Here is a 72,089-nt window from a genome sequence, read left to right as displayed (position 1 = left end):
ATAATTAATGTTTTTATAATTAATATATTTTTTACACTCTATAAATATTTATTTTGTTTTGTTTTATTTTATTAATTTAGACTAATTACCCAAAAATAAACTAAGAATGATCAACGAGATCCCATTCTTAGTTCTCTTAGTTAAATGTGAGAATTTATGTTTCTCTTTCAATGCAAATATAAACTGTGGGTATACATTTTTCTAATATTTTTTTGTAATTTTAATGTTACTATTTTTAATGAATTCTTTTAATTTAATATAATTCATATTTTATCATTATTTTTAGAATTAATATATATTTTTCACTCTATAAATATTTATTTTATTTTATTGTATTAATTTATTTTTGTTTTATTTTACAATTCATATGAATTAAAAAAAAATATTAATGAGATCCCATTCTTAGTTCTCTTAGTTAAATAAATGTGAGAATTTATGTTACTTTTAATGCAAATATAAACTGCATATACATTTTACAAAAATATTTTTTCATTTTTTTTGTATTTTTTTATTACTTTTTTAATTAATTCTTTTAATTTAATTTTATAATATATAATATATTTCTCTCTATTTTTAAATATTACTCATTTTTATGAATTATTTTAATTAAATTGTATAATTAATAAATTTGTATTATTATTAATATAAATATATATGTGACCCTGGACCACAAAACCAGTCTTAAGTCGCTGGGGTATATTTGTAGCAATAGCAAAAATACATTGTATGGGTCAAAATTATTGATTTTTCTTTTATGTCAAAAATCATTAGGAAATTAAGTAAAGATCATGTTCCATGAAGATTTTTTGTAAAATTCCTACTGTAAACCTATCAAAATGTAATTTTTGATTAGTAATATGCCTTGCTAAGAACTTAATTTGGACAACTTTAAAGGTGATTTTCTCAGTATTTTGATTTTTTGCACCCTTAGATTCCAGATTTTCAAATAGATGTATCTCGGCCAAATATGGTCCTATCATAACAAACCATACATCAATAGAAAGCTTATTTATTGAGCTTTCATGTGATGTATATATCTCAGTTTTGTAAAATTTAACCTTATGACTGGTTTTGTGGTCCAGGGTCACATATTTTTTTCACTCTACAAACTTTTGTTTCATTTTATTTTGTCAAATTGGAAGGAAAAAATATCAAGAAATGTTAAGCATGCATAGACTCCTTCAATAGCACTTAAAAAGCATCCCACGGTGATGCCTTTCAAGAAATTATAACAAAAGTTTTGATTTATGTAATATTTTCGGTTACTTTATAATTACTATTCTACCATTCCCTTTATTTTTATTTTAAATTACGAACAATAGCTATAGTGTGTAAATGTAGTAGTTAAAAAAAAGAATGTAACTTGACTAAATTCAAATATTTCTCCATGTACAGCACAAGCACATCCACAGTTCCTCTATAAACCACCGCTGCAGGAAGCAAAGAAAAGCTGGCATTATGTCAGAGATGCACAGAAAGAGGATGAGCAGGGTTTTCCTTCCTGTCGCATGTGGTTCTCTCTTCCCCTTTAGACTAGCAGTACTTCCTCCAGCTTAAGAAGACTTTAGCTGACCTGAGCAACCACAAAATACAACTTCTGCGCAGCAAACCGAAAAAACGGCATGACCTAGAAGCACCTGTATCAAATGCTGGTACAAAAGACATCTTATTAGCAGTAACATGCTTCAGTAATGGCACTTCTGGTATCACTATGGTGCTTTTTAAACAAGGTAGTACACACATTAAACTACAATCATTTCTCTACAAAAACAGTGCTATGTTAACAGATGCTCAATGACTCATGTGGCTCATAATCATGTTTTTCTTGGCAGTCATTCTAGGTTACTCCAAACCTACTGATCACAAATTGGAAAAATACTGGAAGCGCTGGAACAAGTTCAATTTGCACATGTGTGACTGCAAAGAGTGAATCACAGAGTGGGTCTATAGGAAGGGTGAAGGAGTCTGACCTTAAACAGGACGTACTGCACTTCTGATGCCCGATCATACAGAGATAGAAAGACGTTTAATACAGCATGTGTCCTGAAGAGCTGGTGATGCTATTGTTCTGAGATGGTGGTTTGACGAAGATGGGACTTTAAGACTGTCTAATAATGGTTCACTTGAGAACAAGTGACGTTAAAGACATGATTATTGTGAGGTGACTCATTCTATAGCAGCACAGATGAGAGCCACTGCTTCTCAAGACACATTACAATCTAGAAATACTTCAGGAAAATAACTGACAATGAATCATGCTTTTAAACCGAAATCGACAGATTTGTGTGCAAAATATATTATTAAATAGTATATTATATGATGAGCAGGTAATATTTCACGCCAAAATCATTATTTTTTATTTAAGTATACGTATTATATTATAGTATTAATATATTTTTTATATTTAGATTTTATGTTATTTTATCTTTTGAGAATTTTGAGGATTTCTCAATTTTCAGTACTGTAATAAAAAAGTACAAAACTACAAATTGTATTATTACAAATAATACTATTAGTAAAACTGTGTTTTTAAATTTGTGAGATATACATACACTGACGCTCAAAAGTTAAAAAAAATCTTATATGCTCATCAAAGCTGCATTTATTTGATCTAAAATACAAAACAAAAATATTGTGAAATATTATTACAGTTTAAAATAATGGTGTTTTATATTAATATATGTTAAAATTATTTTTTTAAACTGAATTTTTATCAGCCATTACTTCAGTTTTCAGTGTCACATAATTCTTAAATTCATAAAATCATTTGTTATTATCAATGTTGGAAACAATTGTGCTGCTTAATATTTTTTGAAACCTGCGATTCTTTTTTCAGGATTCTTGATGAATAAAAGGTTAAAAAGAACAGCATTTATTCAAAATATAATATCTTTGCTATCACTTTTTATCAATTTAAATCACAAGTTCCAACAAAATATTAAGCAGCACAACTGTTTTTAACATTGATAATAAATCAGCATATTAGAATTATTTCTAAAGGATCATGTGACACTGAAGACTGGAGTAATGATCCTGAAAAATCAGCTTTGTATCACAGGAATAAATTACATTTTAAAACGTATTCACATAGAAAACAGTTATTTTAAATTGAAATAATATTTCACAATATTACATTTTTTTCTGTATTTTTGATCAAATAAATGCAAGCTTGATGAGCATAAGAAACGTCTTAAAAAATAATATATATGTATATATATTAGCATCACGCTCATTTTGAAGGTTTCACTTTATGAAAAAGAAAGAAGTAAGATTTATTTTTTTGGTTTTGCATGAGGTGAAATATTACTGGGTCTGTTCTGTATCATGAAACTAAATATAATATTGCATTATCTGATACCATCCATGATGCTTCCTTTCCTTGACATTCTTCAAAACTGCAAATCATTCAGAATTTCAAGAGAGATACATAATACATTTAGAAGAGAAAAAAGGATGAATGAACACACAGAGAGGGAGAGGGAGAGAAAAAGAGAGAGGTAGATATGGAGCTTGTGCCATGAAACTCTCCTGTGGGTACATAAACATTAAGGCCGAGGAATGGAAAAGAGCATATTTGAGTGTAAACTGATGATCATATTAAAGCGCTGTGGGTTCGCTCTGTGGCCTGTTACTGTTTAAAACACGGACTTCCACTTTTTACAGAGGGGGTTTTCTACTCAAGGTTTGGCTGCACGGAGTGGTCTTTGGACAACGGCCCCTTCGTTGGCACGGACGGCCGCTCGGCACAGACCAGGATGTTTCAATTACGATCCACGTGAGCGAGGGAATTCGGAAGCGCTGCCAAAAATGACAGAACAGATGCAAAACCGAAGCAAAGCACGCAGCAAACTGCACAAGCGGCAGACATATTGCTCGAAAGCAATGAGGCGAAAGCCATTTTCATCTGCGAAATCACAGAAAGCAGTGAAACAAAAGGTTTCACTAACAAAGCTTTCCACAGAGACTTGACACTGGTGTTAGTATCTATTTACATACCGAGAATGCGCTCGCAGCAATTTGCATAATGTTTTTCTGTAGCCGCGTGCTCTGGGGAGCTGCATTGTAACATATTGGTGCTTAATGAACTCTGAAAAAATTGATTTTCCACAGAGTAAATTAAGAAATGCATTATAGCTGTTAAAGCAATCTTGGGGGAAATCTGAGACTTCCACGGCGAAAGTATGCTTAGAAAGTAATAAATTACACGTTACACTTATTTGCTTTAATTCATGCTAATTTCACCCAATTAATGTATCACAGAAGCTTTGTGCGCTGTCACTAGAGATTTAATTATTTATCCAGGGATTTTGTTTTTCCTCTTGTATGTTTGCCGCATACGTGCGATAGCGTCTACCTCAAAGCACGTATATTGGTTGAAGTGTTTATGCTAATAAACGTCTGATGTATTTGCACTGCTGTCTTAATGACTCCGTGTGTTTACTTTATACACTGATTCTCTGTTACATTTATTGTGGCTAATGAGCGTGGCTGTGTTCCAAATCACACTAATAGTATGTACATCTCCAATGATGAAGTACATACTTTTGAATATGTCAAAAGACAATAAACCGTTGTTGAGATGTAAAACCACACCATAAAACTGAGTCTCCCTCATCACATGCAAGCATTAAAATGCAGCTAATCCAAGTCATTTAACTTACAGCTTTATATATTTTAAGTCAACACTAAAGCAGCTTCCAGTTTGCAACCATAATGTGACACATTTCAGATACAAAACAGGAGACTGAATGAGAACGAATCAGTCAAAACAGAGCAATTATGCCACAACCTTCTCTTTTATAGAAGAAAGAAACAATGCATACATTTTGAAAATCTACCAGAAAAAGTATACTATGATTTGAGATGCACTAATTATTATTTTGCATAATGGATATTATGTGAACTGGCTACTGTGGCTAGTGATTTTTTTTCCATATCATACGGTATTGATATTTATCATAAAATTCATTTACCATTAATGCTGAAGGAAATGCTTTATGTGTCCCTAAATAATGTTTTTTATGACTTAAAACAAATTTATTGTAAAAAAAATGGTGTTTAATAAAAATTAATTAATAAAATAAATCAAATGTAATCAAATGAATGCAACAACTAATTTACAATAAAAGAACACTTTTTTTTTTTTTTTTGTAAAATAAGATGCTGCACAACAGAACTGTCTAAATTAAAACATATGAAAAGATATTTTGGCTGTATAATATTCCTTATAAATAAATTTTAAGGGGAGACACTGCAGGCAAAAATGCAGTTTTTTCATGCACCTGTCAAGTTTGAGATTTTGGGCTGTTTTTTCAGACTAGTGGAAAGAAAACACCCAAAAGACATTGTTAAGTGTTTCTTTTATAGCACTTTATCTATTTGTGTTAATAGATTTTAATTACAATACATATTTTTAAAGGCCGTTTTCTCAAGATTATTTTTTTTCTCCTACACTGAGCCATAAATCTCCACTTCAGTAGCACTTACACACACCAAACTTTACATTTCCATTCCTGTCTATATCCTAAAGGTTTTTACAGAGTGATTTGTTCATATACAATTAGCTTGATTTTATACAACATTTTACTCCCCAAAAAATAGTAAAAATTAGATGGTTTTCTGTCTGTTCAAAGTTTTTTCTCTAATATGTAAAAAAAATTATGCAAATTAGTTAATATTTCATTAAATAATGGCTCATTTGCATATTTAAACTTAACATTTCAGAAAACTTGCAATACAAAAAATGCTTGCAATTATCAATGTAATTAATCATCTGGAGATTAAGTTTACTAACCAAAGTCCTTATATAATGAGATGCAGATGTTAAAAAAAGTGGGCATCATAGACACGTGATAGACTGTTAGATTAGTCCATATCGAGTAAAAATGAGCTTTTCATCGTTAAACAATATCATATCGAGAATGCAATAAAATGTAATCACCCAGTGCGAAAGCATCACATCACATGCACTGCAGAAAAAGTCTCTTTGTGCTGAAAATGAGAGAAAGAGACAGAAAACAAGCAGGTGGGAAAACCCCTTCTGTGTATTACACAGCATGGCCAGCTTATGGGCGGATTCTCGCAAAGCATGAATCTCGGATTTGCAAGACGAAAACAGAGCCCTGATTGTGTCTGTGTCCAGGCCGCAATGTTCTTCCTGTGAGCGACATGGACAGGAGATCTGCCTTCCTTCCCTTTCGCTCTGGCACATGCCGATGAGTCATTGTTTACAGACTTTTCAGATCTGCTGCCCTCAAAGCAACCTTCCTGACAGGACTTTTCCATTTGCTCAGAAACTACGCATGTCGAAGCCTAACACTGTGAAGCCGAAAGAACCCTTTTTACGATCTAAGGTTAAACTCATGTTCTTCTAGGCCATGTTGCCATGAAATCAAAGCTAGCTGTCCAAAAACACACTCTCTTTCACACACACAAGCTGTTGCGTCTCACCAGAAGGCATCTGTAGGCCGTTTCAAACATTTGCACTACATGCAAGTTACATTCAGTATACAAGCCAGTTTTTATCTCGTTCCCACAGATTCTGTTGTTCATGCTGGAATCATTTCTCTTGAATTAGAGCTTTGTTTACCAGCTATAGTGAACAAAAACCTCTAGCTACCACCCAGCACTTTTTACAGCCTGTATTTATGCACTAACTATTTAGGAGTCCTGCATGTGTTTGATTTTGGCTGTGTTTTTGTAAATTTTGTATATTTGTAATTTGTAATATAAGTATTCAAAGTAATGAATCTTTTTGTTTGCTGTTGTTTTGCCTTAAACTCTGCTGCTTTATTTGAAAAACAGTTTTTGCAAACAGTTCTTGGAAACACAGAAAAAAAAATAGCTTTACTCAAAATATTTATTTTGCTATATTTTGGTATTTTGCATGAAACAGCTTTTGAGAATAGTGATATATGGGGTTATATGGGATTGAAAAACTTTTTAAAAAAGTTTTAAATTACTTATTGAACATGGGATTGATTTTATTTTATTATTATTTTATTTTATGTAATACCTTTTGAGAATAGGAATATATGGGATAATATAGGATTGAAAAACTTTTTAAAAAGTTTACAATTACTTATTGACCATGGGGTTGATTTTATTTTATTTTTGTATTATTTTATTTTATGTAATACCTTTTGAGAATAGGAATATATAGGGTTGAAAAACTTAAGAATATTTTTTAATTACTTATTGAACATAGGATTTATTTTACTTTTTTATTATTTTATTTTATTTTATTTTATTTTATTTTAGACAATGACAAATTTGTTTTTTGGAACACAATCAAAAAAGCTTTACTCAAAATATTGGAATAGGGATATATGGGGTTATATGGGATTGAAAAACTTAAAATAAAAGTTTAAAATTACTTATTAAATATGGGGTTTATTTCATTTTATGTTACTTTAGACAATGACAAATTTGTTTTTTTGGGAACACAATCAAAATAGCTTTACTCAAAATATTTATTTGACAATATTTTGATATTTTGCATGAAATACCTTTTGAGAATATGGATATATGGGGTTATATGGGATTGAAAAAAGTTTAAAATTACTTACTGAACATGGGATTGATTTTATTTTATTTTATTTTGTTTTAGACAATGACACATTTTGTGTGGAACACAAAATAACTTTACTCAAAATATTTGTTTTACAATATTTTGATATTTTATATGGGATTAAAATACTGCTTTATTCAAAAATAGCTTTTATGGTATTTAGATTTTTTGCATACTATTCATGACCACTGACCTTTTGAAAGTTTTCTGTGGTTTGTCTTTTGACAATGCCAGTTTTGCTTTCTTGAACATATGGTGCTTTATCCAGAAATAGCTTTAGTAATATTTAGGTTTTTCTTCTTTATATTATAAATTATATTCAGAACATGAAAACAAAAACTCCTGATGGATAAAATCAAGCAAGTTCCTTCATTTTTTGTAATGGCATATCCTTTTTCGCTCTGAATTGTCACATTATAGAAGTAAAATGGCTTACGAAGGCAGTTTCATTATGACAACAACTGACACACTGTAGCACTGTCAAAGAGTTTTAGTCGAAGACTAAACCAAGGATAAAAAGACGCCCTGCCCAACATCCCCCTTCCCTAGCGATACCTTCAATTTCTGCGGCAGCTGTGACTGTCCCATTCTGTTGATATTAAAAAGCTTATGTGCTGCTGGTTTTTCCAGTAAATTAGAGAAAACAAAATCTCCTGATTAGTCAATTAAGTGCCACATTAGTCTGGGACTTAATTAAAAGATAGGGCAGCCTCTTTAAGGATATGCTACGATGTGTACGGAATGTTTAAACAGGAGATTGAACAAATGGAGCTTGTTAAAACTCGCTGTGAGTCACATGACATCTTACACGACTGCAACTAGGGCTTCACAAATAGAATGTCAGGCTGTGGCGCTTCATAGATCTTGCTGTGCTAATCTGGGACGGGGCGAGAAGAAGTGCCACGCAACACCAGCTGGCACAACAGGATGTAAACACTCACGAAATCCAAGCTCACGATTCAAGCAGACGCGCATTAATGCATTCATGCATGGTCAGAAGCAAAGATAACCCTGCATGGACTGCACTTTAAAAGACTGAGGATACCTGAAGAGACAATATAGATCTCATAAATCTCATAAATGAGATGGCTTTAAAATCTCCTAGACAGCAATGAGATTAAATGAAGAGCAAATGGTAAGTTTTCGTCTCAAGGCTGTTGTTTCTCAGATGTTTCTCCTCTCACCAGTGTCTCAAATCGTGCTGACATTTGCGATCAAAATTTTTCAGTTTGAATTCATTTGAACGTGTATGTCAATAATTGTCTGTTTTAATAATTTTAGGAGAAACATCTGAGGAGACTTAGTAAGTAAAAGTCTCTATTTGCTCTACATTTACTCAGTGCTTTCTAGGAGAAACATTTCAATGAGATATTTTGGTTGTTACTGTAATGAAAAGTGATAACTACGCTACGCTGCTATTCATAAGTTTGGAATAAGTAAGATTTTAAAATGTTTTTAAAGTCTCTTATGCTCATCAAAGTTCTATTTTATTTTAACAAAAAAAGGTAATATTATGAAACAGTATTGCAATTTAAAATAGTGTTTTTCTATTTTAATATACTTTAAAATATAATTTATTTCTGTGAGGCGAAACTGAATTTTCATCAGACATTACTGCAGTCTTAAGTGTCACGTGATCCTTTAGAAATCATCCTGATATGCCGATTTATCATCAATGTTGAAAACTTCTTAAAATTAGTTTGGAACCTGTGATACTTTTTTCAGGATTCTTGAATAAAAAGTTTAAAAGAACAGCATTTATTTAATTTTTTTTTCTAACAATATAAACATTTACTCTTCCTTTTTCATCAAATGTAACACATCCTTGCCTAATAAAACTATAAATTTCTTTCAAAGAAAGAAAAAAATAAAATAAAATGACTGACCCCAAACTTTGAACAGTATATTTTTATAAAAGATTTCTATTTTAAATAAACGCTGTTCTTTTTTAATGCTTTATTCATCAAAGAATCCTGAAAAAAGTATAACAGATTACAAAAAAAAAGCAATATCAGTGTTGGAAACACTACTTTAAAAAAACATTAAAAATCGTATATAAATCATATAAAACAACATCTGTTAGGAATAACATTTTCGCTTTTAATTCCTACTGTAGGTTAACATTTGCATAATTATATTCGGAAAAGTATCTTAGACAAAGTTTATATTAAAACATAACCAAAATCCCAAAGCAACCTCTGAATAATAAAACTTCCCTCTGGGTAGATGTATAACTGCTCATTGACTTCCTCAGTAGTTGCGAAAATAATAATAGTGATCAGGTATATCGCATCATTTTCAGGAAATGGCGACTGTAAATTCACAGAAGACAGTCCAGACACGGCGCTAGCAAATTCATATCCGTAATTTAAGAGATGAGAAAAAGGCGGATATTTCCTTTTGAGGCGGAATAAATTATGCATCATTTCATTCCAAAGAGAGGTAATATTATACTGGCTTTGTCTGTCCTACTTCATAAATCCCGAGCTTTAAAACACTCGCGAATACACGCACACCAACACGATCCCTTTCACGCCAACACACACACACAAAAGACACGACTTTTGCCAGTGCCCTGAGATTTAGGAGCCGGTACACCAAAACATCACAGTTCACTGGCTGTGTTGCCGTCTCAGCGTCACTTTCTATCCAGAACAATGCGACAGCTGACAGCTTGCACAGAGATTCATCCCGCTAAGCGGAATTATTTCTGCCACGTGCTAATTTATTAACAACCTGTGCATGCTCTAATGTAGTAAATTTGCATATACATTTTTAACCTGGAAGCCAGATCATGAATATTCCTCAGGCAGTGAGAGAGTATTTCTCTTTGTTAGTCACTTTTGATTCTTAGAAGAGGGACTGAGATGAGAAAGAGAAGCCACAATCGCTCCAATCTTCCACGAAGCACGTATTCTTCCAGGGTCCTTCCTTAACCTTTTGCTCAGAACGCAGCAGAATCCGACATTAAACCTTTTATGTTGCAATTTACTGCATCCACATGCGTTTGACCTGAAATAATGCAGGGCATATATCATATTGAGTAATGCAGAAGTAGTGCAAGTGGAATGAGTGAATGAACAAGTCTAGGAAGTTGGGGTGGCGGATTTTCATGAAAGACCACAGGACGCGCAGATATTAGGAGGGTGGTGTCAGGACACAAGCGTTTATCCCGGGGAGAGCAGGCTGCAGGTGCACGTTTCGCACACCTGTGAAGTTGCCCTGTATTCCCATGCGTCAGATGCAGGAACAAACACTACGCCGCTGTGGCAATGCAACAAATCGTACCTGTCAGTGTGACAGGTTGCCTCTGTATGGTGAATAAACAAGTAAAACAGAGACATAAACAGGTGTAGCTGTTGTCTGAGGAGCCTGCCAAACAAATCAATTACACTGGAAAACAGATTTAATCTTTTCTAACCTTGTTCTAACTGATGATCTCTCCCAGGGAAAGAAGAAAGAAAAAGGTTAATTAGTTTTGGGGCTTAGGTTTTTTATTTTTTGTATTGTTGAGCTGATCATAATATTATATATTATCTATTGAAAGTTTGGGATCAGTTTCTTAAAAGTAATATTGTGAAATATTATTGCAATTTAAAATAATGGTTTTCTATTTTAATATACTTTAAAATGTAATTCATTCCTGTGATGACAAATCTGAATTTTCATCAGCCATTTCTCCAGTTTTCAGTGTCACATGATCCCTCAGAAATAATTATAATATGCTGATTTATTTTCAATGTTGGAAACAGTTCCTTAATTTTATTTTGGAACCTGTGAAAGTTTTTTGATGAATAGAAAATTCAATAGAATAGTATTTATTTGAAATATTAACTAAAATATTTTGTAACAATATACAGTACTGTTCAAAAGTTTCAACACCGTTCAAAAGTTAATATTTAATACTTAATATTTTTATTCAGTAAGGATGTGTTAAATTGATAACAAGTGATTGTAAAGACTTGTTGTAAGTGGTGAGATTTCTATTAATGTTTTAAAGAAACATAACTGTTTCCAACATTGATAATAAATCAGCATATCAGAAATTTCTGAAGGATCATGTGGCACTGAAGACAGAAGTAGTGACTACTGAAAATTCAGCTTTGCAGCACAGGAATAAATGATATTTTACAGTATGTTAAAAAAAAACAAAAAAAAAAAACATTATTTTACATTGTAATACTACTTCACACTATTAATGTTTTCCCTATATTTTTTATCAAATAAATACAGCCTTGGTGAGCATAAGAAACTTCAATAAAAAACATGAAAAGACTTACTGATCCCACAATTTTTAAAAGAGAAGTTCACTTCCAGAACAAACATTTACAGATAACGTACCCCCTTCTCATCCAAGATGTTCATGTCTTTCTTTCTTCAGTCATAAAGAAATAGTTTTTTGATGAAAACATTTCAGGATTTTTCTCCATATAGTGGACTTCTATGGTGCCCTGAGTTTGAACTTCCAAAATTCAATTTAAATGCGGCTTTAAATGGCTCTAAACAATCCCAGCCAGGAAGAATGATCTTATCTAGCGAAACAATAGTTTGTTTGTTTTTTAAATTAAAATTTATATATTTTTTAACCTCAAATGCTTGTCTTGGTCTTGCTTTGCCTGAACTGTTTTTTTCCAGTTCAAGACAGGGTATGTCGAAAAACTCCCACCTCATTTTCTTCTTTAACAATTTAAAAAATCATCCTACATCGTACCGACCCAGTGTTTTCAAGCTGAACATGCAAAGATAATCTACTCACCCCCTTATCATCCAAGATGTGCATGTCTTTCTTTCTTCAGTCATAAAGAAATTGTTTTTTGAGGAATACATTTCAGGATTTTTCTTCTACAGTGGACTTCTATGGTGCCCTGAGTTTGAACTTTCAAAATACAGTTTAAATGCGGCTTCAAACGATCCCAGCCGAGGAAGAAGTGTCTTATCTAGAGAAACGATCAGTTATTTAAAAAAACAAAAACAGTTTATATACTTTTCAACCTCAAACGCTTGTCTTGTCTAGCTCTGCCTGAACTTTTTTCCTGTTGAAGACAGTTAGGGTATGTCGAAAAACTCACATTTTATTTTCTCCCTCAACTTCAAAATCATCCTACATCGCTGTTTTAGCTTTTCTTGTTAAGGGTCTTTGATTTTCTTTACATGTTCAACTTGAAAACACTGGGTCGGTATGATGTAGGATGATTTTTGAAGTTGAAGGAGAAAATGATGAGAGTTTTTCGACATACCCTAATTGTCTTGAACTGGAAAAAACAGTTCAGGCAGAGCAAGACAAGCGTTTGAGGTTAAAAAGTATACGCCTTATTCAGCCCGCCGCCATTTTGAATCGAAAACGAGGCTGTGAAGGATAGCAGTCCAATAGCGCCCACTGTGGCGTATTGTTGCGTACCGTGATGGAGATCGTATAACCGTAAAATAATAGGTCATTTCACATTTTTCCACAGGACAAAGAGCTCCAGAAAACGTGGATTGTTTGACAGGACATATGAGCTAACTTTCAGGTAACAATATTGCATTTATTTAAGAAAATGACTGTGGAAAGACTGCTAATTTCTAATGTGAGCATGTTTATCTTCCTTTAAACGCTTACACGGAGTTTTTCAAATGATGTTATACAGATTAAAATGCTTAATGGTTTGTGTTAAGAGCCTGCAGCTAGGTCATAAGCGTCTTCCTGACCTTTATTATGAAATTACGATAAACATGACATTTTCCTTGTCTAAAGCAAAACAGAAACAAAAAAATTATGTTCTTTCTACCCACACTGTAAAAAAAAATCTGTAAAATTTACGGTAAAAAACTGGCAGCTGTGGTTGCCATAATTTTACCGTAAAAAATACGGTAGCAATGTTTTACATTTTAAGGTTTTCACTTAAATTTACAGGTAAATACCGTAATTTCATACTAAAAACCGTAACTCATATAATGGTAATGTACCAACTTTTTGAAGCACTGAAATCTGTTTTGTACCTTTGTAATACAATGATAACCACCAAAAGCAGGTGGTGATGACAACATCAGATGATGAACCAAAGTCCATCGCACGGAGGTTTTAAATAATAACTTATATAGAAGGTGCACAGTGTCATTCACACAAACACTAAACACCATCATGGTAACACACATAAAACTTAAATAATGCAAAAAACATCAATTTAACAACATTAGATGTAACATACAACCCTAATGTACAAAACTGCCAAGAAAAATATTAAGATGAAGTTATTTCAACAACAAAAAAAAATTCAGGGAATTCTGGGAATGTCAATTTACGGTTATTCACTGTAAATTTTACGTTCTTTTTCACTTCCATAAACGTTATACTACCGTGAAATTAAATGCAATGTCCAACAAAGTTTTTCACCGTATATAGAAGGGTAACTTACCGTTAACCATTTCACAGGTTTTTACCGTAGCATTTTTACATTTTTTTACCGTTAAATTCACTGTAATTTTTTACAGTGTAGATAGATAGATAGATAGATAGATAGATAGTAAGGATCCTCTTTAATCAGATCACATTACAAATGCCATTTTCGCAGTGCAATCCTATGAAAGACCCTGGGCAACAGAAGCTGTTTTAGAATATAAAGTATAATTATGAGTAGTGCATTCACACAAACACTAAACACCATCATGGTAACACACATAAAACTTAAATAATGCAAAAAACATTAATTTAACAACATTAGATGTAACATACAACCCTAATGTACAAAACTGCCAAGAAAAATATTAAGATGAAGTTATTTCAACAACAACAACAAAAAAAAAATCAAATAAAAAAAATAATTCAGGGAATTCTGGGAATGTCAATTTACGGTTATGCACTGTAAATTTTGCGTTCTTTTTCACTTTCATAAACGATATACTACCGTGAAATTAAATGCAATGTCCAACACAGTTTTTCACCGTATATAGAAGGGGAACTTACCGTTAACCATTTCACAGGTTTTTACCGTAGCAGTTTTACACCGTTAAATTCACTGTCATTTTTTACAGTGCACTGTTTTTTGTATGACTTAACATGTTGTCTGAAAGAGGCTTACGATCTAACTGCAGGCTCTTAACCCAAACTATTAAGCATGTTAATCTTTAAAACGTCATTTGAAAATAATATCTTTTTCATTTACGATCGCAAGGTTTTCTTTTCGTGAGGCATTTGAGTCCAGGTAACGTTAAACACAGATGGAGCTGAACCCTTCCTAATTCCAGTCAGTGTTTTTGAAAAACAATCCTGAGTAAAATGTTGAGCACACTTTTGTGTTCTTTGTAATCTATACAAAATAGAGATATTTAGTTTAGTTGTTGTAGTAAAACATGACATTTTAGCTCTGCGTAAACGTTTAAAGGAAGATAAACATGCTCTCATTATAAATGAGCAATTAGCCAACCGGCTAGTCATTTTCTTAAATAAATGCAATATTGTTACCTGAAAGTTAGGTTACATGTCCCGTCGAACTTTAATAATACACATTTTCTTAAGTTCTTTGTCCTGTGGAAATTTGTGAAATGATATATTCTCTTTATTTTTATGACTAAACGATCTCCATCCCGGTACGCAACAATACGCCACAGTGGGCGCTGCTGGACTGCTATCCCTCACAGCCTCATTTTCGATTGAAAATGGCAGCGGGCTGAATAAGGTGTATATAAATTTTCATTTAAACCACAAACTATCGTTTCGCTAGATAAGATCATTCTTCCTGGCTGGGATCGTTTAGAACCATTTAAAGACGCATTTAAACTGCATTTTGAAAGTTCAAACTCGGGGTACCATAGAAGTCCACTATATGGAGAAAAATCCTGAAATGTTTTCCTTAAAAAACAATTTCTTTATGACTGAAGAAAGAAAGACATGAACATCTTGAACGACAAGGGGGTGAGTAGATTATCTGTAAATGTTTGTTCTGAAAGTGAACTTCTCCTTTAACGGCAGTGTATACAGACAGACATAAATTTTAAATATATATATATATATTTTTTTTTTTTTTTTTTGGAAATATGGCCAAGAATGTGGGCAGTCTGGGCACAGATAAACCATTTGACATAAAAAAAAATTAAATTGAGCATCCTTGTGTAATGTATATGTATACGTAATGCAATATAAAATATATATCTACAACCTTGGAGGAAGTTGTCATTAAAATAAATGTCACAATATAAAATTCATACTGACATAAATCCTAATAATGATCCTAAAATAGGCTTCATTTTCTTTAAACAAAATATACAAGCATGACTTCATTTCTCAGTTGATCTGAGGGTAAAATTTGGGTTTCATGATATTCATACTAGCACATCCTATCATAATGTTTTGATGTCAGTGCAAAGACAGCATCAGATCTTCACACTGACAGACTTGAGTAAACATGCTAGCCAGATTTGACAAGCCACTGACTTCACCACAAGATATTAGACTGAAAAAACAAAGTGATTAAAGTGTTCATCTCTCATAAACCATGCATTCCACTGCTGATTGACAAAACCATAAATAGCTAAATGTGCTGCACGTTCAGACGCGTATTTAAAGGCCAGAAGAAAACTGCTATCAGATATCATGCTTTTTTTCTTCTTATACATAATTACTGTCAAATCCAAGCTCAAAGCATCACGACAAACAAAACTGCCAGTCATTGAGAATGACTACAGGCTACTGAGGCCTTTCATTTAAGTGATGTTAAGAGCAAACAATCAACCGCCCTGCTTTGGTACGCACAACACATCCATATCAAAGAATGACAAGTAGCAAAGGTGACAACCAATTTATAGCTCAAGGACTGCGAACAAGCAAATAAACAGGCATTTCCGAACCACACGTCCAAATCAATTTGCCTCTCCCATGGTTCGATGCATTTAGTGGGCACAGAAAAGAAAAAAGTTGAAGGTGCAGAACTTTAATGCCCCGCTAATAGGCTAGACAAGCCTTCACAGCAGCTCTTGATAGTTAGGAAAATGCATATGAGAAGTTAAGACATACGTTCAAAATACGCCTCTTTCATTTTAAACCCAAAGCCGGTGTTGTCAGCGCTCGACTTCAAAAAGGCGAACCGTAGAAACTTTGAACCGCTCCATGCCCCGTCTGTGGCTGTGGGCTTGTTTTCCTGATCTCGCTAACTACCGCTTGCTGTCGTTCCATTGCTGTTGCTTCGCCTGCAGGTAAAGAGAGATTAAACAGCATGCGGTGCCCTTGTAAAGCAGCAAAGGTTTTATGGAGGGGGTCTTTAAATATTTAAGGTGTGAGTACAATGAGGCAGAGCTGAAATACAAAATACAAACCTGCGAATCATTTACATTTCATTCGCCGTGTCTATTTTACACTTAATACAATTTTTAGGAACAAAATTCCAAAAAGGAAGATAAATGCACAGAGTGACAAGCTTAGGTTAGAAACAGACGCTTGCAAAAATAACACGCGATAGAATTCAAATAAAACATTTTGTCATGTTACCACTTTTTTGCCACAACTGTGAGCAAATAACTAGTAATACAAGAAAACACAAATATTGAATGCAAAACATCCCCGGCCCTTGTCACAGTCAATTAGGTTGGCTAGGTAATGAGGCCATTTGCATTGTAAAGCATCCCCCATGTGTGAGGGTTTTAATGGGGACAGGACCTGAGGAGATTAATTGAGAGTGACATTTCTTGAACTCTATTTTTCCCCCTTCCGTGTCCTCCACGTCTTGCCTTTGCTTACCTGACTGACAGATCTCCCTTTCAAACTCTAATATCTGAGAAACTGTCCACTCAAAGCCCTCATTGACTCTGATGTTTAAAAAGGGCAGGATGGTACATTATGCATATGGCGATGAACAGAACTGCTTGACTTCAAGACAAGGGATGGATAAGGTTCACAAAGCAACAATTTTTCAATAATAATTTTACTGAACTGATTTGATAATACTTGCATTATACATGGAAAATGATGTTGGTATATTCCTCATGCCGTGTTCTGCTCATTTTGACCAGAAGAGGATTTTTGTTTTCCCAAATATGCTAGTTAATGTTAATGTTATTATACTGGACTAAAATCAACAGACTTTCTCATACAAGGTATAACAACTTTCCAAAAAATACAAAAAATTGATCATTTTTGTACTTATTTGAGATTTTTATCACCTTACCTTGTGTTCTCAGTCAAAAATGACTGTCCTATTGTTTTGCTATTATCAAATTTTGGATTCAATATATTGTCAATACCAATATTGGATCAGCTTGCTTTCTTTAAATTAGCACAGGTTTTGTATTTATTTTTGGAAATGTTTGGTTGTAGGTCTTACCAACCTCAGTTTTTGAGTGAATACTGTCAAAATGATCCACAAAATAATGTTTTTTTTGTCCACTCATAACCTAAAGTGCATAAACTGTGAGATTTAAACTTGCAATTCTGAGAATTGAAAGTTTGCAAACTCACAATTGCGAGTTATAAGGTCAGAATTAGCAAGATATAAGCTAGCAATTGCAAGAAAAAAAACCCTCAAAACCGCAAGTTTTAAACTCACAATTCTGAGAATTACAAACTCAGAATTGTAAGATATTAACTCACAATTGCGAGTTATAGTCAGAATTGCGGGATATAAACTTGCAATTGTGAGAAATGAAGTCAGAATTGCATATAAACTCTCTTTTCTTTTTTTTCTCAGAATTGCTAGACATAATTCTACCTATTCTTTATTTATTAGAATTGCAAGTCTCTGACAGGGAAAAAAGAAAAATTTGCTCAGAAAATCAGTCTTTTTCCCCCCCTCAGAGACTTGCAATTCTAATAAAAAGAGAATAGAGAGCTGATATAATGCGATTCTGACTTTATTTCTCTCAATTGCAAGGTTTTATCCTGCAATTTTGCCTTTATAACTCACAATTTTAAGAAAAAAAAAGTAAGAATCGTGAGCTAAAAAAAATGCTATTACCTTTTTTTGTGGCAAAAATGGCCTTTCATAGTCCTACAACCAATCAGTTCCAAAAAGTAACACAAACCCTTTGCTAACTGAAAGACAACAACTTAAAAAGTTTGAATCTGAGATTTGGTGATAATACAGTGTAATGACAGATTTATAAGCAATTTTTAAAAAGCAGTTTTTGATCAAGAACACTAAATTAGGTAAATTATTTTTGGCACACCATAAAAGATAGCCTATTAGGGGAATGTGTGTGTTAATTGACATAAGTCTAATTCACAAAGCACCTATGAATATTAAGAATGTAACTCTAAAGAAAATATAACCTTTGAAGGCTGCAAATCCCTGCACAAGTACATATTTCAGAAGAAAGAAGCATTGCTTTGGATGTACAGTTCTTCTGTCATAATTATCACTAAAGCAGCCATATTGTTGGGTTAGATGCTGGTAGTCAGAAGTTCTTTATCATTCAATATCACTTGCACAAATCAAACTGCATATTTGCATGTCCTCTTATGATGCAAGAACGGTGCAACCACAACTCTGAATATGCAATTTTAGACTACTACAAAAGGTGGCGGGCAACAGCAGAGAGTCATTTCCGCCATATGAGGTGGGGGTGGTGGTCACGGGTCTCTAATGACTTATTTAATATTGTAAGAGAAATGACCCTGGTACGAAGGAGCGCTACATCTCTCCAGCCTGAAAACAGAAACAATGGAGCCACCTTAATTGTGACATTACAAGCAGTGGCACAGAGAGGAACAGAGGGGGTTTGATTAAAAGGAGAAGAGGTGGGTGACTTTGTGAAAAGGTCACTGCACACTTACCTGGACTTCTCAACTCCCCCTCTTTCTGAACAAGGAAAAAACGTGGAAGAATACAGAGGAAAAAGAACAAAAAAAAAAAAAACTCTCCCATGTGATTAGAGACGACTTCCAATATTTTCAGCAATGCCATTAGTGAAATAAGATGGTAATTTTCTGGCAGGCGGTATCTGGGCAGAAAATGACAGAAGGAAGTGAGGGGGGCGGCAGCAGGTTGTCGGTGGGAACAGAAGGCAGCACAGGTGGGGTTGTGTTGAGGTTAATTGAGAGGTTAACAGGGACAAAGGTTTGTCAAAGGTCAGGGAAGACCACCAGCCAGTGGGAAAGGCACTGGTTTCTCCTGATTTATGCAATGCGGGTGGCCATGTTCTTGATGTAGTTGCAATCCCTACTTGTTTAGTGAATGAGGTTTATTAAAAGGCAGATTTTTGTCATTAGAAATCAAGGTAGCTAATGGCCAATATAATACAATGTTGAATATATACACTACTGTTTGGGCACATTAAGGGGACATAATTCTGACTTTTATTCTCACAATTGTTCACAATTCAGACTTTTTCTTAGAATTTCAAGATACAAACTCGCAATTCTACTTTTTTCTCTCAGAATTTTGAGATATAAACTGAGAATTGCAAAAAAAAAAAAAAAAAAATATCAGTCTTCCCCCTCAAAGTCTTAATACCTCGCAAATTCAGACTTTTTTTCTCAGAATTTCAAGATACAAACTCGCAATTCTACTTTTTTCTCTCAGAATTTTGAGATATAAACTGAGAATTGCAAAAAAAAAAAAAAAAAATATCAGTCTTCCCCCTCAAAGTCTTAATACCTCGCAAATTCAGACTTTTTTTCTCAGAATTTCAAGATACAAACTCGCAATTCTACTTTTTTCTCTCAGAATTTTGAGATATAAACTGAGAATTGCAAAAAAAAAAAAAAAAAAAATATCAGTCTTCCCCCTCAAAGTCTTAATACCTCGCAAATTCAGACTTTTTTTCTCAGAATTTCATGATACAAACTCGCAATTCTACTTTTTTCTCTCAGAATTTTGAGATATAAACTGAGAATTGCAAAAAAAAAAAAAAAAATATCAGTCTTCCCCCTCAAAGTCTTAATACCTCGCAAATTCAGACTTTTTTTCTCAGAATTTCAAGATACAAACTCGCAATTCTACTTTTTTCTCTCAGAATTTTGAGATATAAACTGAGAATTGCAAAAAAAAAAAAAAAAAATATCAGTCTTCCCTCGCAAATTCAGACTTTTTTTCTCAGAATTTCAAGATACAAACTTGCAATTCTGACTTTTACCCTCAGAATTTTGAGGAATAAACCCAGAATTGCGAGAAAATATCAGTTGTTTTCCCCCTCAGAGACTAAATAACTTGCAATTCGACTTTTTTCCTCAGAATTTCAAGATATAAACTCGCAATTAAGACTTTTTTCCTTAGAATTTATAAATCCTTTTTCCTCAGAAGATATAAACTTGCAATTATGACTTACTTTCTCTCAGAGTTTTGAGATTCTCAGAATTGACTCAGAATTGCAAAAAAAATATCAGTCGTCTTCCCCCTCAAAGACTTAATACCTCGCAATTCTGACTTTTTTTCATAATTTAAAGATATAAACTCATAATTGCGAGAAAATATAATATTTTTCATTGTTCATTCATGTTAGTTAATACATTACCTGATGTTAACAAATGTCACCTTGTTGTAACAAATGTTTTTTAACTATTCACCAAATAATCCTGAAAAAGCATCATATTTTTACATTTTAAAATACATTCAAACACAAAACATTTTAAATTGTATAATAATATTTCTCAATACTATTGTTTTACTGATCAAATAAATGCAGCCTTGGTGAACATATAGGACCAAAAAACTAAAAATCTCTTGTGGCAAATGGAAAATACTCATGTTTTAATTTAAAGGAATAGTTCATCTAAAAAACTAGGTTTTCAGGCAATTTTCATTTCAGGGTAAACTATTCCTTAAATTAAATGCCTTTTTATTAAAATGTACTCATTAAAACTATGAAATGAACCTAAAAAAAAAAATATATGCATCGCAAAGGATGTTATGTATATTACAGTATGTAAAGGACAAAAAGCGAAACATTTCTGTTAATCGACAAAGAGGCAAAGTCATGTCTTTTGGAAGTGTCATCAACCACCTTCAAAATGCTTCAGCCAATTTATTAGACTGTACAACTTCTCTAACCTTTAATTCAGCATGACGTACCGTCCTGAATCTATCACAAACCTTTAAAATCTCTCCAGAGACATTACAATTTGATACGCCGACTACGATGCTAACAATATACATTATATCCATCTCTGAACCTTGCACAGGTAAGTCAATTACCGCATGCCTGAATGCGATGGAAAACAGCCCAGCTGCACTGATGCATGACATGCACCTGATAAACATTCAGACCACGGGCGGCTTTCCGAGAGAAAAGCGTGTAGCCGATTTCCAGCGAATAATCACACAATTCTGCATCACAAGCAGGTACAGACGTCTTAGTCTCCAGTTTAACAATTTTATTTTTAGAAAACTGTAATGTTGATGGTCCATTAACAAAACAACGCTTGGTACATACTGAAAACTTTTAAAAAGGGACAAAGAGGAAACATCAAAATGGGCTGAATACAGTATGCATACAGATAAAAATGCTAAGCTCTATTCACATTCTTTTTAACAAGAAAAAAAAAGTATGGCACCTGAATTTTTATATGTGGGGGTTAGGCAAGCAATAGACTAATACATTTTTGTCTGGTCGTCTGAAACTGCAATTAGCTACAAATGAGCATTAGAAAACACATTTGTGTTGCAATTAAATTTAAATGTTTATCTTAATCGTTTTTTAATTAAATAGTTGTTTTACTCTGAGAAGGGAGATTTTACATCAGTGTATATATATTTATGTGCATTTTTCAAGCTCTCTTCTATATATATATAATTTATTTTGAAATTAAAATCTCAAGAATGTGTCATGAGTTTAGTTTGCTTACTCCTAAAATGCATTTCATTCATTTGAAAAGCCTTTACAGTAACATCAAACTATTATAGTATCTTAAGTCAGCTATACTTTTCAGTGTAAAAGAGCCAGTCTATGTCAGTTTTGGTTTAAAAAGCAAATCTCGTCAATAGACATAGAAGAACTAGTCTGATTCTGGAGAGGTAAAGTCTGTAGAGGTAAAGTTGTTTGTTTTGAACCGGGTTCAGTTAAATGTTTCAGGTCAGTTCAGTCACACTGTGTTCTGAAGCGCAGTTTGGCAAGTCTGTCGTAAGCAGTTTTGACGAGATGAGTCAGACGAATCACAAACGCACTGCGTACCGAAGGCATTACGCACTATGAACAAAAAACCAACTGTGTTAACGTTGCGATGCTAACATTAGCTTACATAATGCCGACAAATGCCAGCTTTGTACAATTCACAAGAAGGCCTCGGGCAATGCAATCTGAACCGCATGTATGATTTAACAGTAAAGGAAAATAACACTTTGCAATAGTGTATTGAGAATTCACTTAAGTGCTAAAGCAAAAAGGTGCTTTTATAGTGTCTTTAGCAGAGGCTTAACAAAGAAAAACAAAGTCAAGTAGAGTTACCAAAAAGTGGATTTCATTGGATCCAGTTCATTTGTGTGTCTTTAAAGCGCCAGCAAGCTAACTGCTAATGTCATTTCAAGATCTTAGGGACATTTAATTAAATGAGCTACAGTAGACACAGTTTAAATAAAGACTTCCAAAATTGGCTATCATTTAAAACAGCCCTCTGTTTTTCAGAAATAGTGTAAAATAAGAATCCCACTTAACACCCACAAAGGCCTGACCTCTGACAGTGCGAAAGCGCCGTGTTTCCACTCAAATTAGAGTGATGTGCGGAGCGACCTCAAGTTGTGTGACGTCTACCGTTTTAATTTCAACATCTGCGAGTTTCTAAAATTATAAAGTGTGAAGTGTCTTTAAAAAAAAGGAAATATGTTAAAAACCTCTGCGGAGAGATGTAAAAACAGTAAATAGAACAAGCTCTGATACAGTAAAGCATTGAATATAAACCGCTGGATATCTATGTCTTTATGCACTTTTTTAGTCTACAAGGATATGTGAAGTATGCAATGTATTTTAGTCCTTCCGCATGACCTTTATGGTCAATCTTGAGCTCAGGAACAGATTTTTCACAAGTGTGAAAAGAACACACTCCGTAGCTCTCGTTCACACAAACACACGCACAGACGCACACATCTGTCCTGGCTGTGGCCTGCATGTGTAAGGGCTTTTATGTTGGGAAACAGATTCCGCAGCACTCCATGCAGATCTCCAGGCAGTCCGAGGACTCACAGCACGCATCCATAATGCCACAGTCCATGTCACAGGGGCAGTTGCAGTCGTCTCCCAGGTCGTCTGCGCAGCAGCAACAGCAACAGGCTTCTGACGTGCAGGTGCCGCACGACGCCTGAGCCACCACCATATTGCACAGAGTGAGAAATTCACAAAATAGGCAGGCCAGGATGCAGTGGACACAGCAGTCTGCTCTCAGAGTATCGCAGTGGGCAGAGACGAACAAAAACATTGAACAAACAATTATTTTTTCATTTTTTACATTCCGTGATTATTATTGCCATTTTGTCTGGTGTTGCTAGTGGTGCAAAAACAACCTTTAAAATTAAATTAACAAATATGCCTTAATATTAAATCAATACAAAAGTTATTTCAGTTTGTTTTGATCATATTAGCTAAAACAAAAGCTTTCTACAGTATATGTGTCGTATGTGTGTATGTGTGTGTGTGTGTGTGTGTGTGTGTGTGTGTGTAGGAGGTGCAGACGGCGGTTCAGCAGCGGTGAGAGCAAAAGAGGAATCAGAGAAATTCAAAAGGAACAAATTCCACTTTTGGGTTGATTAGTAGCTTTGTGAATAATGGGGTTATTATCATGCAAAAGCACAGGGTTGGTCACGTAAAGCTGATTAACAGCGTCCAACATTTTCGCCAGCAAATTGGCGCGTTAATGCTGCCGTTTCTCTCATCTCTGATTAACATTTAACCTTCCTCTCGCAGGGCCGCCACATGCGATGCCAAATTACTGTTGTTTAAGATGACATGGATACACAGTTTTGGAGGAGCGCTGGCCGAGCCATTTGTTGGGAAATTTGGTCAAAAATTATACAATAAATTATAAAATAAAATGTATTAACCTTGAGTAATCAAACAGCTGTCTGTTTGTGAATGTATAAAAATGTAAAATTACTATCTGCAGAGAAAATAAATAAATATATATTTGCATTACAAAATCAAAAGTAACTGTTTATATCATTACAACGGATAATAATAATAATAATAGATTGTCTGAGCACTTGCCAGCAATCTGTTGGGATACGCATTATAACAAATAAATAAAATCAAATAATTTATGACCCTGGACCACAAAATCAGTCATAAGGGGTCAATTTAAAAAAAAAAGCTGAATAAATAAGATTTCCATTGATGTACGGTTTGTTAGGATAGGACAACTATTTGAAAATCTGGAATCTGAGGGTGCAAAAAAAATTAAATATTGAGAAAATCGCCTTTAAAGTTGTCCAAATGCATATTACCAATCAAAAATTACGTTTTGATATATTTACGGCAGTAAATTTACAAAATATCTTCATGGAACATGATCTTTACTTCATATCCTAATGATTTTTGGCATAAAATAAAAATCTGGTATAATTTTGACCCATGCAATGTATTTTTGGCTATTGCTACAAATATACCCGTGCTACTTGAGACTGGTTTTATGGTCCAGGGTCACATTTATGTATTATTTATGAATTTATTTTCACATAACAAAAGTATCCTGTTTGTGTGTAAAACTAGTAAATAAAAAAAATTGCGGTACACTTAAAAAAAGGTTGAAGTTACAAATAGAATATTTTTAATAGACATTTTACTAATAAAATATTTCAGTCCATTTTTTTTCACATTTAAATCAATGTGTTACTTGCTGTTTCTATGCCATTAATCATGAAATTTCCTAGCATTTTCTGTTTGACAATTGTTTCTACACCAATTTTTTTCACTGTACAACCTTAAAAATAAAGGTTTCAAAAGGGTGTTTTTGCAGTGATGCCACAGAAGAACCATTTTGGTTCCCCAAAGAACAGTTCCTAAAAGAACCATTTTGAAGAACATTTAAAAAATCTACTTCGACTATATTTTGACTATAAAGTATCGAATGTTCCATGGATGTTCAAGGTTCTTTACAGAACCATTGATGCCAATGATGATGAGTATAGATAACTGACTTATCAAGCTGAATCCTTACATCTCTTAGTAGAGTGTTGACAAAAAGATAAATACTCACTTTGCAACCAGACTGCAGTGTGGTAATATGCCCAGGACATACAAAGTTAACGTACATTACATAAAACAAAACGGCAATGCGAAAAGAGCACTAAGATTACAGCTTCAATAAGCAGCGAGACACACGCATTGCGCTTCCGCATAAACAGTGCCGTAGAGAATAACAGTGAACCCCTACCAGCCCGGACGTGCCGCTCGGACATCTAATCAACTGTAGAACCCAAACCGCGGTGCATTGGAGAAATCACAGCAATGTGGTGTGTATCGTTATCAGTCTAAAACGTGAATTTGCATGGCTTTCATCAGTCCGTGGTGAGCTGTCAGAGAGATCGCTGGGTTTGATTGGGCTCTGGTGAGGAGGGGGAGAGAGAGAGCAAGGACGGGGCCTGAAGACCACTGGATGTTCATGTTTGTTTGATCAAAGTGATTTTTTTGTAGGCGGTGGAGCTGACCAGCGGTGGTGCTGTGCAGCCTGGACAGTGTTTGAACATGAAACAAGTTTGCATGCAGGCCCACCAAAGGCTTAAAACACCAGCTTTCTGAAAGGTCAAACAGGCGTACTTTTAGATTTCGCCCGTGCCGACTTACATGACAGATGCGTCAACTGTTTACAAGTCATTTGGTTAAAGTACTTATATGTGACCCTGGACCACAAAACCAGTCTCAAGTAGCACGGGTATATTTGTAGCAATAGCCAAAAAAGCACTGTATTGTTAGAAATTATTGATTTTTCTTTTATGCCAAAAATCATTAGGTATTAAGATCACGTATCAATACATTAATACATTAAAAAACTTCATTTTTGATTAGTACTATGCATTGCTAAGAACTTCATTTAAAGGCGATTTTCTCAATATTTTGATTTTTTTGCACACTTAGACTTATTTCTCTGCCAAATATTGTCCTATCCTAACAAACCAACCAATGGAAAGCTTATTCAGCTTTCAGATGATGTATAAATCTAAATTTAAAAACATTTTGTGGTCCAGGGTGATATATACAATACATATTAATCAAAAATGGCTTGCTATTTGATTAGCGATTCATTTAATTCAATTTGATTCAATTCGCGCCATCCTATTGTTATTTTAGTATGACGGATACTACTCCAGATTTTTGAAATATTTTAAATTAGGGTTTTTTTTTCATATTAAGTTAAAGTTTTAGCAGTTTTGTTGTTGTTTTTATTAGGGTTTTTTTTATTAGTCCATAGTTTGTATTAATTTTATTTCAGTTTTAGTTTTAATTATTTTAGTATATCACATTAAATTCATCAACTAGCTGAAATAAAATAAGTTTTTATTTTATTTTTATTTTAGAAGCTTATTTTATCTTACGTTGTGGACTTTTAGATTTCGCCCATCCCGATACGTCATGACAGTTACGTCAACTGTTTACAAGTCATCTGCTTAAAAGTACTTAAATTATAATACAAATGATAATACTATTCTACTACACTATTCCACTACTCCACTTTGTATTAATATTTAGAATTTTATATTTTTTTAGCTTTTAAATTAAAGTTTTAGCAGTTTTGTTGTTTTTTAATCATTTTTATTATTTGTATGTCCAAAAGTTTTATTAATTTTATTTTAGTTTTTTAAATTTGAATTATTTTAGTATATCAAGTTAAACATGACAACTAGCTGAATTATTATTATTTATTTTTTTTATTTAAAGTTTATCTTAAGTAATGAACATTTTGGTTTTAGTTTACTATAATAACCCTGCGCCGTCCTATTAAACAAGTATGAAAAATTGCACGTGTCCACATCGATTCTTTCGCTCTATTTTTCTTGTCCTTTTTTTAACTAACAATTTCTTTCTAGAAACGGATTTAAAAGCTACAGTACATAATGAATGCCCTTGGATGTATAATTTATCAGCAGCGATTAGTGTGAATCTTAAGGAATGAGAGTCTGTGTAATGTACACAGGAGACGGGCTGCCTTATCTCAGCTGCAAAACCGACATCGGCCCAATGAGAGGGTTCGTGTTTAATGTCAGCCCGAGCGGAAGATGCCCAGATTCCGCCAGGCCAAAAACAACCCCAGCGCCTCGGAGGAAATAGTTTGAGACATCTGGAAAACTCCAAAGGCTAAGATCAAAAAGAAAGGCAGCGTGACATAAAACAAGCTGGAAGAGTCGCAGGCCGGCAAGCGGTGCGGGAACGTTCAAATGAAGAAAGACTGACTGGCGCACGGGTCGTACACAGCGGCTTTAGAGACCAAATGAGAGGGGGATAAAATCAAATAAAAAAAGCAGTTAATTTGCAGTCAATACGGAAGTGAGGGCAGTAAACTTTTTGAAAGAGAGATCCGGGTACGCTAGGGAAGCTGCGAAGATGGGAAAAACATGGCATTACGATGCACCGCTAATGACCGTGCTAGCTTTCTGCGTACATCCCGCAGCCTTAATTGAATTTGTCAGAGGGATTTTAGACGACTGCGTGCTTGCAACACAACACAATCACAAACACGCCATCACTCAAGGTCCTAACCCACCCGCAACTGAACAAAAGATCTCTCAATTAGTTGATTTTCTGCTGGGGTTGCTGTTATCGCAGTCGGCGACGGCAGCCAAGAACACGGGAAATCGCAATCCCCTGAGCAGAGATCTTGTAAAGCTTTATTCTTCAGCTTCCCAGGCTGTTTAGAGGCTAATTTCACAGGCAAACAGATTATGGTAATCCGTGTAAACATTAAAACACAACAGCTTGCTGTTTTCCAGGGGGAAATTACTACTTGAGAGAGAACATATTGATTCAAAACACAGTTCTACAAATAACGCACGCACGCACGCGAGCTGTAATGAGACAGACTTATTGAACTGTTCACCCACCCCCCCTCCAATTAAGATGTGAAAACTATGACGCCTTTTAAGATACACATTTCTGTTAAATCCGCGGGGAGATGATAGCATTTGTTACACGCACCTCGCACTAGGCTCCTACTCGCGAATCACCTGAGTGATAAATCCGTTCTAAAACTTTCCAGTCTTGGGGAATGCTCACATACTTAGCTGCCTGTTCACACACAGGAGGAAGTATCCCTAATAGGTGTGAGTGCCTATAGTTACACTTGTGCAAATAAATCTTAAATAAATATAGAAATTATTTGATGACTCGCAAGACTGTATTATTCAAATAATGTTTATAAACTCAGAAAATGTAGAGTCCGATAAATATAGTACAAGAACTCCTGTAGCAACAGCAAACACCAACAACATACTAAGCATAGAGCATATAATTATGGTTAGTGACTATGAACCAAAGGCTATAAATAAATGAACAAACAACTGACTAAACTAATTTTAAACATATAAAAAGAAAATTAAGATAAAATACACTACCAGTCAAAAGTTTTCAAACTGTAAGATTTTTTTTATGTTTTTTTAAAGAAGTCTCTTCTGCTCACCACACCTGCATTTATTTGATCTAAAATGCAGAAAAACAATACTATTTTGAAATATTTTTACCATTTAAAATAACAGCTTTCTATTTGAATACATTTTAAAATTGTATTTATTCCTGTGATCAAAGCTAAATTTTCATTATTACTCCAGTCTTCAGTATAAAGTTCATAAGAACAGCATTTATCTGAAATAGAAATCTTTTGTAACAATATAAATGTCTTTATTATCACTTTTAATCAATTTCAAGCATCCTTGACAAATAAAAATATTGATTTATATGATTTATTTCCTTCCAATAAATAAATAAATAAATAAATAATACTGATTCCAAGCTTTTGAATGGTATAGTGTATAATGTTACAAAAGCTTTTTATTTCAGATAAATGTTGTTCTTATGAACTTTATATTATCAAAGAAACCTGAAAAAATTCTACTCAGATATTTTCAACATGACAATAATACGTTTTTTTTTTTTTAAATCAGCAAATCAGAATATTACAATGATTTCCGAAAGATCATGTGACTGGAGTATTGATGTTAAAAAATGCAGCTTAGAAATCACAGGAAAAAATGACATTTTAAAATGTATTCAAATAGAAAACAGTTACTTCAAATAGTAAAAATATTTCAAAATTGTACTGTTTTTGCTATACTTTAGATGAAATAAATGCAGGCATGGTGAGCAGAAGAGACTTCTTTAAAAAACATTCAAAATCTTACTGTTCAAAAACTTGACTGGTAGTGTATATAAAAAGAACTAAAGTATATAAAAAGACAATTTGATTTACAATAAAATAAAAATAAAGAAATAAAAGCTAGTCTCCAAGTCCTATTCCAACTTCTTGTTTTCAAACTTTCTGAAACACATCAGCACGAAAAAGTCACACTCGCCAAGCTATTTCATAATATTTTTTAAACGCATTTGGGCCAAGTACAATCACTAGTGGAATCACGAGCCGTTGAGAATAATAATTCCCAAATTATCACTTCTAATTCAGCAGAAGGCCATGTCACGTCGAAAGACACATACTGTATAAAACACAAACTGCTTTACAGAGAATCTGAAGTGCTCAGCAGGTGCAAGACTTTGCTTGATTTAAAAGGGTTATGGTATCAGACAAGCATGATTGAACATCACGCAGTAAAGAAACCGCAATACATGAGCCAGGAAAGTGACGCTGGTACACAGGAGCAAGGCAGAGAGCTGGTCTTAATGAGAGGACACTGTGAGAGAGGGTAGCGATGGTCCCTGCTGAGGTGGGGTTGACACATGGCAGACCCCCCGCTCTCCACAGTCTTGTTAAAAGGTCACACCTTGGTGACCATTACTAATGCACCAACGATCTCCTTCATTACTGCCCTCTCCTTACCATCACACCTGACAATGTGCAAGCTGCTTTTTTCAGCTCGGCCTTCTGTTTTTCCTTCCCATTTGCGAGACAATACAACACCACAGAAATAAAGAGATCAATCTGGTTGGAGTTATGAAAGATGAAACAAAGCAGTGCGTTTATGGGAAACGGAACAGAAAAGTCACATATTAGTTGCGGTTAGACGCAGGGAGGGGAAGAGCAGGAGAGGAAATCTGCAAGCACATACGAGTTTGTGTGCAAGTGTATGTTTGCGTGTGATGTCTCGTACCCTCTGGAGTTGAGCCGGGTTTATGGGAACCCGTCGAGCTGCTTTTGCTCCTTCTGCTGCTGTCGCTGTTGACCGACAGACTAGAGCGAAGCTTTCTCTGCACGCGGTGCGAGACGGGCGACGGGTGCTTCCTGGACTCGGAGGTGGGGCCGACGGAGGGCGGCTGCGTGACCCCGCGGGGTGTGCCGTGGCCGTTACTTAGCACCGTGTGCAGGCCGTTCTGCTGTCTGGCAGCCTCTCCGTCGATGCCATGCTGCAGGGATGTCGCTGGCTGGGGCAGAGGCTGAGGTTGTGCTACAGAAAGACAGACAGAATTTTTTTTAGAATCGTTGGTTTGGACCAGACAAACTTCATAGCTGGATTGGTAACATGGTGTTCTGGCTGAATTACTGGCCATTTATAGCATTTACTTCAATGTGAAATTTAAAACTGGAAAAGAATGCACTTCATGGCGAAGTGTGAAAGACAACTTTATTGTAGTACATTTCAAGTAAAAAACAAACTAAGAAATATGCATTTAGCAAATATTCACTAAAATGTAATCAAAGTTTACACAAGGATGTTCCACCATGCTCTGTAAAAATTGATATAGGTATTCTGGCTCCTATTCCAAGCCAACTTAACCAATTCAGTTAAAAAAAAATGAAAATAAATACCATTCAATTAGCTTTTCTCATTTAGTTCATCACACAAGTTCTTAATTGCTTTTTTTTTTTTCAGTCAAAAGATTTTTAATGTTTTTAAATGAGCCTCTTCAGTTCACCAAGCCTGCAAAAAAGTACAGCAAAAAAATTTTTAAAATAACTGTTTTCTATTTGAATATATTTCAAAATGTAATTTATTCCTGTGATTCCAAAGCTGAATTTTTAGCACATTGTCACATGATCCTTCAGAAATCATTCTAATATTCTTGCTCAAAAACAATTATTATCATTAAAATGTTGAGTATATATTTTTTTAAGTTCCTTTGATGAACAGAAAGTTCAGAAGAACAGCATTTATCTGAAATAGAAATCTTTTGTAACAATATAAATGTCTTTATCATCACTTTTTATCAGTTTAAAGCAACCTTTTTAAATAAAAGTATTCATTTCTATGCAAAAGTTGTTTATTTCAGATAAATGCTGATCTTTAGATCTTTATATTTATCAAAGAATCCTGAAAAAAAAAACATACTCAACTGTTTTAAATATTAATAATAATAATAAAAATGTTTCTTGAGCAGCAAATCAACATTAGAATAGTTTCTGAAGGAGGATTATCATGATCATGTGGAGTAATAATGCTGGAAATGTAGCTTTGATTTTAATAAAAAACTGTTATTTTAAATAGCTAAAATATTTTACTCTTTTTGCAGTATTTTTGATCAAATAAATGCAGACTTGATGAGCAGAAGCGACTTAAAAGAAAAAACATTAAATATCTTACTGTTCAAAAACCTTTGACTGGTAATGCATGTTTTTTTTTTAAGAACTGATTTTAAATAAATAAAAAAACTGTTCTAAATTCTCACTAACGCTGTGTGCTTCATAACCTGAATACATTTTTCCATGAAACTACTTTCACTCTTCGTACATGTGACATACATGACAAGGTCGCAGCCTGAACTGAGAGGCTCTATCTGATGCAACAGTAGTCATGGCAAAGTGAGTACTGTAAGTGACACTAGTGTGTCTTCAGCTCAACTGGGAGTCTTATGTACTCTCCTTCAGGATACGCACATCATGTTTATTGGGCTCCTTTGAATTATTCATCATTTTCCTACATTTGTACCTTTATTCTGGCTTTTATGCAATGATCTTTGCATTTTGTCATGTGTGTTTTAAGGCAGCAACACCTGAATTTCTCAGAGAGCATGTGAAATGAGTTTTTTCTCTTAATTACTTTTTTCTTTTGGTGGGAGGTCCACACTGACTGTGCTATTATTGTTAACAAGAGAAGAAATCCAGCCCACCTCTTTATAACAACATATCACCCTGGGAAGACGCTGAGGGGAATATAAAATAACACAATTAAAAACAGGCCATGGCGGCCTCTTCAGCCAGCTGTCCATCTGCATGTACACTACAGCTAGCCAACAGGAGCAAACCCACTGTCAAACACATGTAGGGAATCAACAGGATACTTTCTTGGCTACCAAGATTCTTCATTGGTTTAATTATGATTTAATTCATTTGAGCATATTTTATAATCACTATAGCAATGGTCACCAAAGCTTAGGGCTAGAAGGGTGCTTGCTCAGTGTTGTTATTGTTAAGTAAAACATTTACATTACATTAAGCAGACACTTTTATCCAAAGCGACTTACAAAAGAGGACAATGGAAGAAATCAAAAACAACAAAAGAGCAATAACATGCAAGTGCTATGACAAGTCTCATGTAGCCTAACGCAGTACACGTATTAAGGTTTTTTATTAATTATATACTAAATAAAAAGAAAATAGATAGAATATAAAAGAAAACGCAAGCTAGTGTTAGAGGCCTAAAAATAGATAGAGAACAACAAGAACAGAGAAGCTAGTGGGATTTTTTTTTTTTTTTTTTAGAAAACAAGTAGTAAGTAAATTAATAGAAATAAAATACAACAAGAACAGAGAAGCTAGTGTTAATTCTAGTTTTAGTTTTTTTAACAAACAGAAAGTAAATTAATAGCTTTAATAAGTCTAAAAGGGCAAGCATTTTTTTAAGAATAGAGGGTGCTAGAGTTAGAGGGTCAAATAAAGATGGAAGAGATGCATTTTAGCCGATTCTTAAAAATTTAGACTGTTCGGTTGAGTTGGGCAGGTCATTCCACCAGAAGGGTACATTTAAAACTATTTCAAAAAATGTTGTTAATTCAAAATAAAGCTTAAAAACACTATATAAATCGTAAATAACATATTTCTAGAAACGAAGAAAAACGTTTTAAAAATGTATTAATTATATTTAAATGTATTTACATTTAAAATACCTTTAAATTATTACATTTCATTTAACTGACAAGGTAACTTTCCTAGTTTTTATTAAATTGTAATAAAATTACTAAACCGGAAAAAGAAGCTAAATAGAAAAATAAACATTGTTAAAAATTACAAAAGCACAAAATTACTCCAACCAACGAAAATGAAAATGAAACCTGAACATAAAATGATGGTGCAATCATATGAGTGACTTCACTATAGTTCAAACAAGTTGTTTTTGCGGCTCAGTTTTAATAAATGGTCATTTCACCAAGAAAATAACAGTAGCTATTTTTAACAAGCTTTTTTAACTCAATAAAAAAAATCAGGTTGCTCCAATTTACTGAAAGATGTTTATTGAAACAAACTTAAAGACTGATTACTGACTTGCTACTTAAAATTATGGACATTTTACATTTTTTTAGCCTTTGAAGTCTCAAAATCCTCAATACAAAAGCTCTCCGTTGTCACTGCATGCTTGGTAGCTACCTTACAAAAAAAAGTCAAGTTTTGAAAACATATAAAAGCAACAACCGTTATTAAAAAGCAATAATTTATTAACTTGATATTTGTCCATCAGGACAGTCCACCTGGAGCGGCCAGATGTTAAGTGTCCTGCCCTAGGGCACAACAGTGATGGTTCATGGATTCTCCCTTGCAGTATTTTGACCAGACCTGATCTTTAACCACAACACTATATACTTTCTGCTTCGCCAGACAGCCTCAAAAGCGGCCCCGTCAAGAAACACGTTGCACATGCATCTTGCAATACGTTGCCAGAACAACAGAACAGAGAATGCTGTGGGCATCTGGTGCACACTGATAGGATCGCATGGGCCCGGCAAAGCCCAAAGGCCAATGCAGGCCAAAAAAAAAGTTCCCCCTCGATAAAATATAAATGTTGCCTTCAACCCAAGGTATGATAGGTGATAAAAATTGAATAACTAAGTGTAAAAAAAACAAGCATTGTATTGCAAACGGTGATTGTATACAAGCTGACAGGTCGCATTAAAACACCATGTTATGGTGCGGAAGGGAAGAAGGGGGGAAAAGAAAACAGTCCAAATTGGTCTTCTAACCGCTCTGCTTCCAACATATCAACAACTGTTGAGAGTGTACATTTGTAGTTGAATAATACATGGTATTCCTCTACACACTCTGTCAAACACATCACAGGCAAACAGGGGGTGAGTGCTTCTTGACTGTCTAAGCAGCATCCCAATTTGGTCCCCTGGATCTGACAGCCTCAAATATCCTGGGAGCATTTTTAAAAGGCCAGTGTTTGATGGATTCATGAAGAACACACAAATATAATTGCCATTTGTCACCGCACGTTTGGCGCACGCCCCACGCGGGGACGGCGAGCCGGGACGCCCAGGAGAGACGCCGCGCCACCGTGGCGTCGCTCTCTATGTAAAACTGTGGATAAACACCCCTTTGCCTTGGTGTCACAGAAAATAGCTCCGCTGGAAGAATTCGAAATTGTACCCCAAAGACGTGGAAGCAGAGCATGGCGGACCTCCCAAGAACGAATATGTATGAACGTCAACGGCGTGGAGCGGCATAAACAAGACGGTGAAAATTCGGTCAAGCAGGAGGGATGTCGGAAAGGAGGTGAGACGGGGCAGGATGTTCTCTCATTTGCGCAGCTCTCTATGGAGACTGAAAGGTAAAGAGAGAGAGAGACAGGGAAAAAAAAAAGAAAAAAAAGAAAAGTAGGTCCCTGTATTTTTGCGGCTCGAGGCCTTTTAATATTTCATCCTAAGAGTGGAGCTGTTTGCTGTGCCCCATTAGGACGCCCATCAAACGGAACATACATTAATTCACTTGTCAACTCATGTCATCCAGCTAAACAGCACCCATCCATTTCTTATCATCATCTGCTAATGGCTAACAATCATTACCTGTACAAAAGAGTTGGCCAGCAAAAACACAAAGTACTGGTCGACAATGACAGCACGAGGGTGAAAAACATCTGAAGTTGAAATGGTCAAGTCAGTGGGCATTTCTGCTTAAATGGCTTGATCTTTTGTAGGCTTATAACAAGAATATGTGATTCTTCCCATTTTAATGCCGTGTAAACGTTGATATAATCCGCAGACAGCCAATATTGAACCTAAAGCTCTGTTGTTTACAAATATATTTTCATAATAAAAGAAATATTGATATTTTTAAAATGATAAAGACTAAAATATTAAAATGATAATTCATTACAAATAATTATCTAATTATAAAAACATAAATGTGACTCTGGACCACAAAACCAGTCATAAGGGGGTTTTTTTCAATTGAGAGTTATACGTCATCTAACAAACTGAATAAATAATCTTTCCGTTGATGCTTGGCCTGTTAGGCTAGGACAATATTTGGCTGAGACACAACTATTTAAACATTAGGAATCTGAGGGTGCATAAAAATATAAATATTGAGAAAATTACCTTTAAAGTTGTCCAAATGAAGTTCTTAGCAATGCATATTACTAATAAAAAATTAAGTTTTAAGATATTTATGTTGGAAAATGTACAAAATATCTTCATGGAAAATGATTTTTACTTAATATCCTGATCATTTAAAAGAATTTTTTTTTGTTGTATTTTTGGCTATTGCTACAAATACACCTGTGCTACTTAAGATTTCGTGGTGCAGGGTCACAAATACATAATATTTTGAATTTCAAATTAAATTTATATGAAAAAACACTAATAAAAAAGATTGAAAAATAATCCTTCAGCCTAGGATTTCTGTATTAGAATTTGTTTAGCTCTGTGTATATAATATGAATGCAACACAAATAACTGTTTAATGCTCCATGGGCCCGTCTCTCTGATTGAAATGCTAATTTGTAAATGTGCACTGACCTACCAGGAGACTTCCCACCATCTCCCAAAACAGCCCGGGGTGGCATTTCTCCTAACAAACACCTATGGCAAGATTACACCTTTCAATCCAAAGCAATAGACTCTCTCAGTTGAAATGATGTCCCCGTATTTATAGAAACAAAACCATGGGAATTTGGTTGGAGGGAAGGAAAGTAGAATGAATATTATTAAAAAGAGCTGCGACAGAAAAAAAAAAAAAAAAACCTTCTGCATATTAAAAATCGTTTACGGCTTGACCTTCCGACTCTGTGGCAAGGTCTTACTTCCTGACAAGAGAAGTAAAAGAATTTAATTTTTCACTTAGGTGATCTATTGGCCAAGCTCGATCCATTTTCTGCATAAGATGATTCTAAACCTACCAAATAAAGAGTAACGAAAGGTGTGCAAAACATCTATGTATATTTTTTAGTTGAGTTATTTAAACTTTTGTCCAATTTGTGTCTTTAATACATTTATTTGAGACTACTATGTGTCTTGATCACAGTAATTGCCCTGTTCTTTGAAGCCGCCCCAAATGTCACATGCCAGAACTACTTTAACTCTATTACGGCACCTCCTCCGGTTTGCTGGCACCCTACAATATCTAATTTCTGAGAGACACCCTAGCTCACATCTTATTTTATACTCATTTCTAGGAGAAGATGAATAGGTAGTCACTATTACTCAGCTTTTTTTGTGCTACGGCACACTTTTAATTCTTTCTGACAATCATTTAAATTTGGCTGTTCGAATGAAACCTGCTGTAGAGATGTGACACCTGAGAAGGCGTTTAATATTCCAGGGCCACCCTTTTTCACAGTCATTCACTGTCTGTCCCGCTCCCGCTCGCCTATTCTTTCACTCCATCTCTCCGTAACAATGACAAGCCGAGCCAGGCGTCTGGGATTTACTAATTTCAAATTTAGTAATTTGGCTGCTGATTGAGTGGAAAAAAATAACCCCTTCGGACCTTGTTCTGCTTAATTACATTTTATAAGGCAGCCGGCAACTCCAAAGACAAGGAGAGAGATTGTAAAGGCTTGAGCTTTTCATCAATTATACTTCTATTTCAAATCTGCATTTGCTCTATGTGGCATGCTAGCCATCAAAATCATTAAAACCCTCCACAAAACCACAAGTGTGGAACAGGCACAACCTATCAGAAGCGGGGATGTTCAAAACTACATGTTTTCAAATTAATACTAACCGACTGATCTTATAGAAGTCCTGAATTAAACTGGTTTTAGATTACCCAGTCTTTGTTTGTAAGGCCTATGTAAGGCACGTTTGTTCGTTCAAACAGTTTATTCAAAATCTGAGTCATTTCAAGTTTATCAAGAGGGTCTTAACTGTGCAAAAGGACAAAAATAAAGATAAATGAGAAAAAAAAATCTAAGTTCTTGCAATCGAAATAAACCCATGATGCTGACATTGTCATTGCCTGCTCTTATGATTGCACTACAAAAGTCTCTTGTTATTTCAAAAGTAGGCCAAAACCATAGTTTTCCTACTTTCACCTTGTTTCGAAAACCTAAACAACAATCACGCAATTCATATCCACACCTCCTTCCCAGGGATGGAAATTAGCACCCGCCACCAGCCAAATGCGGGTGATTTTGTGTTGTGGCGGGTAAACTCGCTTCACCCACCGGCCACCGTGGCGGGTAAATAAAAATAACATACTTCAACCGGACGGCGTGAGGCGGTAACGCACCTTAACGTTGGTTGCGAACTGCCGTTAAATACACGAAGAAGACGACGACGGCGGACACTTTTAGCGGAGGCACACCTTCAAAAAAATGTGTAACGTGTATATATAAACGGATACGTATAAACATTGTTGTTGTTCTGACGGCAAACCAAAAAATCATCTCGGCATCATTCACAATTCGTTATTTAGCAGAGAACACAGAGCACAACTAGAATTTCGGCGCGGGTATTAATACACATTGGAATCTATCATTTGCACGTGCTTTTGAGTCCTGCTTATTTAAAGTGAAAAAGAGACTCATTTGCGCGCTCTCTCATAGATTATTGTCTGTGCGCCCACAGAACGCGAAAAGGAGAGTGACAGATTTAAACAATTGTTAAGGGAGTAAGCAAATGTAATATTGATTTTATACAACAGTTCAAAAACAAGAAAATATAACATGACTTGCGTTGTCTGACTATATCTCTATTGCCAGATTTTACTCTATTTCTTTAAATGAAAATATTTCTAAATGAGTAACAGCTCAGCCGCTGCGCATCTCTAAAAGCAAACCAGTGGTGTTTCGTTCATGAATGAAAGCATGTTTTGAACCAATCTTCAGTTCATTATTATCCATTCATAAAGACAGTCACTTGCTTCATTCCCGAATGAATCAGCCGTTCAAACAGATAATTTGTCTTACTGCCACCTGCTGGTGGATTTAGTGTCATTGTAACGTATACTTAGTTATTTAAAACGTAATATTTCTATATTAAAAAAATGTGTATTTAATACATTTATCTCAACATGAATTTATTTGCACTTATGCCACCCCTGAGCCTCATTAAATGTCTGAAATTGCACCTACAAGCCACTATTGTGTTCCTTTGTGCCACCTCTGTAGTGCAAATTATTTTTTATTAATACTAATTTTATATGATTGGTAATATAGTTGTCTTATTCTGCTATTAAATTGTTTTAATTAGAAATTTTAAAAATAAAATATAATATTTTTTTTTAATTGACATATAATGACATTTAATTTAAAAAATGCCATAACAAAGGTAAAAAGAAACTGCCACTGTAAATCACATTAATGAGTCAATTATCACCTCAAGGCTAATTTTTTATCAGAATTTTTTATTATTGATCAGAAGATGCTTCAACATGTTTTAAATCAGTAGGACACGCACTGTAAGAAGGAAAAAAAACTGCTTATAAAGTGGGTGTGTGACAGGTATGGCTGTGGAATGGTGTTTGGCAAAGATTTTTTGGAGGAAAAATTTTAAGTCAGAAGTTTTTTTTTTTTTTTTTTTTTTGCTTTGATCCCTGGGTTTGTAAGAGAGAGAGAGAAAATGTCAGTATTTTATTGAGACTCGAGATTAAATAAATGCTCAAGTATAGTAGATCTTGTAGTATTAATTTTTACTTGCAGCTACACATTGTCGGTTAAAGACATAAAGTGGCTGGTAAAAACATTTAGTAGCTGGTAGATTTTGAAATCCACCAAAGTTAATTTCCATCCCTGCGTCCTTCCCTTCTATCCATTTCCATCACAGGGAAATGGAAGAATGCCATAAATGCAGAATTTTTAAACAAACACAGTTATAAAACGCACATCTTGCATCTTTAGCCGTTTTACAGCTACCACATTTTCTTGTTTCTCAGAATTGCATGATGTAAACCTGCAATCGCAAGAAAGTCGCAATTCTGAAAAAATAAAGTCAGAAATGCGAAATACATGGCAATTTCAAGTTTATATCTCAATTCTGAGAAAAAAAAGTCTGAATCACCAGTTAATTTCTTGCATTTCGGACTTTATTTCTCAGAATTGAAAGCTTATATCTCCAATTCTTAGAACAAAAGTCAGAATTGTGAGTATGAAACAAAAAGGTCTGAGAAAAAAAAATAAGAATTGCCAGTTTATATATTGCGTTATAGTTTATAACTCGCAATTGTGAGTTTATATCTCAGAATTCTAAGTAAAAACTCAGAATTGTGAGTTTGTAACCAAAAAGTCATAACTGCAAGTTGTAAACTCACAATCGTGAGAAAAGTCATAATTGTTAGTTTGTAACAAAAAAGTCTGAGAAAGTCAGAATTGCAAGTTTATATCCCACGATTCTGACTTCATTTCTCAGAAATGCAAGTTTATATCTCGCAATTTCGAGTTTGTAACAAAGAAAACAAGATGTAAACTCATAATTGTGAGAAAACAAGACAAATAACATTGCCATCGCCGAGCTCTTCTGATTGCACTACAAGAGCTTCTTGTTATTTCACAAGTAGGCCAAAACCACAATTTTCCTACTGTCACCTTGTTTCGAAAACCTAAACAACAATCACGCAATCCATATTCGCACCTCCTTCCTTTCTATCCGTTTCCATCACGGTAGAATGGAAGAATGCCATAAATGCAGAAGTCCTTCACAAACGCGGTTATAAAACGCACATCTTGCACAGATTTAGCTGTTTTACACAGCTACCACATTTTCTCGAAAGATCAATTATGACGTGACTCAGACCGAGCCTGAGGGAGCTGCCAGACTTCATTCGTCGAAGAGTGCTCCACCCTCCCTCCCGATGACTGCAAACAAAAAAACTCCAGCAACACAGATGTGAGGAGGCTGGGGGTGTATTTTCAGTTTCAGTTACATCGGTGACTCAAAGATTCCACCGAAAAAAAAAAGCACTTGCATAAGGATCCAGATGCACCATGCATCTCTTGGAGGCCGTAGAGGACGAGGCCAGGCACCGAGCGATCCTTGCAGAGGCACTCCTGGGGCAACTAAAGCCAGCCAGGAGAGTTTATTAAAAATATCTATCTATGGACAAGGTTCCTTTATTTGCTCCGTTTCAATCTCAGCATTAACTGCACTAATGTGACAGCTGTGGGTCACTGGACTCTGTCTTCGGGGTGCCAATCAAGACCTTAAGCCCGGGAATCAGGCTAAAGGACAGGGGTGCTCGTCTGCTTCTGAGAGGCTTTTTAACGGGAGATGGCCGTATCGATTTTAGCCGTAGCGGGAACGCTGTCTGAATGGAGTCAGTCGGTGGCTCCCCGGTCACCCCCGAGTGATCAGAGGCCTGACGGAATGACCTAGCAGAGGTGCGGTGAACCTGCAAACATGCAGGGCAGGAGGGGAGCACATCACGAGAGATCACTGTAATAGAAAAGGGGTTTAACCTTAATGTTGAAGCCAAAACCCTGTTAGAGGGCCAGTAATCCCTCCCGCTCAACTCTCATTTCAAGTGCTTTTCTGTCTGGAAAAGGTAGCGTTGTGTTCAGGTTGCGTTCGCGCTCTCGAAGATGCATCGGCGTGCCGTTAATCAAAGCGTGGGCCTCAAATCTACATCTTATTAACAGACAGACGTCACTTTCCAATCTATTATTCGTCGCACAGTTCAAACCCCAGCGCCGTGTCCCATAATGCCCACCTTGCGAATGAAATAACACCGAGCTGATGGTCAATGAGAACAATCAAAAATGCTAATGGCGTGTTAAACCTATAGCTCACAGATGTGTAGATCACCTCTTATCGGAGGTAATTTAAATAAATTTTACAGACATAAATCTGCAGAGCTCCGAAAGGGCTTCGGCACTTGCGAGGACGCTAATTGAAACGCTGGGAATTTTTCCATATGAAATATGTCTACACCAAGACAATGAGGAAATAATTAGCACAGAGGTAGAATCACAATGGCCATTTTAATCAACCCCTGCGCTAGCATTTCACCCTATTTATTCCAGTTTTGATTCCATGACCCACGGCTAAGTAATCACTTGAAAATTACTCCTCTGTTCTAATGGGCTCTTGCGTCTGAGGAACACGTGGTCTGAAAAATTAGCATCTTGAATCAATCAACTCTTTCCGCCCAAAATGATCGAAATAAAGACACTCTTCAAAAGCGAATGCAGGTGAAATGCATGTGCACTCGATTAGAAATATTAAGGAATTAATTGCAAAGCCTAATCATGAAAGTCAACAATAAATACCTGATCCTGGACCTAACATAACCCCTGAGAGAGATCACAGAATTCCAGACATAACGGAGAGGCACAGAATGCACTCTGCACAATGTCTTTGCACAGAATGATACACATGCTAAAAATTACAGACAATCATGTAAATTATGCAATCATCAAACACCTCTTGATCATTACATCATTCCCCTGAAATTCATTCAGGACTGAACAAGCTTTTCTGTCATTCAAATAGGAGGCTTCCACATCCCACACATATAAGACTCTGGATGTGTAATGCATTTGTCCTCTGTGACTGTACTGTACTGTACTGTACTGTCTTCATTGCAGTCTAATAGATCAGTGTGCAATTAAAGATGACACCGATAGCTCAAACTAAGTATGTTCAACCATGGTCCATTTCTGTTTGCCTGTGTAAGTCAATGGACAATGCTGAATAAGCGTGATTCATCTTCAGTGAATTCTGCTAGCTAATTAAAATGGAAATATGATAAAATTAGATAAAATGTTGTAAAGTGGCCAGTCAAGTTGATTTCCTATCGATTTCCTGCTCTGGGTTCTAAATATCACATCATACTTCCCAATCCAATTAGTGTACTGCCTCATGGGCCCACTATATCCATAATAGGCCAGACAACCTCATATACATGGTGTAGTCTCACATATATTCTAGAGCCTTCTACAGAAATTAAGTTACTTGTAATAATTTAATAATAATAATGTATTACCACAATTTAAAACTATGAAAGCCCGTTTCCGCCACTGAGAAAGATAGGCTAATTGTGCCTTTTTTTATCTTACAATTGAGATTTTTTTTTACTATTGCAAGTTTATATCTTGCAATTCTTACTTTTTTCTCAGAACTGCGTGATATAAAACTCAAAGTCGCAATTCTGAGAAATAAAGTCAGAAATGTGAGATATGAACTTGCAATTTTGAGAAAATATATTCAATTGCGAGTCAAGTCAGATTTGTGATATATAAACCCACAAATTTGAGAAAATATCAGTCTTTTTCACCCTCAGAATTGGACTTTATAATTCACAATTTGAAGTTTATATCTCACAAAAAGTCAGAATCACATTTCTCAGATTTGCAAGTTTATACCTCGCAATTGCATGTTTATATCCCATTTCTAAGAACAAAAGTCAGAATTGTGAGTTTGTAACAAAAGAAGTCTGACAAAAAATCTGAATTGTAAGTTTATATCTTACGATTCTGATTTAATTTCTATGAAATTCAAGTTTATATCAAAGAATTCCAAGAAAAAGGTTAGAATTGTAAGTTTGTAACAAAAAAATTCATAATTGCATAACTGCGGGAAAAAGGTCAAAATTGTGAGTTTGTAAGGAAAAAAGTCTGAATTGTGTTTATGTCTCGCGATTCTGACTTCATTTCTCAGAAATGCAAGTTTATATCACGCAATTGCATGTTTATATCTCAAAATTCTAAGCTAAAAAGTCAGAATTGCGAGTTTGTAACAAAAAAAGTCAAGATGTAAACTCATTATCACGATAAAAAGAGTCAAAATTGTAAGATAAAAAGTTGCAATTACCTTTTTTTATTTTCTATTCAGTGGGCAAAAGTAGGCTTTCATAGAAAAATGTTTTCTACTAGAATATGTTTTAAAGTTTATTCCTGTGATGGCACAGTTGATTCTTTTTTTCTTAATTACTCCACTCATGTCTTACTATTATGAGTGCTGAAAACAGTTCTGCTTAATATTTTTGTAGAAAATGTACACAGAGAGCTCAATGTCTACATAACAAATCTTTACTGTCATATTTGATTAACTGAACGCATTCTGAAATACATTAAAAGTACACATTTCTTAAAAAAAAACTCTTACTGACCTCAAACATTTGATAGTGTGTGCATATTGCTAGTGCGAACTCATCTCAGGAGAGAAAATTAGGACAAAGTCAGCATACTGCAAGAGAGACAGATAGGAAAAGGAAGAGCAAAGAAGAGAGAGAGAGAAAGAAAGGAAACAAGGTTGATAGATGAGGAATAGGCTATTTTTATGTCAAACTTGCATCTTGCAGGGAACAGGTTTCTAGCACAGTCCACCAGATTTCCACACAACGGGATTGTGGGAAGTGGGTGTGTCAGGACTTTTTCCCCTCCAAAAAAACAAGTGGTGAGAACTTTCCAATCACATCCTTTGTTTTAAATCTTTGTTTCCCTAATTATTTCCAACCCGACTCAGTGATGAGTGAGATTTTCCATCACTCCACATCCATCTGACCTCATTTGCATAAAACAATTCCTTGACTTAGTTCAACAACTGAGCTGATCCACCTTCAGTCTTACATGCGGAACAACAACCTCTGAGATGTTATCAAACTTAACATTTCTAAAGTACACAAACCCGTATGAGCAGAACAAGAAAAGTCCCTATGATGCAACCCCATGCTTTACCAGGTAAGAGAGCTCCTATTTCAGTACATTCGAGTTCTCAGCCGTGATTTCCAGATCCAGGCCAACCAAGGCCAAACCACAATGGGATATCCTTACTCACTAGGCTTTCGAGACTTTGGCAGGAGAACAACTTCACTGCAATAGAAATACGCTGGTTCAAATTCAGTACATTTTCCTTTTAATCAACACACACTTCAGTCAAACTACTGCTAAGACTCAATGCTACTGCACCTATAGCTGTATCTCACCAACTAAAAGCAAGCAAGCAAAGCGCTTACATATAGATTACTCATTATCATAATCTCAAATCAAAGCTACTCCCAAAGGCAAAGAATATCAGCCCAGCGGTAAATAGTGAAATCAATTATCATCACAGTAAACGTATAAAATCACATCAGTGTTTTTTAGATGTAAGCCTTAGTTTTCAGTGGCGCGGAACTGTAGAAAATGCTGACAAAGGTTGATGTCGGTTGATAAAAAAAATGAGTTTGGATCACTAACTCTTTGAAGTTTATGACAAAGTACTGGTAACAAGTGAAATGCTTTACTTGGAATCAGATCAGCTTCATATGCATCACTGACTGATAAAAAAAAACAAAATTCAAAACTAGATAAAACCGTTAGAGGAACAGTATTTTTTTCTGTAGACATGGCATCTGTTACAATGCTTTCATTATAGAAAAAGAAAGCTATGATTCATTCTCAGTCAAGCGAAGATGAAACCTACTAGCAACATTCGGCAAAAATATGCATAAACAAGAGTTATTGGAGTCTAGCCAATGATGTCAAGCATGTTTGGATAACATGGCTCACACATTTGTTAACACTTACTTCTAACAAGATCATCATGGGTGTGGTTCTCAGTCATGTGACCATGCCTGTCTGAAGTGGCATCTCCTGGTATCGGAGTTCGAGATGTTTCCGTAGCATCTGAGGATTCATCAGTGCAGCTGTTGCATTTATCTGGACCAAAAAAAGAAGACATTTTTCTTTAGGAGTTTCACTCTACTTCAGAGCTGCCAGGAAGCCAAGCATGCAAAAGGCCAACGCTGAGGTTCATACTGGCTCGCCTCAGCATCAAGAATAGAAAGACGAGCTCTAATTTGCCAGATAAAACAGATTCCTTTGGTGAACGGTTGCAAAACCGTGTGGGCGGATCAGGTAGGCCCGGGCCAGAACTCTGGATCTCATTTTCTCGATTCTGCTCCCGGGTACACAATACCTGCCAAGGTTTTTACAGCTATAAAGAGCGCATTCATCTAAATTGGAAAATGGATGTGAGCAAAACCTGCCTGATAGGCATACAAAAAGATAGGCAACCTTTAAACGCTGCACTTAAACTTATTCGCCTCCCGGTCCATAGAGTAAACGAGGCGGTACGCTTCTCCAATTCGTTCTATTTGTGGCGGCCTTCGATGTGGCCACGCTCGTACGGAGGCAGAAGGCAAGCTCTCATTTATTTAGTACTGTCAAAACGGTCCTGTTACACAAACCTGTGTTTTTCCATCACTCAACTGCATGCTGGGAATAAAGCATGTGACTCAGCAAACAAGCGTGTTTTCACTTTTGGCGAGTGTGGAGTGTTTCGTTTGGGGGTTTTTCCTTTTCTACAGCCCTCGTTACAGCGCATTATGGGACAAGATCAATACGATACAGTAGCTCTAGATACAGAGATTGATATCACTTCATCTGGGCTTGAGGCTGATGAATGGAAACCCTTTATTCCAGCCATGACTCCTCAAATGCACATACAGTACCGGGAGCCTTGTGATGCATCGCTGTATTTAGTGATTACAGTTTGAAATAAATTGCTCTATTCTCCAAGCATACACAGTCCCCAGGGAGGGAAATCCAGTCTTAACGGAGAGACTTTGAAGGCCCTACAAAAATCCATTTGTCACCGGAGCCTGTGATTGCTTACTTTGTCCTACTTTGCCATTTTTTGACAGTGCTATAATGATGCTTGGTATAAATAGGATGGTTAACGGTTCAGTGCCTGAGAAAAAAAAAAGAAGAAGAAGAGGGGGGCCAAGCTTATTTTACATGTGATAATCTCACAAGCAACTAGAAAGTTAATTAAAAACTATAATTGGCAGTGGTTCCTGCTAATAGTTACCAAGGCGCTCCTTCAATCTTTATTGGAAAATAATGAAAACATTATCATGCCTACTGGCGCAACATACATATGGGGAATCTGTTTGCTAGTTGCTATTTCTGCAAGTCAGCTACTGGTGGGTTCAGCAAGAACGGGACACTAGCTAAAATGGGACAAATGTGACCCTGGACCACAAAACCAGTCTTAAGTCGCTGGGGTATATTTGTAGCAATAGCCAAAAACACATTGTATGGGTCAAAATTATTGATTTTTCTTTTATGCCAAAAATCATTAGGAAATTAAGTAAAGATCATGTTCCATGAAGATTTTTTGTAAAATTCCTACTATAAATATATCAAAATGTAATTTTTTATTAGTAATATGCATTGTTAAGAACTTAATTTGAAGAACTTTAAAGGTGATTTTCTCAGTATTTTGATTTTTTTGCACCCTCAGATTCCAGATTTTCGAATAGATGTATCTCGGCCAAATACTGTCCGATCCTAACAAACCATATATCAATAGAAAGCTTATTTATATAGATGTATACATCTCAGTTTTGTAAAATTCAACCTTATGACTGGTTTTGTGGTCCAGGGTCACAAATATGTTTCATGATCGCTGATCTTTAAAAATGAAGAGATAAAACAATGTGATTATTATTAATAACTGTCAAAGAGCAGGTTATTACAGTGGATGTTGTCAAAATGCTCTTTTTAAATAAAAATGTACAGATACAAAACATGTTTTTGTACTATTTAATTGCAGCTATGAATTCAGTTCAATTTATGCATGTAATAAATATTTGGAGACTGACATCACAATGTAAAAAAAAAAGCCCTCAAGGCAATTATCAGTGCTTTGTTATGCAAAAACTCACACTTTTGCACAGTCCACCCTATTGATAACTTTGTTAAATGCAGTTTACATTTATAACACAAACATACAATTAACAATTCATGCTTTAAAATATACATTCAACCCGATAAAAAAAGTTCCGTGCTTTCATGATACACACATGAATCATGTCAAAAATGTAAAGATCACGTCTCTCACCTGTTGATTTGGAAAAAAGTGGGTTTGTCTCCTCTTGTAGCTGCTTTTTTGGCCCTTCAGGCCCCTCCGGAGGTAAAATAGTCTCCTTGGACATCCGAGCCAGATGTTTAGATACTAAACACACCCAAAAAAACAACTATACCCCACACGATCAGCCCTCAAACCTGCAAGAAAACAACAAACTACTGTAATATCAATCGCCTATTCGCTGCCCCAGAGTAAACAAACTCAACTCCAATATCTTTCCTATGGAGTGACGTCATACGGCGAGATGTCGTTAAAGTTAGTGGAAAGTTTTGCTTGGGCTTTTTCTCCACAAACGAAACTCGAAATGCCACAAACACGTTCCTGTACATCCTATCAACTTGTTAGGTCAATATTATTTGTTTGCCAAACATGTAACAAATCGTTTCGAGGTTTGCTGGTCAACGTTACCTTTCAAACATGTCAACTCCCAACCGTCTTTACTCGCATCCTTTCTTCAGGCAAAACGAAGTCCCGTTAGAAAAAAAAAGTTTCCTTAATAGGCTTAATAGGCAAAACTCTGTGAAAACTATCAGATTCCTCCCCAAAATAGTACAAAAATCCCTGTCAAGCAGACGCTGAATAATGAGTTTGTGCGCGAGACTCCCGCGCGCTCGAGCTGCTGCTGCTGCTGGAGAAACTTTGTGCTCAAACATTTTCATCACATCCGGATTCCGATGATCACAACCAGCTGCATTCAGATGTTCAGGCTGAGACTGTGAATTGTTCGCGAACTGAGACTGTTTGTTTAATGACTACGTTTGTCTTGCAGACTTGCAGGTATGTTTACCTAGAGGACGTGACATTGACTTTTGTTGTTTCCTCCATACCCGACTAAAAATGTAGCTTACTTTTGAGCCTGAAGCTTCTCCAAAGTTGTTGATGTAATTAATAGATTAATAAATAATAGTTACAACTTCTTGATTTCATGAGAACAGTTTTACCTTGCATTAAAATTGTTAGTAGCCTTGCAAATTGCCTGAAATAAACAAACAAATAAATAAATAAATGTTTCTTTATTGTAAGTTTTTTTTTATTGAGTCTTATTTACTAAGCAATGTCTGACCATTTACAGCAAAACATGTACTTTTGAGTTTTAGGCATCTAATAAGTTGTTGCTGTACTTAATAAGTACTAAATAATTTCATGTGAACATTTTACTTTACTATTACTATTGTTACCAGCGTTGACAATTGGCAGATAATAAATACATTTATTATAAGCTTTCTAATAGGTCTTATTTTCTCACCTTTTATAAATATGAAAAGGATTACGTATTAATGATACATATATGATCAATATTAATACTGTCTCTTTTAAATAAACCTATGAATACACTGCTGTTCAAAAGTTTGGCAGCAGAAAGATTTTTAATGTTTTTGAAAATGCCTTTTTTTGCTCATCAATGCTATATTTGATTAAAAATACAGAAAAAAACTGCACTATTGTGAAATATTATTGCAAATTAAAATTATTTTTTCTTATTTTAATACACTTTAAAATATAATTTATTTCTGTGATGCAAAGCTGAATATTCAGCAACATTGCAGTCTTCTGTGTCACATGATCCTTCGGAAATCATTCTAATATTCTGATTTATTATTAATGTTGGAAACAATTGTGCTGCTTAATATTTTTTTGGAACCTGTGATACTTTTTTCAGGATTCTTTGATGAATAAAACGTTAAAAAGAACAGCATTAATTTAAAATAGAATTTACACGTTTGGTGTCAGTTTTTTTTTCTTACTTTCTTTGAAAAAAAAGTAATACTTTTATTCAACAAGGATGTGTTCAATTGATTTTTAAATTTATATTTTAAAGTAGATTAAAATAGAAAACGGTTTATTTTAAATTGCAATATTACTTTTTTCCTGTATTTTTGATCAAATAAACGGAACTTGGATCTATCTATCTATCTAGGCTGGTGGCTAAGCAAGGCAGTTAACCTCAGGTTAGGAGTTTTCCATAATGGTGAGAACAACAGATTTCTATCGCGATTACATCAATGCTTACTCAGTGTCTTTAAAACCTTTAAATTCTCAGCTGTCTGAAATCTGCACGCATACATACACAAAGAGCCCTCAACTGATTCAGTCCATTCTGGAGGTGGCCTTGCTGGTGGATAAAGCGTATAAGCATGGAAGTGATTGATGTGAAATATGCCCTCCTCATTGACTGGGTGAACTCCATTTTCTGCTCCTAATACAGAAATCACTCCAGGTCTGTGGCATAATGATTTACGATGAATCTGTGTCAATGTTGAACTCACAAACCCCACCTAATCCATCTTGCAGAGACCCTCCTCGCTGCGGAGAAATGCTGCATTCTCCATTTATAAGTGTTGAATCTATTACCCCACTGATTGGTAATAACTTTCGGCCTTTGCGCCCCTTAGACAGTAATTACTCGGATACTGATGCTCTTTGAGACCAGGCACCAAAGGTAAAACTCAGCATCAGCAGGGCTTAGCTGACCCACCTTGCTTTCAAAGTTATCACTTTTAAAGTTACAAGTATATTTAAGGACTAGCTCACCAAATGGAAAATTCTGTCACTATTTAAACCATAAAACGGAGAAACAGATGGAAATTGAATCATTATTCCCTAACAATTTTCCTCAAATATATATGCCAAAGAGCACCTTGCTGACATGAGGGTGAGTAAATAATATCAGAAGTTTATTTTTTGAGTGAACTATTGCTTTAAAGGATTACTCCACTTCCAAAATACAAAAAATCCTGATTATTTACTCACCCCTATGTCATCCAAGATGTTTATGTCTTTGTTTCTTCAGTGGCAAAGAAATTATTTTTTTAAAGGAATACATTAAAGGATTTTTCTCCATATTTCAGTGCAGCTTCAAAGGTCTCAACACGATCAAAACTGAAGATAAAGGTCTTATCTAGTGAAACAAACTGTTATTGATAAAAAAAAAAAAGTACTTAACCTTAACTTAAGTATTTAACCTCAAATGCTTGTCTAGCTCTGCGTGAACTCTATGTATTCCGGTTCAATACAGTTAGGGTATGTTGAAAACTCCCATCTCATTTTCTCCTTCAACTTTAAAACCATCCTACATTGCTACCAACCCAGTGTTTACAAAGTGAACATGCAAGAAGGGTCAAGCACCCTTTACAAAAAAGGTAAAACAGCGATGTAGGGTGCTTTTGAAGTTTGAGGAGAAAATGAGACGTTTTTTGACATACCCTAACTGTATTGAACCGGAGTGCACAGAGTACGCATCGCAGAGCTAGAAAAGATGAGAAATTGTGGCTAAAAAGTGTATAAATGTTAATGTATTTAAGAAAATGACCAATCGGTTCGCTAGGTAAGACCCTTATTCCTCAACTGTGATCATTTAGAGCCATTTGAAGCTGCATTTTTAATCTTCAATCCGTTGAGCACCACTGAAGTCCACTATTTGAAGAAAACTCCAGGAATGTTTTCCTCAAAAAATGTAATTTCTTTGCGAATGAAAAAAGAATGACATGAATATCTTGTATGACACGGGGGTGAGGGACAAGAGTAGAAAACACTGCAAAAGTGGCATTTTAGTCTCTTTACAAAGATACTAAAATGCTAGGTGGCATAAAGGCATTTACACAACATTTAAAGTTATAAACTTCAATACTAGGTGCTGAGGAGGGTCAGAGTTCAGCTTTTATGTGCCATAATGTCTTGAATTTTGAGCAGGCACATTGCAGCCTTAACTCGGCTGTGTAAAGATGCCATAGTGCCCTAAAAGCCCAAATCAGACATTTCCGTTTGAATATTTCATTGTGTTTCCATTCACATGGGACAGCAGTTGTATGATTTCCTGTGTATTCCGCAGTGACGCCACTGACAAACATTTATCTTGTGTTAAATCATGCGCTTCTGAGCCCGAATAAGGAACTGAAGTCACAGAGAGTGCGTGAAGCCGTCATGTCGTGTCACCGTTGTGTCAGCAAAGCATCTGTCAGAGTCACATTTCAGAGGAAAAGGGGAAACGTCTCTATTGACTTCATCTGTTTGTGTGGCAGCATGCCTGATTGCTGAAACGCTGCCAAATCACCCTGGGTAATCCCACTTGACGGAGTCCCTCCGAACGCTGGGGTTCACAGTGCATGCATGCAGGAAAACCGCCTGTCACCACAACAACATCGCTGACAAAAAGCCACCTACCGTGATTTAGTAAATATTTGAGCTATCACGGCAGACGCAGATGCAAACTTGGCAACACAGGAACAAACGGCAAAGAAAAAAAGGAAGCTACGCTGACCCGATAGCCACTTAAAATGGAGCAACTCTTGCACTGCTAAGTAATTAGCATATGAATAACAGCGTACGCAAAGATCCTACGAGTGCAAGAAGTGATATGCACACGCCTACTGAAGTAGCTGCGGTGTTTTGTGCGAGCTTGATGTAAGGAACCCACTTTGAAGTTGGCGATTTCCTCAACTTCTAGATTGGCTTTCCTGAGAAAACTGTGCCACTCAATTATACCTGTTATTCATCAAGGAGAACAAATTGCTCCAAGCAGGCAGGCAGGCAGGGAGGGTTACCTGTAGCTAACAAAAAGGCGCAGGAGGCCCCTTGTGGAGCGCCGCGACACGGCTCTCTGTGTTCTTACCATTTGGTTTTTGTTATGGAATTAAAATTTCACACCAAATGGGTAGACGGAAATGTGGTGGAATAGGAAACCTGTAATTAGCACTAATGAGCTTATTCTTGGGCTCTGTGATTGGAATAAAAATGCGAGACTTACCGATTCCTTTCCCATCTCGACTTTAATGGCCAGCAAAAGAAAGGTGTCACTTTGAACCGAGGCGCAGGCACAATGCACATCAGTAACTGATCAAATCTTCAAAGAAACCTCGCCGAAATCTCAGCTGAATGAAAAGAAGTTAATAAGTCCTGCTTTGAAGCCAACAGAAAGCCCCCCCCCCCCCCCACTTCTCAAGCGGACCGTGAAAACTATACGAACCCTGGCGACCTGGATGATTAATGGCGTTAGGGTTATTTTTGACCGTTTTTTTTCATATTCGAACTCTTTAGGTCACTCTGTGATCAACGTGCTAACGGCGCTTGCTGTCCATTTTATCAGTAGGGAGATGTTGTTTCAGTCGTGCTAGGTCAAGGGACATTATCAGGGCAGCGCTGAGGTGGCACGGATAAATAAACTCATTAAAACAACAGGCCTCGTGATTAACGATGTGTAATTGCTTTGATAGAAACGAAAACAAACATCATTTGTACCACGGCGCGAGAGAGAGAGTCAGAGGCCGAGAACAGTGGGGAGGCTTGTATACGCTAAATGCACATCTGGAAGGCGTTGTTCAACCACTGAAATATGCAGGTATAATCAGGAGCAAATGTCCACGCCGACATGTTTTAAGTTCATAAATATGTATCTCTCAAATAAAAGGAATTTTGTTTGCTCTGGGCCTGGGAGTTGTTAGGTACTGTAACTAATAACATACTTTAAAAGAAAGGCCATTGCCCAGTGTCTGCCGCAAAACACAGACAGCACACTGGAGCGTGCAGTTGTGCAGACTTACACGTGAACAGCTGCAAAATCGCTTCTGATCAAAGTACTAAGCCATATGTAGCCAATCTGACCTGGTTGACATTTCACTAACAACCTAAAATATATGTCAAATTATCCAGTCCGTCGCAATACCCCAGGTTTGCTTTTAAGGATGTGGGTGTTCATGTATATTGAAAGAGAGATCTTGGAAAGGAACATGGAGTGGAGCAGACTGCTTTCTGAAAAGTCAACAAGATATCAAAAACCATATTATTAACTTTCTTAATGCAAATTTCTAGTCTTACTTTGCCGGATTTATGAGTAAACATTATCCCATTTAATATTTGGCTGATACTTTATTCTAAAGCATGCTTCTTCTTTTTTTTTTTTTGCATGCAATAATTAATTTTAGCAAGTTCATGCATTCCCTGGGAATTGAACCAATGACCTTGATGTTATTAGTGTAATGTGCAACTGTCTTAGCAACAGGAATCTAGTTAAATAAATTGTTTATCAAAAACTCTCTCTCCCTCTAAAACAACTTGCACTCATGCAGCGTTATCTTTCACAATGACTTCATAGTGGTATTTTATATCTAGAAAAAGATGCAGAATGCATTTTGCACTACTTTTCCATTGTTTTTCTATGTAAGCATGTAATAGATGGATGTGTTTAACCATTGAGCTTGAGACTGTCTTATGTAGCATCTCACACAACGCTGCATTCTAAAAAAGTGGTGCTGCCGTTAAAATAAGTTCAACTTTTTATTCCACTGCCCCACATCTTGTTTTTTTTTTTAATGCAAAAGCACATTTGCCTTTTACTTTGTTTTGCTCCACAAGCAGATGTATCTTGCAGCTCAATAAACAAAAAAATTGCAACTTGCAACACACAGTATGTGATGTTTTGTTCATGAATGAATCACATTTTTGAACAAAATGATTGAGTGACTAATTCAATGACTCACTTGTAAAAAGTCACTTGTTTTGTTACTGAATTGATCAGCATTTTTTCACGAATTGGTTAAATGTTTATTTAGATAGCTCACACATAAAGAAGGCCACTTGTCGTCACTTACTGGTGTAACAATGTAACCTGCTGAAAGCGTAAACACCAAACGCGAAGCGAATATTTGCATTGCATTACTCACTCTAGTTTACTTGCGGGATGTTTTTCGCATCACTTGCACATACAAAAAACAAATGAAAAAAAATTTCTGATATAACAATAAGCTTTTCGCTGATTGGCTTGCATGACAATGCATCATGCAAATTTTCCGTTCAAGTCGAAATTTTTTAACTTGCATGGAAGATAAGTTTGTGGTAGATATTGTGTGTTCGCAACAATCGCGTCGCCCAATTCACAGCATTCGGACTGCATTTGCGTTTATTCGCATCTTTGTATTGAATTTGTGTGTAATCAGTTCTTAGCAGAATGACTTGCATTTCCAAATATACATTTATCAGTTTGAAGATTCCCCAGGAATCAAACCCATGGCCTTATTCATAGTGCAATACGCTACAATTTGATGCTATGGAAATGCTGATGGAAATGGCTTAAATGTGTTCTGATTCACACTAATATCTCTGTACATTATTATCATAATCTATAAGGAACTTGTTTATTGATGTGATAATATTGTCGTTCTAATCTCAGCAGTTTATTGTGACTCACAGACGTGGACTTAACATAAACATTAGTAGGTAACAGCGGTCGCACTCAGGCAGGGGGTGGGCGGCATTTTTTTCCTGGGATACGTGACGTCCCATATTCACAGTGTCCTGCAGTAAGCCACCTCACGCTGAGCATACATACCCCTGAGTCCTGTTAACCCACCCCTGGGTACCCGTGGATCAGTCGGGACACACACACACACTCCGGCGAGAAGCCGCCATGCATTATTGAAACACTAGCATTTCCACCCACTCTGATTAATTTAATGCTCTCTCTAAGTCCAAGATTAGGCTCTGGCATAGGTCGTAATTAAATATTGAAAATACGAAAGTGCAGGAATATTCAATTCTTTTTAAAGAAATCAGAGTTTTAATTTACCTCATGCGGTGGCGGCCTCGGTCACCTGCCGAGAGAATCCACACCGCATCACCAGATGCATGAAGCCCGGCTCAGCAAGGCCGTGCCTTTAAATTGAGCCCCCCGTTCCAATTTATAGAACTGGAGTCAAATATTTATCCAGTTGATGAGGCAAACGCAGTGTGCCGCACTGACAATAATTAAAATCCGGGCCAGACAAAGGTGAACACCTGATCATTTCTAATAGTTTGTATTCGTGTGGTCAGGCCAGTAGCTGCCTACAAGACGTGTGAAGAAGGCTGAAGTGTATTTACAATATGGTAAACACAGCATGTTGGGCCCGACATTTGTCAGTGTGAATGTTTCTGTTTGGTTCGCTCTTATTAAACTGTTTAAACCACATTGTACAGGCTATTTAACAAACTCAAGTCACCCACTTAAGAGCTTTGGACAGCAAAAGGAGGATGGGTCTTTCAACTTATTGCTCTTTTAATTTACTCTCCTCCTCTTCAGAATATGAAGAACATCTTTGACTTCAGTACAGCTGACTGACTTACAATACGTGTGCCCAGAGAAAACCTAGATTTTATAGTAAATTCATAATCTGATAGCTGTAAAACAAAATAGATGATATTACGTGAGCTACTTTCTCTACTTATGTTTTGCTCATGATGTTCCCTTAAAAGGAATCTCTTCTCAGATTCAGTAAACATCACTTTATCTATCTATCTATCTATCTACAGCAGAATCTGCAAAATGTTAGTTATTGTACCAAAATAAGAGGGATCATACAAAATGCATGTTATTTTTTATTAAGCACTGACCTGAATTAAATATTTAACATAAAAGATGTTTACATATAGTCCACAAAAGAAAATAATAGTTGAATTTATAAAAATATGCCAGTGCAAAAGTTTCCGCACGCTTGATTCTAAATACTGTGTTGTTACCTGAATGATCCACAGATGTGTCCTTCAGAAAAATCCTTCAGGTCACACAAATTCCTAGATTTTCCAGCATTTTTTGTGTATTTGAACCCTTTCCAACAATGACTGTATGATTTTGAGATCCATCTTTTCACACTGAGGACAACTGAGGTACTCACATGGAGCTATTGCAGAAGTTTCAAACACTCACTGATGCTTCAGAAGGAAACACAATGCATTAAGAGCTGAGGATGAAAACTTTTGGAATTTGAAGATTAGGGTAAATTTAACTTATTTTGTCTTCTGGGAAACATGGACATATATTCTGTAGCTTCTGAAGGACAGTACTAAATGAAAAAAAAAAAGATATTTAGGCAAAATAAGTAAAATGTGCAAATCTTCATTCTGTTCAAAAGTTTTCACCCCCTGACTCTTGATGCATTGTGTTTCCTTCTGAAGCATCACTGAGCATTTGAACCTTCTGTAATAGTTGCAATAGTCCCTCAGTTGTCCTCAGTGTGAAAAGATGAATCTCAAAATCATACAGTCATTGTTGGAAAGGGCTCAAATACACAAAAATGCTGAAAAACAAAGAATTTGTGGGACCTGAAGGATAATTCTGAAGAACAGCAGGCAGTTTAACTGTTCAGGACAAGGAACTCATGAACAACTATTACTAAAAAAAAAAAAAAAAAAAAAAAACAGCTGTGGATCATTCAGGTAACAACACAGTATTTAGAATCAAGTGTATGTAAACGTTTGAATGGGTCATTTTTATAAATTCAACTATTATTTTCTCTTGTGGACTATATGTTAACATCTTTTATGTGAAATATCTTATTCATTTCAGTACTAAATAAAAAAATAACATGCATTTTGTATGATCCCTCTTATTTTGGTAAACTAATTAACATTTTACAGATCCTGTAAGGTGTATTGTATGAAGCATGTTACCTGAGGATCCTGCTGTGTTTCTGTATGTGTGTGGTACTTACCTATGTCCTGCTGAGAGATCCTGCTCTCTTTTAAACTGAATCACAGTCTGGTGCTTGTGTCTGCCACTTAAACCCTCTGAGAGAACAAAAAGAGTAATCAATGAGTCTCCACATTGCTCTTTCGCTTTCTTTGCTCTATATGCAACACAAACTCTTGTATCTATATCTATATATAATTTGTTCTCTAATTTATTCTTTTGATTTTTTGATTGGTATATACACGTGTGTTATATGTTCTTTGTTCTGGATGGATAAGTAAGAGTGATTTCTTTTCAAATAAACATTGGAAACATCAGGCTGTGTGTGTCTTCAATATATTTCTGAACTTTTTGGCGGCGTACAGTTAAACATGTCCTTCTAAATGTCATGTCTAAGCCAGGGACTAGCCGCATCATGGCTTGGCACGAGAGATGCGTGTTAAAACGAGGATTCCACAAATCACAGATCAAAGTTGTCTAATTATGTAAATCATGAATTCTCCAAATGTCAGCATTAGGAAAGAGGATTAGGATTTGCCATGGTAAATGATAAATTACCTATCAAGCAGACGAATCAACAAAAATGCAGCTAATGTAACACATATTTGGCCTCCACAGTTTGGGAGAGGTGGGCATGTTATCAAATAAACAGTGAAATGGATTTAATTACAGTTTAATGGTGAAAAAGCAAATAGCGTCAGTCATTTTAAAATGGTACTTCTGTTGGCCTTTGAGAATGTTACTGTGAAATCTTATCTAAGACCACGAAGGCTTCCCAGGAATACATGCTCTACCTCTAAACAGACACTACACATGACGAAACAGCTGATGAGATGTTATCGCCGGATTGTGTGTGCTATCTGGTGACAGCGGAATGTAAATTTGGCAAAGCATGCTCTTTAGATGGCAACGGCAGCCAAGAATCTGACCCATTTTCCCAGTTTCTCTGAAAGACACGCAGCGCTGGGCTTATGGGACCAGCATGTTCATTGATTTCTCGTATTGATGTCCGGCCAACAAAAAATAAAGCGCAAACTAATAACACAATCATGACTGCTAACCCATGACACTAAGGGTCTGTCAAATTTATGAGGGCATATGAAATAACCCTTTTAGGATGTGTGTGTGTTATTGAGTCAACTCATCATGTTATGAAATATGTTAAGAAGAAAGCTGATGTCACTGATGTCTACCACAGATATGCTGGTGTCTGCTACTGTTTTAAAACATACTTAAAAGTTACTTAAGAAGGCAATATGTTTTATAAATAAACATAATTAGCAAATAATATAATTTATTAGAGCTGTATTTTTGATGATAAACACTTCTGGGTTTGAATAATTAGGGTTACATATCAAACTTGAACAGGTACATTTATAATTAAATTACATGAATGACTCAAAAACGCTCAAATCAAAAGACTCAAATCAGTTAATCATTTTTGGGATTCAGTTTATTTACATGTGCCGTCTGAACAAAATGATTCAGAATCAATCTGACTTTCTGCAAATCTGATCTGAATTTGTGAAATGTGAAATTCTGGATTAAATCAAACTTTCCAACAATGCGTTAGGAGATTGTTTCGGACGAGCCAATTCTCTAGAGAAGCGTTTACGACAAAGCGATTCATTATAATTAATCTAAAACAAAATATGAGAGAGGAGGCAATTTATGATGAACCAATTCAATGAACTGGATGCAACATCTGAGGGCGAACTGAGTCCAGACCTATGAACTAGAGAGCTCTAGAATGAATTGGATTTTCTAACGCTATATAAGAGAAAGAATCATTTAGGACGAACCAATTCACTAAAATGAATTAGACGGGGAATATGAGACGGGACTGTTTAAAAAATTATTTTTAAACCATTAATATTTCAACACAAAATATGAGACGGAAGACCATTTATGATAAATCGATTCACGCTACATAAACAAAGAAAGAAAGACTGACATTAGAAACACTTATTATTATGAATGAATAAATATATAAGATACAAAAAGCAGCACTTAAAAATAGTTTTGTATTTTATTGTATTGTAAATAAAATGTGACCCAGGACCACAAAACAAGTCATAAGGGTCAATTTTTTGGAATTGGGATTTATAAATCATCTGAAAGCTGAATAATTAAGCTTTTCATTGATGTAAAAATAGGACAATATTTGGCCGAAATACAACTATTTGAAAATCAGCAAACTGAGGGTGCAGAAAAATCAAAATATTGAGAAAATAGCTGGAAAAGTTGTCCAAATTAAGTTCTTAGCAATGATTATTACTAATCAAAAATTACTTTTTTATATATTTATGGTAGGACATTTACAAAGTATCTTCATGGAACATGATCTTTACTTAAAATCCTAATGATTTTTGGCATAAAAGAAAAATTGATGATTATTGCTACAAACATACCCATGCTACTTAAGACGGCTTTTGTGGTCCAGGATCACAAATAATTTTTGTTTCGTCAACAATCACGACCAGCTTTATGTAGCCATAATGACACCATACAAAATCCCGCCCATCAGTCCATAAATAAAAGAACATATGGTCCAACATCTCTACAGAAGCCTGTATTTTAGTGTTAATAAGAAACTCGGGGCTTGTGTGATTGCACCTGGTCTGTCTGTTCTAAAATTCCTGAAATCCTCTAAAGCATCATGAATAAAAAAAAATCATCCCCTCTTGCCTGCAGGTTCGTGGTGTTACTCACCTCCACGCAAAACACACCGGAATAAACTTGAGACAGAACAAAACATTCGATATTACACCCCATTTGCATATCATTAGCAGAGCAGGGACCACCACCCCCTATGGGTTACTCGCTTATAAATATATTTAAATTTATAAATATCATGAATACATTAATTGATATTGCCCTCACATCCTCAAAAATGCATTGCCGTCATTGTATAGCTATTTCTCCTGGGAATTAAATGACATATTTGCAGGATCTCAGTCAGACACGTACTCATTTACACACACACAAAACACTGAACAAGAGTTGTTGGTGTGTTTTTCTACTTTTGTCATCCTCATGCTGGAATCTGAGTTTAACCACACTTTTCCTTCTTCTGTTTTTGCGGTTCACAGGACAGAGCGATTACATCAGCGTCTTCAAGCCTGAAGACGTGAGTATGGCTCGGGGCGAACACCTGGCTGTGGTTACAGCGGTGGTTGAAGGGCAAAGCGTGAGTGAATGTGTGTGTAGAGAAGAGATACACAGCCACTCTGATCGGCTCCCTTACAACCTCAGAGAAGCCCTTAGAAACTCTTATCACATGCGATTAATATTACAACCCTTCAGTTATGAGACAAGAGGCCACCCAAGTTTCCCAAAAGGCCTCTAGTTTAGAATTGCTGGCCTGTGTCTCACTGTTCTGAAGAAGTCTATGTGTGTCTAAGAAAGCGAGAGTGAAATGTGTCACCCTTCCTGTCTCAAACTCAACCGCTTGGCGTGCAATATCCTGGAGATTTAACGTCTAGTCAACAAACAAACAATGACCTTTTTATCTATTTTTTTAGCACATGATTCATCGTTGCACAAAATTATTTTTTACTTTCATTTTCGATTGACCAATCCATCTTATTATAAAACACTTTTCACAATCCATCTGTTTCTGCTGAATAAAATCAGGGCTTTTTTTTGTCACATTACGAAACTAAAAGAACTAAAATTAGAACAGTTTTATACCCTGAAGATAGTCATATAGAACTAAATGACTTTCTTGTATGTGACAAGTCTGTTGACCTCTGCACAACCTTGCTATCTCAGCTTGTCATGTGACCACGATTCATCCAATCCTTTGCCAGCTTTCGTTACTTGTTGCTAGCACATTGCTGCCGTGCTCCACTTAGCCAATTAACAGTAAAATAAAGCCAAACAGATTTGAGCTGATAAATCTTTAATAGTACGAGGGATTTTACACAAATGCACACTTGACAGTGCTAATTTAAAATAAATACTGAGCTTGATTAAAAATTCCCCCGGCTGATGGAAGATAAATGTTTAAATAATTTATCAGATTTAATTGACATGACTGTGATGTTGTAAACAGGAATGTTTTGATGTTCTTAATGTATTTTGACACCATGGCTTCTTGGGCTCCATCCAAAAGAGAAAGGCAGCAAAAAAAAGAAAAAAGAAAAAAAGAAAAAAAAGAAAAGTGAGACAGCCGCGAAAAGAGGTAAAGGGACGCGTGTGTATGTATGCATGCAAATGTGTATGTGTGTAGCTGTCTGATTCATACGCTATGCACTGTGTAAATGAACTTTTGCTCATCTGTATTTACACATTACAGAGTTTGAGTGTAAGCTGTACTGCCATTGGGCATTTTATAATGAGTAATTATGAGAAAAATGATGAAAGGATAGGGAGAAAAGGAACAAGGGAAGGAGGGTAAATCAAGATCAAATGAGAAGAGAAGAGCACTGCATTCCTGAAGTTTAAACAATAAAGCTTGGTGCTTGCAACTTTAAGGTTATGGGTTTGATTCCCAAAGAATGTGGAACTGATCAAATATACACTTTAAATGCATTATAAGTTAGATTGCTTTGGATAAAAGCACCTTGTAAATGCATAAATGCATTTACAAAAAAACAGACGGCCATAAAGGAAATCTCTGTAAATACAACTAGCAACCCCAAGGTTATGGGTTTGGTTCCCAAAGAATGTGTGAACTGAGCAAATGTACACTTTAAATGCAATATATTTTAGGTTGTTTTTCATAAAAAAAACACCTTGTAAATGCATAAATGCACTTATAAAAGCAGACGGCCATAAAGGAAATCTTTTTAAATATAACTAGCGACTCAAAGGTTATGGGTTCAATTCCCAAAGAATGGGAATCCACTCACCACATTGGGTGGTGAGTGGATTGTAACTTAGCCGCCTCTAATTGGCCAATGCGACCATTAAATCAACATATGTCTGTGATTGGCTATTGCTGAATGCTGTAAAACAGTGCTTCTCCACACTCATATGACAGTGGATAAAAAGTCACGAACCGCAAATTGAAAGGATTTTCGTGATGGTGTTTTTGTCACGGATCTAACAGTTAGCAGGCAGCGGTCCAGTCTATCCGTACAGCATGTCGACATGTTTAAAAACTAGGTACACTGAGGTATAGGCTGGCCTGCTATATAGTTTTATGTCCGACGGGAAGAACAAGACCGGACCGGTGTCGTTCTTCAAAGCGCATAGAAGGATTCAGTGTGTTTTATTTTTGTCATCTTAATTAGATAGTTATTTCATTTATATATATTTAATGTAGGCCTATTTATTATTTTTTTTTATTTTTTTATTCTGGTTTTCTCTTTTTTTAGAAGCTGATGCGTGATAATTTGAGTATATGTGAATACAGTTTTTGTTGTTGCTCTATTGCTCTGTATGCTGCTGTTTGCACGTTAAAATAAAACATTTTCTTGTATTTTTAATGTATCATCACAGACACTCATGCATTCTATTTTTATTTTAAACTAATTTATTATTCTAATTTTATCAGTTAACGGTTAATGTTCGGATAACGAGCAGCAGTTGTCGGTCAGGAAAAATTACCGAAATGAGCATCCCTACTAAGCACAACTAGCAACCTCAAGGTTTTGGGTTCGATTCCCAGGAAATGTGTGAAGTGATATAATGTACAATGTAAAAATACATTAATGTATATGTTAAATGCAATACAAGTTACTTATTATTAAATGGCCTTCTAAATGCATAAGTGCAAAAAAATATGAGGTGAGAATTAGTGAGAAACAAATGAGCATAAATAATTTTTCTTTGAACACAACTAGCAATGCCAAAGTTATAGGTTTGATTCCCAGGAAATGTGTGAATTAATAAAATGTACATTTTAAATGCAATTATTTGCTTAAAAATAAAAGTGCATCTTAAATGTATACATGTAAAAAAGATGAGAGGAGAAATAGATAAGCATAAGAATTCTCTTTAAGCACTACTAACAACCCCAAGGTAATGGGTTCGATTCCCAAAGAATGTATAAATTAATAAAATGTTTACTTTAAATCAGTAGAAGTTGCTTTGGATAATAGTATCTTAAATACACGAATGTAAAAAAATGGAATTCTCTTTGAACAAAAATAGCAATGCCAAAGTTATTGGTTTGATTCCCAGGGAATGCATGAATTAATAATATGTAAACTTTAAATGCAATTGTTTGCTTTTTATAAAAGTGCCTACTAAATACATAAATGTAAAAAAAAGATGTGAAGAGAAACAGATGAGTATGAGAATTCTCTTTAAACACAACTAGAAACCCCAATGTTATGGGTTCTATTCCCAAAGAATGCAAATTAATCAAATGTATACCTCAATTAGTTTAAGTTGCTTTGAGTAAAAGTGCTTGCTAAATACATGAATGTAAGAGAATAGAGAGACAATAATGAGAGGAGAAACACTAAACAAACATGTAAATACAGCAAGACATTCATTGTCACCATGAGCACATCTACTCACCATCATCCAGCAGAGCAGGCCGCGGGGGAGGATGTGACAGGAAAATTCCTGAGACGCTGATCTCAAATCCACGAGTGGCATGTCAACCAGCTCCCATCCCAGATAAGACTCATCGCAATGCCGCTAGAACGGCTTCAGATTGTCCGCCAAGCAAACATCTCATCTATAAACAAACACTCTCACTCACCACCATAAATGAATACATCAAAATTTGATGGAGCGGCCATGTTGCAGATCCACGACCCACAGCGAGACACACCATGATACAATGTATACCAGCATACATGAATAGCAAACAAGAGGTTGCGTTTGCTAGACACTGTTGACTGAATTTTTAAAGATGTTTTTGGGATTTGACACAGGCGCGACAAGGAAACACAAAAGCATACATGCTAACCCAAGCATTCTGACCCGGTAAACAGAGAAGATTTAAAGGGGTGGAGTACACAATCTTAGTTTCAAAGCTGTACAAATCGCATAGAGTTTACTGAAAACGCAGCGTTTTTGGTTCTCGTAACACGTTGCAACTGTGCGAAAGAGGGTCTGCTTTGTGCTGACATTACAACACAAGATGGTTTATTGTGCCCCGTCGCCCCCGCACATCAAAGGCAGACGTCGCCTTTAAATGAAGTCGCCCAAGTGGCGGAGGTTTTTATTAACTTCCAATCAATAAACATGCAGTTGGGGCGAGAGGTAATCAGGAAACACTGCCAAATAAGCTGACAATGAATCAAAGCCGCTGCTCGGAGGCAACAGCAAAATCCTAACAAGCAGTTTATTACCGGTAGCTGTTACTGACATTAGTCAAAACCAAGAAAGATAAAATAGAATAAGGAATGTGATGCTGGGAAAGCGCCCACGGGCTGCGTGTTCCTCGCATGCTTTTGATAACTGCACGCCTCCTCTTTGATATGATAACAAATATAAATTGTTTAAAAACATCAAATGCGTGGGAAGTCAGGGCCCACAGTTCTATGGAACAGATGCAGTGGCGGACGAAAACTCAAGGTGATGAAAGTTAGTCTATATGGGTCGATTAGCTGCTGTTCTGCAAAAGTTGCCTTTTGTTTTTATTAGAACCTCATCAACTGGTCCTAAATTGCTTTCTTAAACCAGTCGATATTTGTTAAATGCATACATGTAAAAGAATAGTGAGGTGAAAATGGGAAAAATTACACTAGTAATTAAACTAGTAACCCAAAGGTTATGAGTTCGATTCCCAAGGAATGTGTGAACTACTAAACTGTAAGCTTTAAATGCAATAAACTGCTTTGGATAAAAGTGCCCACTAAATGCATAAATTTAAAAAGATGAGAGGAAAAGCAGATAAGCGTACAGGAATTCTCTTTAAACACAAATAGCAACCCAATGTTATGGGTTTGATTCCCAGAGAATGTGTGAACTAATAAATTCTAACCTTTAAATGCAATGCCCAGTAAATATATAAATGTAAAAAAGATGAGGAGAAACAGATTAGCATAAAGGAATTCTCTTTAAACGCAACTAGCAACCCCAAGGTTATGGGTTCGATTCCCAAAGAAAGCATGAACTAATAACATGTAAACTTTAAGTGCAATAATTTGCTTTGGAGAAAAGTGCCTATGAAATGCATACATGTAAAAAGAATAAGAGAAGAACAGATATAGCATAACAAAATTATTTTTAAAATTAGCAACCTCAAGGTTATGGGTTCAATTCCTAGAGAATGCATAAACTAATAAACTAAACTTGTTTTGGATGAAAAAGCACCTACTAAATGGATAATTGTAAAAAGAATAAATGAAGAACAGATGAGCATAAAGAACTTTTTCAACCACAAATAGCAGCCCCAAGGTTATGGGTTTGTTTTTCAAGTAAGCATGAACAAATAAACTGTAAACTTTAAATCTAATAATTTGCTTTGGATAAAAGTGCCTACTAAATGCATAAATGTAAAAAAGATGAGAAGAGAACAGATGGGCATAAAGGAATTTTCTTAAAACACAACTAGCAACCCAAAGTTATGGGTTTGATTCCCAAAGAATGCATAACAAATAAAACTATAAACTTTTAAATGCAATAATTTGCTTTGGATAAAGTGCCTACTAAATGCATACATGTAAAAAGAATAAGAGAAGAACAGATCAACATAATGAAATTCTCTTTATAACTAGCAAAAAAAGTTATGGGTTCGATTCCCAGGGAATGTGTTAACTAATAATCTGTAAACTTTAAAAGCAACCATTTGCCTTGAAAAAAGTGCCTACTAAACTCATAAATATAAAAAGAATAAAGGAAGACCAGATGAGCATAACAAAATGTTCTTTAAAATTATCAACCTCATGATTATGGGTTTGATTCCCAGAGAACGTATTAACTAATAAATTGTAAACTTTAAAAGCCATCATTTGCTTTGAATAAAACCATCAACTAAATGCATAAATGTAAAAACTTGAGAGAAGAAACAGATAAGCATAATGAAATTTTATTTAAAACTAACAACCTCAAGTTTATGGGTTTGATTCCCAGGGAATGCATGAACTAAAAAAACCTCTAAACTTTAAATGCAATAATTTGCTTTGGATAAAAGCGCCTGCTAAATGCACAAATGTCAAAAGGATAAAAAAAAACACATAACAAAAGGGCATAACAAAATTCTCTTTAAAACTAGCAACCTCAAGGTTCGAATCCCACAGAATGTGTGAACTAATAAACTGGAAATTTTAAATGCAATTATTTGCTTTGGATAAAAGCACCTGCTAAATACACAAATGCAAAAAATAAATAAATAAATAAATAAATAAAAAATGACAGGAGAAGCAGATGAGCAACCCCAAGGTTATGGAATTGATTCCCAAAAAATGCATGAAGTAATAATAAACTAATAAACTATAAACTTCAAATGCCATAATTCACTTGGGATAAAAACATCTACTAAATTCATTAATGTAAAATCATGAGAGGAGAAACAGTTGAGCATAAAGGAATTCTCTTTGAACACAGCTCGCAACCCCAAGGTTATGGGTTTGATTCCCAGAGAATGCGTGAACAAATAAAGTCTAAACTTTAAGTGCACAGAAATTAAAATCATGAGCCATACTGAGTTATTGAAGTCATGAAGTTTTAGAAGTCATCAGTTCAACAAGTCCAAAACTTCACTGTGCATTCTGGCATAATGTATGAGTGTCTCCGCTACTGTCACACAGTGTGAAGGGCTTGTAAAATTTACTCCAGGTTTAACGTCAGGTGAAGGGGCAGCTTGAAAATCAAGCCTGCTCTTGTTCAGGGGTTTGTTGTTTCAATCCCGGGCTAAACTGAAGCAGGAGTTATTAAAGGGCTGTACGGTGGATAGTATGTGTGTGTGTGTGTGTGTGTGTGTGACCCATATGCCTCTGGTATACTAAGAAGATGCTACTGAGAAAAAAAAAATCTCATCCAAATAATTTTCTAGCCCTACAGGCAGTTACATGCAAATAAGAGATCAAAAGCGTGTTGGATGAAAAAAAGGCAGATTGGTGTGAATATCATCAGGCAGTGGACTACATGCACTGGAGAAAAATGATGCTGATGCTCACTGACCAGGTACAGAGAGAGAGAGAGAGGGAGAGAGAGAGGCAGGAGAGCTCTTCACATGAAACTACAGCATCTTTGATCAGCACATACCACCACATACACACACACCACATTTCCTCGATGTAGGTTCAGCATCACAAAGTAAGGATGTGAGACGAAGCAATCTCACACTCATACATATATGCTTAGCTAACTATATAAATAAGGACATATTAAAGGCTTCCATTGCTTTAATTTAAAGCTAATAGCTTATAAACAAGGCTGTAAAGCACAGAAGTACAGTTCATTCATTTGATTATAATATAATAATATACAAAAACTATACAAAATAAGACAATGAAAATTAAATACCTGCTCTTTATTAAATTCAATAAATAATAAATAAATAACTAAAAATGTAAAGAAAAATACAATATATTTATATTAATAATAAATAAAATGTAAATAAATAAATTTGGTTAAAGCATCTTCACAATATAAATTTATATAAAACAATACATGTTATCTGATCATAGACAATTTTTCTTTTGTTAAAAGTCAGAAAGAAAAAAAGGTTCAAGAATTTGTAATGTCACTCTCTAGCAGTGACTATTAAAATGTTAAAACTATAATCACTCACACCATCAATTTGTATAAACGTAGTGTTTGCATGGATAATCATGACATTATTCAAATAAATAAGTTAATTATTTTTTTACACTTGAAATGTTTTAGATGTTCTTAAAGAATGCTTCTGATATATTTAGCTGTTTTAAAGCCCCACTAAGTAACTTTTTTTTTACCTTAAAATAATGTTTCCGAACTCGTGTCAGTGGTTCATCAACTCATAACAGGGTGAAACGGCACTTTCGTATTCGCTTTGCGACCCTCTATCGGCCATAACAGCACTATGTAAGTTTGGGTCGTCGGGTCGCGGTTTTGTAGTTCAAATGAGACTACAAATGCGACTTGCTTCACGGCAGGCTTCACAAAAGGTTTTCATACTTTTATAAAGTCATACAACATACTCTACCTTGTCACTGGACATCGTTATTTCCAAAGCCGGTCCTGGATAGCCTTTCAAACAAATAACGTGCATGTGACATGACGGTAGGCTAAATTATTTACGACAGCGGTAATGGACAATTCTGCTTCTAACCTGTAGAGGGAGCATTGAGGGAAAAGTTAGTTAGTGTTGCTTTAAAGGGACAATATTGTCTCTGAAGTATAGCAAAAAAATTGTTATGTGCACATTTACAACAGGCACATTTTACTTTTTGTAAATTTTAAATCACAATCATATTATTTTGTTTAGCAATTTGATGTAGATGCAGTTTTTCAGCACTGAATCTAATGAGCAGACGAGAATTGGTCCCAAACATTACGTTGCTGTGACTACTGGTCCATGTTAATGGTCCATAAAACATGGCCTTGACCAGAGGTCACTATAAATTCCATTACAGCATCTTCAAGCAAGCCGCCTAGCTGAGTTTCTAATATTTGCATATTTAATGTCTGTTAAATATTTACACATTTAAATAGCCAAATATATATGAAAACGACACCTGATAAAAACTATTCAGCTCCAAAATCATGTGATTAATTGTGCTCCGAGAGCATGTTTTTAATTGAAAGATTTCTGCATGTATAATTTAATAAGATGTACATTTGAAATCTTATTAATGTGATGTTCTAGGGCACAGGCAAAGCCAGTGTATGCATTCAGACACCCAAAAAAAGCCAGTTAATTTTACTGGAGAATAGATATTTGCTTTAATCTCTAAGGAGTCGTGCCATTTAAATCCTCCAGTCATTCCGTGTGAATGCCAGCTATCCAGAGAGAGAGGGTTCATCCGGCTGGATTAGAGACACGGCTGCATTTTTAACACTGGTCAGCAGAAGCATTGAAAAAAAAATCCCACCTAGAGCCGCTGGACGACAAAAAAAAAAAAAAAAAAAAAAAAAACCGAACATAAAGCTTTAATCCAACCGCTCCTGTCTTTTTCTCTTTCTCTCTCTCCGCACCTTTCGGTGCCTCATTATTGCCAATCATTTGAATGCGAGTGCCCACTGTCACCTGCTCTGTAATCTGATTACTTCATGCAAGAATTAGTATGTATATTTAATGCAGGATTTTCTTTTTTTATCCCTCTCTTCTCAATCTTGATGAATGCAAGGGCGAGGAGCGCGCCTGCCAGCGTCATGCTAATAAATGACAGCTGATTTATGCATCTGTATTCTTTTATTTATAAAAAATAGCAAGCCGTCCGATATTCCGATATTAATAATACAAGTGGATCCACTTTGATTAGGCCAGCGCGGCGAGCTGTGCATATTCAGCATTACAATTAAATCTTCTGATGTGAAATAGGAATGACACGCTAATGAAGCGAGCCAGCGAGCCTGAACCAAGACTGTCCAACATCATTATGGGATATCTTAGATGAAGAGTAATTACGCGCGGAACACTGAAATGTCATTAAAAATCTTCAGTAAGTGATTTAACCCACTATTCCTCACTAATGCCAGACTGTTTCTTCTCCTCCACTCCAGGCCGAGGCCGAACAGAAAGTTCATCTTCAGAAGTTCTGGATGAAGGAAGGAAAAGAAGAAAAAAAAAAAAAATACGCAGGGACTTAAGAGAGTGATACAATCGAGTGTCCTAATTTCATTTTAATTCGGTGCGTCGGTACTCTATACTGGTGGTACGTAATTGAAATCATTCTTTAATAAATTCTGATGAATTGGCAATTAGGCCGTGGTCTGTTTCCCGGGGTCGGCCTGAAATTGATAACGCTGGTCCGTGAGCGATATTACTCAGGACTCTTTTGAATATCAAATCTCATATTTTGATATAGACAGGAGGAAAGCGGGGAAAGCGTTTAATAGATGTTCATTTGTTTGATTAGACGCTTAATCTGATTTCAGGCTTACAATTTTATATTAGTATTATTAAAAGAACATTTTTGCAAAATAATTCTGGACAGTATATGAATATAATTATGCATGATGATTAGTGTCAGCAAGTGTTTATGACTTTTATTATTCTTTTCTTTACCTGCAATCTTTTGTATAAAAATACTCTGAATTCCCTTCACTTTTAATTATCATTGTGTATTTTTGTGCTGTATAAATAAACTTTGCTTTCTTGTTATTATACATTTCTCTTAACTTCATCGATGCTTGTTGTTAACCCCTGCATTAAATTACTTTTCATCATTTCATAGATGCCCATCATGCAAACGATTTTATCCTATTTATGTTTAGCCTGCACAATAAATCTCGAATTTGAGTCCGCATCTTTAAGTGGCTCAGTGATCTGTGATATAATGTGTCGGGGGTTTTGTGGCGATGCAGAAAAGCAAATCAGTAATGGGGCCATCGTCAGCTGAGAGCAGGAGACGGGGTGAACACCAGCAACCCTGAGGAGGAGAGACAGAGAGAGAGACAGATAGACAGAGAGGGAGCCGTCCAACCCAAACGTGCCTTGCAGCCATGCAATTATTTTCTGCAGTGTGTTCCAATATCAACTCGAGAGCAATGCAAATTATTTAAGACACACTTTTTTAGGAGCTGCAATTATAATAATGATGATCTCAATTAGCGTTGCCATCGCCTCGGACTATTTAGCAGGCGATTCTGCAGCCGCAGGCGAGTCCCCACTGGAGAGCAGGAACACAATGTCAGGGCTGAGCAGAGAGGCACACTTTTGGCCTCCGAATCTCTAAACCCAATTTTGATATTTTTCTCACAACAGCACATCAGTTTTGACACCTTTTGCTAGGAGACAACTAAATTAGGCTGTTGTATGTGCATATTAAAGATGCGGTCGACTGTCATACACAATCATTACAACAGGCCTCGTGGTTTATAGAAAAACATAATCGTGTGTAGAGTAATGTATTTAAAATAGAAGTATAGCCGCAGGAATCATATTAAAGCGTTAACATGTCACTAATTTAATAACATCACTTACCTTTGCATGTCTGTTTAATGTTATATTAGATTTATTAACTTATTTTTACCAATTTAAGTCAGTTAATACTGTACTGTGTGCATGATGTGCACAAGGAAAACAAAAACTGACTTTTTACATTCGCTAGCATATTCATCCACCTAGAAAAATAGCACTACTAAAAGAAACTATAATAATCATTTGTGCAAATAATACTTAATATAAGTCTCACCTCATAGACTTCCCTTGGAAGTGCTGTACATTTTTTAAAATAAAGGCACTGAAAGAGGGCTTTCGCAGTAGAAGAACCATTTTTGGGTGAAGAACAGAATAAGAAATAAGATTAACACCTACATGCATTTGTTTTAAAGGTACAGTGAAATTCTTTCTTTTCTTTATTTTCAACGGAATAGTTCATCCAAAAATTAACATTAAATGAATCTTTACTCACCCTGAGGCCATCCCAGATGTAGATGAGTTTATTTTCTTCATTCTAGCAGATTTGGAGCAATGTATTATTGCATCACTCACTCAGTGGATCCTCTGCAGTGAATGGGTGCCATCAGAATGAGAGTCTAAACAGCTGATGAAAACATAACCAATCAATTGTCCATCTGTTGACATCTTGTAGAATAAAACGAGTTAAAAACTAAAAAGGGACTTTTCACATTCACTTAAATATTCATCCGCCTAGAAAAATAGTACCGCTACAATAAAGATCTGGAAAAAACAGCTTTTATAATAAACATCTGTGCATACAATACTTAATATAAGTGCTTTAACAAAAATATAAGCTCAAATTTATGATTTTAAACCTTGCAGAAAGTCTCACCCCAAAGACTTCAGTTGCAAGTGCTGTACATTCTTACAAATAAATGTTCCAAAAGGGGGTTTTCACAACAATTTTTAGTTCT

The 72,089-nt window shown here is 35.5% G+C and overlaps 1 protein-coding gene across 1 annotated transcript; it reads right to left on the bottom strand.

Moving 5' to 3' along the window:
- Window positions 1-21,833: 21,833 nt before the first annotated feature.
- mdfic (MyoD family inhibitor domain containing) lies at window positions 21,834-48,396 on the bottom strand. Its single transcript, XM_073838268.1, has 5 exons — window positions 48,188-48,396; window positions 47,753-47,916; window positions 45,433-45,564; window positions 30,709-31,002; window positions 21,834-23,839 (listed from the first exon to the last, which is right to left on the bottom strand). Exons 2-5 carry the CDS (start codon window positions 47,844-47,846, stop codon window positions 23,589-23,591), a joined length of 771 nt encoding a protein of 256 aa, XP_073694369.1. The 5' UTR covers window positions 47,847-47,916; window positions 48,188-48,396; the 3' UTR covers window positions 21,834-23,588.
- Window positions 48,397-72,089: the final 23,693 nt, after the last annotated feature.

Source organism: Garra rufa, chromosome 4, assembly GCF_049309525.1.
Source record: "Garra rufa chromosome 4, GarRuf1.0, whole genome shotgun sequence".
NCBI classification, from domain to species: domain Eukaryota; kingdom Metazoa; phylum Chordata; class Actinopteri; order Cypriniformes; family Cyprinidae; genus Garra; species Garra rufa.
Note: the sequence above shows the minus strand (reverse complement) of the source record. Positions and strands in the feature narration are given on the sequence as shown.

Coding starts and splice junctions, on each gene's coding strand:
- mdfic (XM_073838268.1), bottom strand. CDS start 47,846: ATGTCCAAGGAGACTATTTTACCTCCGGAGGGGCCTGAAGGGCCAAAA. Junction 45,565..47,752: donor ACTTTTTTCCAAATCAACAG/GTGAGAGACGTG, acceptor TTTTTGGTCCAG/ATAAATGCAACAGCTGCACT. Junction 23,840..30,708: donor ACCCGGCTCAACTCCAGAGG/GTACGAGACATC, acceptor CTCTGAGAGCAG/ACTGCTGTGTCCACTGCATC.